The sequence below is a fragment of the Mus caroli genome, chromosome 5, assembly GCF_900094665.2.
Source record: "Mus caroli chromosome 5, CAROLI_EIJ_v1.1, whole genome shotgun sequence".
In the NCBI taxonomy this organism is placed as follows: Eukaryota; Metazoa; Chordata; class Mammalia; order Rodentia; family Muridae; genus Mus; species Mus caroli.
Window position 1 is genome coordinate 134,076,756 of NC_034574.1, and position 72,089 is coordinate 134,148,844.

The 72,089-nt window shown below is 41.9% G+C and overlaps 1 long non-coding RNA gene across 1 annotated transcript; it reads right to left on the reverse strand.

Moving 5' to 3' along the window:
* Window positions 1–13,423: 13,423 nt before the first annotated feature.
* LOC110294224 lies at window positions 13,424–26,268 on the reverse strand. Its single transcript, XR_002377928.2, has 3 exons — window positions 26,074–26,268; window positions 18,474–18,665; window positions 13,424–14,888 (listed from the first exon to the last, which is right to left on the reverse strand). It is a non-coding gene; the product is annotated as an uncharacterized LOC110294224 (long non-coding RNA).
* Window positions 26,269–72,089: the final 45,821 nt, after the last annotated feature.

Sequence of the window (72,089 nt, forward strand, 5' to 3'; positions counted from 1 at the left end):
GCTAGGGTAACTGTGAGGTTGATATTGAGGTAACCAGGTAGCCTTAAGCAGATTGCTGGTAGGATATAGATATTAAAGGCTCTTTATGGGCTCAGAGGGAAAGAGTGACTTGTCACTGGAAAGCGTAGGAACATGGACTTATTAGGTAGAGGTAGAAAGCTTACCCGAGTTTCCTGTATGTTGGATGGAAAGCAGAGCTTGTGACCTGTGCACTTGCATATTTACGCAAGATTTCCAAGGAAGGTACAGGTACCACATTCATTCTTCTGCTGCTTTTGGTGAAATAGAGAAGAAATTATAACATGTCTATAGATTGCTGCTTCAGGTTGATGTATTCGAATGTACCTGTGTCCTTTCTGCCAGTTTGTCCTGGATGACTACCTAGTGGAGAATAATGTTTCCTCATATGGTCAGATAATATGACATATATTAGAATTAAAGATTCGTCATCAACCTTTAAATATTTACCACTGACCATGACTCCATCATCCAAACCATAGATAAGTATTGTGAGGTTCGTCACAGTACTCAGAAGGCACAGGCAGGCTTATCTCTGTGAGTTGGAGGCCAGCCTGGTCTACATAGTGTACACTAGCCAGGGCTCTAAGTGAGAGCCCATTTCAACAAAATAAAACACCACAATAAGAACATTTTTCAAAAGAATTGTGTATTCTCTTCTTTCCCAGACTTTATTTGGAAGTATCTCCTTTGTGTGGGGCTTGAGAGCATCTCCTCCTGCCCCGTCAAAGGTTGTGGCTACCCAAGGCTCATGAACACAGCTGTACTTGGATGTAGGGTCTGTGAAGACAGTCTCAAGTTGAGATGAAGTTGTGTAAGATTAGAATAGGCTCAAAGCAATGACTGGAGTCCTTCCAGATGAGGCAGGTTATGCCTCACAGACACATAGGGAGCGTGGCTTGTGAAAATGGAGCCAACTGGAATGACAGTGCCAAAAGCCATAGGATTCCAGAGGTTGTCTGCATCCGCCAGGGAGGTGGTGTCTTGATCTTGGCCTTCTCTCTTCTAGAACTAGGAGAGAATATCCTTTGCCAATAGCTTCGTGATTTGTGGCATTTTTAGAGCAACCACATGGTCCTAATACATCTCTTGACAAGCAGAAATTAAATAAAGCACTCTAATGGTTTAAAAACCTAAATAAAAGACCTCTCTTCTATAAAGTCTAGATCTGCTCTGGCTGTTTTTCAGAACTAGAGTTCTGCAAGTTTCACTGAGGAATCATAGCTCTTTAAGTAATTCCCCAACCTTTTGTACCAGGTCAGGCTTAGAATGGAGTTAAAAGGGTTTGGATATTGAATCAGATTTAATATCACACTGAGAAAGGACAAGGAAGACCTGGAAGGAAGGTTGTATAGAGTGGCCTGTGTCTTCTGCAGTTTGCTGCCTTTGTGTAACACTTGCCCTGGGCTGGCAGGGAAAGAAAAGGGTGATGCTGTGCAAGCTAACTCTTTAGGACATCTGCCTATATATCATTCTTTTCCTGTCAGCCACACATAGCCCTGCTGCATTGTTGGGGCTGAGGACAGCACCATAAGGCCAAACTACTTTTTCTAGAAATGCTAGTAGTAGAGATGCCTCCTTTAGAATAGACTCATCCCTGAAAATTTTGCTTTTAATTAAAGCTGTAAGTGAAATTATATATATGTATATGATGTATATGTATACGTATATGTATATATTATCATTTGTTTTTCAGTAGTAGAATAAAATATTTCTTTTTTGGTTGAAGATTCATTTTTTATTGATTATTTTATTTATTTACACGTCAAATGTTATTCCCCTTCCCAGTTTCCCCTCAACAAACTCCCATCTCATCCCCCTTTTCCTCTAAGAGGGTACTCCCTCACCCACCCACTCCCACCTTATCATCCACTCACTCCCACCTCACCCCTCTAGCATCTCCCTACACTGGGGCAACAAGCGTCCACAAGACCAAGCACCCCCCCCCATTCCATTGATGCCAGATAAGGCAGTCCTCTGCTACCTGGAGCCATGGACCTATCCATGTATATCCAGAGTCCCTGGGACCTCTGAGGGGTCTGGTAAGTTGATATTGTTATTCTTCCTATGGGGTTGAAGTCCCCTTCAGCTCTTTCAGTCCTTCCCTAACTCTTCCACTGGGCTCCCTGGGCTCAGTCCAATGGTTGTCTGTGAGTGTTTGCATCTGTCTTAGATGCTGCAAGCACTTCTTGGCATCAGCAACAGTTTTGGGGTTTGGTGTCTGTGGATGGGGTGGATCCCAAGGTGGGGCAGTTTCTGGATGGCCTGTCCTTCAGTCTCTGTTCCAAGTTTTGTCCCTGTGTTTCCTTTAGACAGGAACAATTCTGGGTTAAAATTTTTTGAGATGCGTGAGTGGCCCCATCCCTCAACTGGGGGCCATTCCTATCTACTGGAGATGATCTCTTCAGGTTCTGTCTCTCCTCTGTTGGGTATTTCAACTAATGTCATTCCCATTGGGTCCTGGGAACATCTGTCATTTCTGGCATCTGGGAGTTTCTAGTGGTCCATCCCCCATTCTCTGAACCCCACTGCTGAATATTTCTATTTATTCTTCTGGCTCTCTGAACTTCTCTCTTGTCTCTTCCCATACTTGATCCTGCCTTTTTTTCTCTCTCCCCACCTCTTCCACCCAGGTCCCTCCCTCCCTCTACCTCTCATGATTATTTTGTTCCCCCCTCTAAGTGGGATTGAAGCATCCATACTATTCTATCTAGTCAGCTTGGTCCAGGGGTCCCTTGTCCGATTACAGACAAGCCACTGTAGCAGCCCCACATTTACATGAGTGCTGAGGATCCAAACTCTGAGCCTCATGCTGGTGTAGTGAGCACTTTACCACCCGAGCCATCTCCCTGGTCCCAATTAATATCTTTTATCACATAATCACCAAGCAAAATCTATATGGTAAATGAGGTTAAATTTAACCACAGACATGCAAGGCCTTTCCTGAAATGACTGGAGCCCAGAAAGTGCACCAACATACCACATTTATGATGGAATGTGCCAACATTACAAAGATGGCCTTGTCTTAACATTAACTCACAAGGCTAGTTCCAGTCAGTAGCTGGACAATGAAAACATTTGCATTATGCTCATCTTGAAACTCTAAATAGCCAAGCAGAACAATGCAGTGAGCCCTTGCATTACAGCAGCTTCGAGGATCATCATCGTTTGCAGTTCTAGGGTATTAGTGTTTTGTCTGTTTTATTTTGTTTTCTTGTTATCCGGATACTCCCAAGGCAGGCCCAGCATTCCCAAAGCCTTCTTACCTATGATTTCTTTGCCTTGCACCCCTAACTGTTAGGTATTGTTTCCAATATGATTCTTGTTCCACTCTGATGAATGAAACTCAGAGCAGGCCTTAATATCATCTAATTTCCTATCTGTATTCAGAGTTCAGCAGTTGTTTCTGAAGGTGGCTTTTAAAGGTTGGCGTACTTTAATGCAGTTTCGATCTAGGTCCCTGCATTGCATGTGACTCTATATATTTATGTAGTAATATTCATACTGGATGGAGACCTTGCTCCCTTCTTGACTTCCTGGAGGGAATGGCTAGGGTTTGTGCTGTCTTTACATCCTGGTTTGTGGGAAGCTTTACTTGTGGTTTCAGTATGCACTACTGATTTTCCAGAACCACACTTCCTTCAGAGTCACCAGACTGCATGTCTTACCTAGATCATTCCTTATGCTTAGCTGGAATGCTTTACAGACCTTGTGCCCGGGAGCTGTATGGTTACCTTTAAATACTCTGTCCTGGAAGGGCGGGATGAGTGCACATCTTTTTTTTTTTTCCTTTACCAATTTCTAGAGTAATGAACTGATGCCTGCTTGGCTATCTACAGCTGAATTACAAATTATCCCAAGACACCAGGGCATGAAGCAGCAGCTGCTTTATTAACTGTCATGATTTGATAGGTCAGGAATTTTGGAGGGCGTGACTGGGCAGTTTGCTTATGTAGCAGGATTTAGCAGAGGGTGAGCTGGTCTTGGAAGGTCAAGATAGCTTTTTTCACGTGGGAATAGTTAGAGAAGGACATGAGGGAGGGCCGTCCATCAGTGAGCGCATCCATGCCCTCTCCATCACGTTCTCACAGCGGAATCCCCTGGGAGCATATTATTCCTTAATCCACTGAACCTCCTGGGATGTGGCTTTGACATCTTAGACTATCATTTCGATTGTGTTCTTTTGGCCCCTGAAGTCACTAAGTCTGGCTTGATTTAAGGTGAGACACAAGGAAGAATTGTCACATCTTTCATTTAAGTTGAACTTGTCACCTTTTGGTTGACTGTACGAGCACATTAAAAAACAGAAAACACCCCCTTACTTTTATTGTGGCATTTTTCAATATACCTGGCATAAGATTGTTATTTTATTTATTTATTTATTTATTTATTTATTTATTTATTTTTGTTCTTTGGTTTTTGAGACAGGGTTTTCTGTGTAGCCCTGGTTGTCCTGGAACTCACTTTGTAGACCAGGTTGGCCTCGAACTCAGAAATCCGCCTGCCTCTGCTTCCCAAGTGCTGGGATTAAAGGCATGCACCACCACGCCCAGCTAAGATTGTTATTTTAAACATTATTCTTTGGCTGGTGTTTACCAGTGTCTACTTCTAAGTGTTCTGAACACAGATGCTGACCTCATCTGAGGCACTTCCTCATCCCTTCTCCCCGATGCTGGGGGCATCGAGCTCCCTTTGTGTCTTTATTCATCCTCCTATTCTAGAAGCTTCAAATAAGTGGGACAATGCAGCTTACTTCATTTTATATATGATGTATTTCCTGTCATACCTTTTGCATACATTGACAGCATGTACCATAAATTCATGCTTTGGGGAGTGGTGTCATTTTTGTGTATTGAGACAGGGCCTTTTATATACTCTGGGCTGTGTTTGAACTTCTGTGATCCTCCTGCCTCAGCCTCTCAGGTGGTGAGACTTGGTGTGCACCATCATGCCTATCTCTGTTTCCTTTTTAAACTGGATAAAATTAAAATGTGTGTACATGTCACCTTTCCTGCAGTGAACACTGTTTTACAGGCACATCTTTGAATCTGTTATAGTTCTTTCAACCTTATACCCAGGAATAGAACCGTGCCATCGTGTGGTCACAGTGTCCCGCTTTATGAAGACGGCTAACACATTTTCAGTAGTGAGCACACCATTGTCCCTACTTAGGCTCTACTCAGATTGCAATTCATACACATCCTTGCCAACGCTTGTTTTCGTTTTCACACACAAGAGCCATGTTAGCAGAGAGGCATCTCTGCAGACAGAGATGCTCACTGCAGTTGTGATTTGAGTCAAAAAGTTGGAAAACAACTGGACTATTTATCATGAGAGAGTATATACCTAAGCCAAACATGCAGCAGTTAAATCTAACGGGCTTGATGGCCATCTAGTCTCTAGGTTTAGGTCTGTAAGTAAAAGTTGCCTGGAGAGGATATAAATCCACAGAACAGCTCACACATCCTTGTTGTGGCACCGTTGCCTAGATTGTCCTATTACTTTGAAAAACCACCTTGATACACAAAATTGAAATTTCATTTAAATTGCCATTCAGAGCTTATAGTTACATAACTGTGAGAAGCCATTATTGTATATGCTGGGAACGTTGATGACATTCATGCTGGCTCCATTCCGTGCAGCAAAACTCTCAGAAACAAACAGAATGGCCAGTAGGAAGGGAATAGACGAATCAATGACACATTTGTGCTGTGGAATATGACATAGCGAGCACATGGGGATGTAGCTCCTTACTTAAGGCTTTAAAAACAACTTAATAGAGAGAGGTGTGCTTTACATATCATGAGGTTCATCTATTTCAAGCACACAGTTGACTTGTATGACCGCCACTCTAAAGGTTTGAAAACAGTTAAATTCACTCCTAACTACCAATGAGTCCTCCTATAGATAACTGTTTCTGTCTTCCAGAGCCCCTAAGTACCTACTGTTCTACCTACCTCTTCCTATAAACTCACCTTTCAGTGGTATTTTTAGAAATGGTAGCATATGGTGTGCCGGTCTCTTGAATCTAGCTCATTTCATCATGAATATGGTTTTTAAACTTTTTTTCTGCAACCAGATCATGTGTCAGCAATCTGTATCTCTTTTTTTATTACTGAAGAGTGTTTTGCTGTGTAGATAAAACAAATCTCTCTCTCTCCATTCAACAGTTGATGCATATTTTGTTTTATTTGTCAAGTTTTAGTTATTATAGATTGGGCTGCTTTAAATCTTTATGTGAATATCTCTCTGTGTGTGGGGAAAAAATGTTTAATTATCCCAAAATAGACAGGTTTGCCGGATCATGTGGTTGTTTTGTATTTTATGCATTTGAGAAACTGAGAGACTGTAGTCCAACCTGGTCTGTACTTCCATTTCTGCTATCAGTGTGTGGAGGGTGCTGCTGTTTCACAGTCTTTCAAGCTCATGGTGCTCTCTGCCTTGAGTGTTCTAGTGTGGGACATCTTTTCCTGCAACTGTCACCTGTTCTCAATCCCTGCTTTGGTGAAGTAGCTTCATATTTTGGTTCATCCCCTGCCATGGCAGTTTTTCTGCATGTAGTTACTTATATGATGCGGACCATGTGAGCATGCTCTCTCAGTCTGTTCTTTGCTTCATGGTGTCATAAATGAAAATATACATTTTGATTAATAATTTATCAATACGTTTTCTTCCATAGGCTGGGCCTTTAGTATTCTGTGTAAAAAATGATTAGCCTCAATTGGATAGTGAAGGCTTCTGAGTCAGTGGTCTTTCTAAGTTAGTATCCGTGCATGTTGTTTGGAGGGAGGGCGTCTCAGATCATCTTTTTGATGTCTATTTCCTGGTTTTATCTGTTAAGACATCTCCTTTCTTCTGGTGAATCATCTTGGCATCTTCTTTAAAATAACCATTCTACCTTAAATGTTTGGCTTTTTTCTAGATTCTTATTCTTCAATGACTTCTCTTTTTGTGAGCACTAACCTGACTTGATTGTTGGATCATGATAGAAATTTCAAAACTGAAAGTCCTCCACATAGACTTAATTATTCCAAATGGTTCACACTCCCATATACAATTGAAGACCTGCTTGTCAATTTCTTAAAAGAATTTTCTTGAATTTTAATAGGAATGGTTTTGAATCTATAGATCAATTTTGGGAGAATGAACACCTAAATAATATCGAGCGGTTATGACCTTTGTATGTTGGATATTTTATCATTTTTCAAAGTCTTTAACTTCCTTCTACAAACATTTGTAAATTTTAGGGTGAAAAATCTTTCAATTAAATTAAATTTATTTGTATATACACCACTAGTGTGAATGGGATTGTACTATAATTTCAATCTTCTTTTATTGTCATACAGAGAAACACAGCTGGTTAAACATTTTATTACATTTATTCATTTGTGTGTATTAATTTGTATATGTTGTCACCCCAACCTGTCAGAGGATAGTATGTAGGAACCACTTCTTCCCACCATGTTGTCCAGGGAATTGACCTCAGGCCATATGTCTTTTCCCCTCTGAGGCACCTCACCAGCCTCTGCATTTGATATTTTCAGATGATTTCATGATGGGCTGCCATCTTGAAAGAGGTGTCAGAACTGTGTTCATTTCCTTCTCTTCTTAGACTGTGTAATCTCAGTTGATGTCCTGTTGAGTTTGCTGGTTCTTCTGCCACTTGGTTTGTGAGTTGTTCCCTAGTGCAAGCATTTCCTTGATTGTTTTACTTTCCAACTTTAGAGTTTGTTTGCTTTCTTTTAATAATGTCTACTGCCTTTAAAATTTTCCCCTTGTGAGATAGTATTCTCACACTTTAATTTTTTAGACAGCACTGTACATATTTGTGATCATTGCCTTAACGCTTTTGTCTTACATCCTTTATCTAGGCTTCCTCAGGGACAACGTCCATCCTCTGCTTCGTCCTGCACTTAGACAATGCTCTGTGTCTTTGCATGTCTCATTGTTTGTTGGAAATTTTAAATGACTCACTGTGTACATTTGGGGACTCCACACCTTTGCAGGGTGTCTTCTGTTACTGTGGTAGCTGTGTGTGTTACTGTCGTGTGTGACTTGTGCTTCCTGTACTTAGCTGATGAAGTCACCTCTCTGTACTGTGTGTGGCCTCTGAAGTTTCTTTCTTGGTTTGTTTATTAGCAAGTGAATGAGCAGACAAAGACTTGTGAAGTCGATTTTACCAATAAATGTCTCAGTCATCTGGGGGCTGTGTGTTTGTGCTGGCCATTCCTCTGTCAGATAGATTAGGAGTCTGCTTTAGTCTTTACTCTCTGGTTATATGGGACTTAAGGTCATCAGCAACTGAGAGGTTAGGGGACTCCCGGATCTCCCTGGTCATTCATATAACCTCACTGCAGTGCATGGAGTTCTAATGTCCCTTGTAGACATTTAATTTCATGAACCTTCCTTTTAAGTTTTTGACCTGACTCTTGTTTGCCCAGCTGGTATGGCACACTTAATAGCTGTGATGTTAATCAATTGTAGCTGATTGTTTTTGACAAAAGCCCCAGAGACTGGGCTTTTTCTGCTGAGTAAGCTCTCCTGGACATCAAATAATGCTAATGCTCTGTGAATTGGGCTTTCCCACGGAGCTGGAGGGTCAAAGAGCTACAGTGTTGGAGTTGATGCTTTTTTGCAGAGTTCTGAGCCTGGCGTGTTTTCCCCGTGGCTCCAGGATGGAGCATTCTGTGTATACTGTGACTGAGAAGCGGCTACCACAGAGCTTCAGAGAATGGATGCCCTAGGTCAAGTGAAAATGCCATAAACCAAGCTGCCAACAGAGCATCAGCGTTTTTTCCTTGACTAATGCCGTAGGTTGTTGTATCTCTTTGGTTAATTTCTAGAACTTTGAAAATTCCGTGTTTGAAGACTGTGGCTGCATTTTTATCATTTCTGCAAGTAAAAGCATTTCTGGTTTCTGATTTTCATAAACATTTTATAATCTTTTGAACATAAATATTAAGTAAGCCCTGCAGACATCAACCTATTTCATAAACAGGACTAAAATACATAAATCAATGGTATTTAAAATATACTTAACATCTGTATTGTACCAAGGTATTGATGGTCATAAAACTATGCAAAGTATAGGGTTCCAGATGGTAGTTACCCATTGGGTAGCAGGCTCAGGTGTGAAGGGGTTTTACACAGGAATATATGTAGTCTCGGAATATATGTAGTCTCCCACTTTATCTCTGGGGGACACATTTTAAGGCCCCTAGTAGATGCCTGAGAAGACAAAGCATGGAATCCGCTGTATTATTAAAGCTAGCTTGGAAACCACAATGTACTGCAATAGACTATTCAAAACCTACAACTGATTTTCAGACTTCTTCACTGGACCCTTTTGAGCCATAGTCACCTGTGGGAAAATGAGATCATGCAAAGGAAGTCCACAGACCCTGGGAGAACTGTTGTAATATAAGATTCTGTTTACATCTTTGAATGGTGGCTCCTAGTTTCTTCCCACATCACTGAAAATTTGGCATAAGTAGGCAGTTCATGTTTTTGTTCTTGTTTTGTTTCTTTCATATTAACAGAGGAAAGAAAGAATCTGATACACAAGAGACTGACCTTCAAAGTCTTGTTGGCCAGAGCATTGCTTAGGAAGCGAGCTTAAGGTTTCCATGGGCCTGCAAAGTTGGCCCAAATCCAGTGTATGACCAGGCCAGAGATAAGGGGGACAGGAGTGATGGTAGCAAGTACCCCTGTGAGGTGAGCAGTCGCAGAACACTGTCCTGACTAGATCCCTGCGGCTACCTGTAGCCTGACAGCCCTCTGCTCTCTGCTGTGCCCTGAGGAGTAAGCCCAGCGTGCTAACTGTCCAGCAGCAGCGCAGATCATGCTCCCCTCCACAGGTCCATTCTGGATGTTGTTAGCCTCTGGTACCAACACCTGAGGGGTTGCTTTAGGGTAACCATATGACTGAGGGTTTGAGCGATACTCAAAGCTCAGATTATGCAGAGTGGAACATGATATGGATGCAAAATCTGAATTAGAGAAAGTTAAATAAAGTTTTCTCACTTCAAAGGATATTTGTGTTACAGTGAAAGACTCAATGTGTAGCCTTTAAAAATAGGGTTACGATGAATGGTAATTCAATAAGGTTTGGTTGAAAGCGTTTTCTGTTTGTTTGTTGTTTGTTTTAGAGAGAGAGAAAAAGAGAGGGGAGAGATGGAGAGAGAGAGAGAGAGAGAGAGAGAGAGAGAGAGAGAGAGAGAGAGAGAACACTAGAGAGAGAGAGAGAGAGAGAGAAAGAGAGCCTGGATGGTCTGACGTTGTGGCCCCTCCAGGCCAAACTGTCCCTAGTTCACTAGCTGCTAAGACCAGGTCTGATCCCTTCTTATCCTACTATGAGCAGTAAAGATACTTTTTGAGCCTTAGCTTTACTGTCTGATCTGTGGGATGATGCTGTGTCTGTGTAGTGATTTTAATACTTAACTAATATTAGAATGTACAACTTATCTCTTATTTTCTCAGAAACTTAGATTGCAAAGTACCCATTTGAATGCTGGTCAAAATGTGAGCAAATGCCATTTGTACACATGCATAACCATTAGAATGTACCATTAATCAGCAGCCTGCACTTGAAGGCCAGTGCATGGCCCTGCCCTTAGCTGCTGTTCATGCTTGTGTGTATTTATGGTGTTACTTCAGTATCTGCCAATTAGGAAGAAAGAACACCTGCTGTAGGTGTCCCCTGAGCTGGCCATTGTAGGAAGCAGGACAGAAGCACAACGTGGCCCCACTGTCATGGAGCTCAGTGTGGTTTGTGAGATGTGGCTTTCATGTGAATCATTTGCACCAAAGCAGCGCCATTTAAAGAAAATAACATACAGAAAATATGCACATAAAGAGCCGAGAAAGAGAAAGCTCGGCATGGCAGTGTGTGGCTCAGTAGCATGTATGGAGGACGTGTCAAAAATATGCTTCTTAGGGGAGGCTTTAATGAGAACTAAAGCACTGAGCGACGGTAATGCTCGGCCCTTCAGAGAACAATGGCAGGAGGACTTCAACAGTTTTTATTGTGTCTTCCTAAGAAAATTACTTGGAAGCACAATATTCATTTTTGAAGAGGGAAAGACTAAGTGTAAGAAAAGAAATTTCTCCTAAATACTATTATAAAGTTTGAGCATTTCTATTATGATTTTATGACCTCCCATCTGTGGTAGATGCTTTATTGAGATTATTGGGATGTTACCATCAAGCTGTGACAACGATGCTTTAAAGGTCACACACAAAACACAATTAAATTTTCCAAGTGGAATAGGAATATGCATTGTGAAAGGCAAATACTTTGAAGTAGTTTTTTTCCCCCCGAGTGGGCCATTTCACGATGACATTTTGAGGTGCTTAAATAAATCACAATGTTGTTTTTCTTCTTGATTGCAATTTTCCCTTATCTATTTGTATAGCTTAAAAATAGAAACTGGCATACTCAAGTCTCAATGTTATTGAGCCTATTAGTTAATATAAACTTTATCCGAACCTCAACAATAGATTTCATTGTAACCGTGGAAACTTATTGTGGTTCTTTTGCTCTTACACAAGGGTGAGGATGTCTGGTTGATAGAGAGTGAGTTATTCACACTTTGGCTTGTTACAGGCTGGATAATCCGACATTTCCACAGACTTCTCATCAGCATATTCAGTAGGAGAACCCTTTATTTTCAAAACCTGTTATTCTGTTTTATTTGCCTTTTTCCCCCCTTGTCATTCATGAGTGTAATGAGTGGTTGTTTCACAATTACTAAAACAAATTCAGTTTCTCCAATTGTTTGTGCCTCCGTGTCTTTATCTGGAAAATGAGGATAATCTTGGGATAGGTGCAAGTTTGTGGAAACATTAAGAACAACAGATGATGTAAAATGTTGGAAACTGCGCCTGATAAGATAGGCCACCCAGTAATGTACTTGCCTCACAAGTGCGAAGACCTGAATTCTATCCCTAGCACACACGGGAAAAGTTGGGTATGGTGGTCTGTGTTTATTATCCCAGTGCTGGAGTGGAAGTGGGAGGATTTCTTAGTTTCGCTAGCCAGTTAGCCTAGCCTACTTGGTAAGCTTAGGTGAGTGAGAGAGACCCTGCTTTAAAAATACAGGGGCTCATCTTCTGAGGAATGACACCAGGGTTGGTGTCTGTCTTCCATAAGCAGGTACATATGTATGTCCGCCCCACCCCTCAACAAAACCTTTGGGAAGTAGTTCTTCCCATCTTACCTTATAAGTAAAATATAACTTACTACAGATCTGCAACAATACAACAATAAAGATAAAAGTCTGCCCTGGAAAATCATCTTTCTGCAGTTAGAGATTCTATATATAAATGAGTGAGACACTGTTCACATCCCATGAATGCAACCTGGAAATATACTATTCTGGTCTCAAGTCAGGCATAAAGACCGTGCATGTGCATACACAGGTACATGTACACTTCACATGTGCATACACAGGCACACTTCACAGTGTACACTTCACATGTGCATACACAGGCACATGTGCATACACAGGCACACTTCACAGTGTACACTTCACATGTGCATACACAGGTACACTTCTCAGTGTACACTTCACATGTGCATACACAGGCACACTTCACAGTGTACACTTCACATGTGCATACACAGGAACATGTACACTTTATAGGGGTTACATTACTTACAAGTGATCACATGCTGGTGTTTTCTGATTTGTGGTGTTGACTTATAAATGCCACTGTGTAATTAAAAAGGAATTATTTAGCAGCTTAACGACTTGGATGCCATGAGGAAGGTGATAGAAACATGAGAACCAAGAGTGAAGACATACATCCCATTCAAAAAGACTCAGTGTTTTGTTTTTTGTTTTTTGGTTTTTTTTTGTTTTGTTTTTGGTGGTGTGTGTGGAGGCCAGAGGTCAATGTCAGGTGACTTTCTTTATTGATCTTCACTCTAAAAACATTTATTTATGTCTTCATTTGTTTGTTTGTTTGTTAACTTATTTGTTTTTGGAACAGCGTCTCTCACTGAACCTAGAGTTCGTGTACTAGGCTAGGCTGTCCAGGGGTAAGGCCCTGGGTTCTTCTGTGCTTGGATGACGTCTGGCTCCTTATCTGGTTGCTGGGCATCTCAGTTCAGGTGCTCAGGCTTGTGCAGCAAGCCCTACTCACTGAGCCCTCTCCCCAGGCCCCTTAACCATTTGTTTTTAAATTCTATGATAACTGTTAAGATGCAGTGTTCCAATTTTCTGAATTCATGCTGGATGCCTACTTGTATAGCCCCTGTGAAGTGTACATGTACCTGTGTATGCGCATGCCTGGCCTTTGTTTCTGACTTGTGACTACCGCAGTACATTTCCAGGTTGCAATCAAGGGATATGAATGGTGTCTCACTCATTTATACATAGAATTTCTAACTTCAGAAAGATAATTTTCCAGTGTATATCTTTATTGTTGTATTATTACAGATTTATGTGTAAATTACATTTTTTCTATGTGGGTTATTATTTTCTTGTCCAAATTTCTAAATGGTTTAGAGGAAAAAAAATACACAGTTGGGATTCAAGAACTGAAGGAGCTTCCAGGGAGCATGGGCTCTGATATGGGCCTTCCCCCCCGCATCCTTTGTGGCTTTGGGAGGCCTCAGGTTTCTCTTTAAAGAAGATTTATCCAACCCTGGGCTCCTTGATAAACAAGGAATTAATTGGCTCCCAGGTAAGCCAGAATTGAAAGCATCATTATTAATGGAGTCTGTTGACTTTGTTTATTACACGATGTAGTCTTGTAGTGTGCTCGCGGGCTTTGGTTCTGTTTGTTTGTTGTTTGTTTGTTTTGTGGGAGATGGTGTGTAAGAAGAGTCAGTACAAAAGGCCCTCATTGGAAAGTGTTTAAAATTATGAAGTGCTTCCAAACTGGTTTTGAAAGCTTCTCTGGGCTGAGAGCCAGTTGATTGTTGTCAGTGTTCTTATGTGACTGAGGTCAAGTGCTCAGAGCCTGAGCAACCGCATTGGTTAATGGTCCAGCCCTGTGCAGTGCTACGATATGAGATCCTTTAAAATGCTGCTGTGATTGGAATTTTAACAGATATGCTTCGATTGGGCAAGAATGTAAAAGCTATTTTGGAGTATGTTCAAAAGCACATGGTTTCAAACATTGTAACTTGTTAATTTTCTCCCCTGTAATGAATGTAATAAGACTGGGGTTTGTATTAAGTTAATGAAAATATTCAAATGAGACTTGAAGAAAGGCATTGTCTGTTTTGAGAGAGATTTAGAGAAAAAAAAAGTACACACTAGGGTTTCAAGAAGTGAAAGAGCTTCCAGGGAGCATGTGATCCTTCCCAGCATCCTTTGTGGCTTTGGGAAGCCTCGGGTTTCTCATTGAAGAAGATTTATCCAACCCTGGGCTCGTCTAACTTCCTTATTCCTAAAACTGTTTTTAGTACTGCAGTACATTAAAGAAATAAGCATAGCATATTGATTGGGGAACTCTAAAGAACTCTGCTATTAATCGGAGTTGAGGTAGGAGGGGCAGGGTAGAATAGGGGCTAAAACTCGGCCCCATAGTGTGGCAGCCTTGTCATAGCACAGATTTTACACAGCGGAAAAGAGGGCAGCCTGCTGCTCAGGTTTGGACACCAGTTTTACTCTCTGCAGCAGACAGAGTGTCAGAAAGTTTGAGTTTATGCAGCAGCATCTGCAGCGTCATCCCTGTGTGTGCTCCATGGCCTCCATAGTCTGTTCTTCATCATCTCATACTGGGCTGTTTCTCTTTTCTCCTGCACTTTTCAGCCTTTGAGTTCACGCCATGCTCAGATGGTACGTCCACAGGTAGATATTGAGTAGGAGTGGCTTGCGCATGTATAATGGACTTGCTTATGCCGCCGCCTTGCTGACCTGGAGCAGAGGCCGGGGAAACATCAACAGCAGCTCTGGAGAGGGCTTGACACCGGCCCTTTGCAGTTTATCTTATTACCTCAGTAGAGTTCTGTTGCCTTTCATTTTCTCAACAAACTCTAAAAACAAGCTAGTCGGGTAGTTAATCCAAATGATTTCTGTTCTCATTTAAAAGCTGATGCATTGAAATGTGAACTAAGTCAATTACTGTCACAGTGAGTTTCCCTGGACATGGAATTTGGATGTGTGTATTTCATCAGACTCTTGGCTGTGAAGATTACCAGTCTATATCTGTATAACACTTTTCATATACTACAGAGCCCTAGATCTGTCCTTGTATAGTGCTGGCCTTTCAGTCTGGAGTATTCTCCTAAGTCCCTTGTATTGAAGGCTTGGTGCTATGGGACCCGGTGGAATCACTAGGGGTCGGGGTAGTAGACGAAAGTTAGACCATTGGAGACATAATCTTAAAAAAGATATTTGGATCTCAGCTGCTTCTTGGCTGCCATGAGATGATTGCTATGCTCTACCACCTACCTATGGCCTCATGGAAGAACCAGCCAGACCAATCAACCAATCCACCTGACTGGAACCTTCAAAACTGTGAGCCAAAGGGAACCTTGTGTTCCTAAGTCAGATCACCTCAGGTGTTCACCATGCCACCAGAGAGTAGCAAGTACATCAGCACCCGTGCTCTGCATTTGTATCTGAGGAGACCTTGCTGGATTCCTCTTTCCCTTTCTGCTCTGCTTCCTTGGTACTTTATTGCCAAGTTCATACTCTCTAGACTCCAGCAGACATGTTCATATCTTACCTTTCTTCTCACATTGGTTTCAGTGCGTTCATCAACCTGAGAGATTGTTTTTTTTTTTTTAACTCAAGGAGATATACTTGAGAGTGTTAAGCATCCAGCCAGGGTACTACACAGGGATAAGCCAATATTCTAGCGTTTGCATGCTTGAGAAGAGAGGCTAGTTGGGATGGGAGGGGGTGGTCATTAATCTCTGATTATTCATCACAAGTTCTACTCAACACTTATACTGACATTACATAGAGATACACATATATGTGTATGTAAGCACAAAAATGAAACTATAAAGTTAATTGATGAATCACGGAGTTTTTGATGCTGTGAAATAAACAGGAACGGTACATTTATCAAAACAATGCATTCACATAAAGCAGGAACTTTCCTATTCTAGTTTGTCCCTCTATGTGGCCAGACTGAGTGAACTCCAGAGCAAGTGGGCCATAGAGTAGTGGTTGCCAATGGATCCATGATTGGAGAAGAGGACAGGGGTCATGCTGTCATGCTGAGTCATGCTCCCTGCCTGGACTGTGCAGGAACACAGGCAAGGGATGCTGGTGTGCAGTAATGATGCGTGGGGGCAGCGAGGTCCTTAGCTGGAGTCTTGCTTCCCTCTCAGTTCACAAGCCACTCCCCACTTCCTACACACCAGGATTTCTGGGCTTCGTGTGAACAGTTCCAGAGCCCACAACAGGAAACTTCTTTTTCTTTTCTTTTTTTTTTTTTTTTTTTTGATTTTTGGTAGTACTGGGCATGGAACTTAATGTGTGCGCTTTCTAGTCAAGCATTCTATGCCTGTGCTATAGACCTCAGCCCTCTTTTTACTTTTCATTTTAAGACATGGCCTCCTTAAGTTGCTCAGGCTGGCTTTGAATTCTCTTTGTTGTCAAGGTCAACCTTAAACTTGCCATCCCCCTGCCTCAATGTCCTGGAGTAGCTGGGAGGACAGGCCAGCCCCACCAGGCCTGGTTCAGCAAGAAATATGTAAGATTATAGCATTTGCTGACAGGCACTATCCATTCTGAATTTGTTAGTGGCTGATGGATAGCAAAGCTTGTAGGAGCCCTCTTCTACAGGGCGAGGCATTATGAAATTTTATTTCTTTTGAGCAATGTACTTTGTGAACAAATCTTTGGATAACTGATCAGCACCTTACATCTGCAATAAAGATATCTGAGCCAAAGAGTAAATAAATGAAGGAAAAATAAATATACTAACAGTTTACTCATATCCAGAAAATTAGTTATCTCAGGGGGTGATATTGAGTAACTCGCCATCATTTAATAAATTAGATATTTTTCTTTAGGAAATGAACCTTTTGTTAGTGAACTACCTAGTAGTTTATTCTGATCACCCAGGCTGGCTACAGGAAATTAGACATTAAGTTATTTCATTTAATGGTTATGGTATTTAATTGCCTGTTATGTCAGGCACTGTTGTAGGCATCAGCTACACAAGGACCAATGAGAAGATTTCATTCTCAGTGGGTTCCCAGGCTTGAGGCAGGGAGAACCATGAAAGCAAAACTTCCAGTGACTTACTGTGTGCTTCATAGACCAGACCTTATGCTAGACTCTGTCAAAAGAGGTAGATAGGCCCTCCCTGTCAGCACTCTGAAGTGTCAGGAGAATGAGTTAGGCAGGGCTGAGCAGACAACTAGATGCCAGAAAGAATTGAGTACAGGCTAGTATTGTGGGATGACCTAGGGAAAACTATTGTGTACATTTTAACTTTGTTTCCAACTAATTCACTTTATGTCTACAATGTTGCTTTTTATTTATTTCATATTATTGTAAAATGACCTTGTCTTTAATTATAAAGATTGACACATTGGGTTTTTTTTTTTTAAATTATACTGTGATGGTTACCTTAAAATGTTTTATTTTATTTATACCTCTGTGTGCCTGCATATGTATGCATATATATATATGTGTGTGTGTGTGTGTGTGTGAGTGTGTTTGTACACACACACACACTCACACACAATGTGCATACCTGGTTCCTTTATAGGTCATAAGAGGTCCCCTAGAACTGGGGTTAGAGATGGCTGTGGGCTGATGTCTGAGTGTTGAAAATTGAACCTACATCGTCTGCAAGCTCAGCAAGTGATCTTAACTGCTGAGCTCTCTCTCCAGCCCAGCTGTTATTTCTAAAGGAAATTATGATCCGAATTCTGCAAGACAAATGACTGGAAAATAATATTTTTGAGTATCTAATCTTTCTTGTTCTGCAAGAAGGCTATAAAGGATTACTCTTTGTTTCTTACATGTTGATCATACTTTTTAGGTACCCATTTGCATAAACTTACTGATTTGACCTGGCCTTCAATGAACTATTATCTTTTGATGTGTAAGGCAATAGTATAGGGTCCTCTGTTTATGAGCTGTTTTTCTTTAATATATATATTTTAATTCAAGTTTTTAAAAAATTGCTGGCTTTTGTATACTCTTGTATTCAGTCATGTTCAATAATAATATATCATAAAATGGCCATGTTATTTATTTACCAAAGGCATGCAATATTTATTTAGTAGTTTGCAGTTTTAGGATAATTGCGCAATGCAGTTCCCCTTGCATTTCAAAGATCTAACTAGTTAATTAGCTTAAGTGGTTCTGTCAAGTCTATTGACAGTTGGCGGTCTATAGTGCTGGCCTGTCATGGGGCTAATATAAACCCTTAAGAATGGCTCTGCTGTGGTTAGCTTCTCCCTCAGCTTGAGATAGGAGTTGGCTTTCTTTCTCATGACATTAAAACAAAATCAGTTAATATATACTGACCCTTCTGCTTCTGATTACTGTGATCCTTCCTGCTCAGTTTCATGATGGTGTTCTTCACCAAGACTGCACACATCTTCATACTGTTAAACAGCACTCTCCACTCCACTCCCACATGATGGTCTGCTTTAAGATGCTGTTTTGTTTGGGTGTGGGGATGCCTTCAAGGCCTCTTGAATACTGCCCCTGGAGAGTCTGCAAGGAAATGGCACCTGATTGTATATATGTCTCTGCTCTTGTGTCTATGGCTTGTTGCTCATGCAGTCAGGAGGTCTTGATCTGCTATGCCTCCACTACCTGGTCCGTGGCTGTATGAGGAGGTTTTGGAGAGCTGGCACCCTGTTTCTGTTAACCTTGATCCAAGCTCAACACGTAACCCAAATTGTATATTGAACACTTTGTTTGCCTGCAAAATCTATTCTTCAGGCAGGACAGGGGTAGAGCAAGTGGAAATGGAGGAAGCAGAAGGAACTCAAGGGGTGAGGAAATCTGTGCTGGAGCTGAGGTAGAGAGGGAGCCGGAGGCTGGAGAGCTAGGAAGGCCTGTGGGTTGCTCCTGGTGCTGGCCGACTCCAGGCAGGAAAATGAGACTGTGCTCTGTGTCTGGTGAGGTTCGGTAGAAAGGAGTGAAATATGGGCTTGCTATGTTCATATGTTCATATGTTTGTGTGTATTCATGTATGTGCATGTTTGTAGAGGCCAGAGACTACTGTCAGGAGTCTGCTGTTCACTCACTACCTTATGTTTTGAGACCGAACCTGGAGTTCATCTATGTAGCTAGACTGGCTGGCCATTGCGTTCTAAAGGTCTTTCTGTCTCCACTTTCCCAGTTTTGGCATTACAAGTGGTGTCTTCATAGGTGCCTGGGATCTGAACTCAGGTTCTTATATTTTCAGGGCAGTTTGGATTTCATCATTTCTTTCTGTTGATAAAGCGCCATGTGGAAGTCTCCTAGCAGAGTTTAGATAAACGGAGCAGTGAATTAGGTAGGCTGTATGTCTAGGAGTGTCCAGGACAGTCTCAGAACAGCTATTGGTGGTGTTTTGAGTTCTTACCACCATGGGGATCTACTCTAAGCCCGTGCGTCAGCTGCCTCACCTGTATGGGAGCTAATAATGGGATTCTTAGTGAGGATTAACAAATACATATACACAAATCGCTTAGCTGTAGCTGGCATATAATAAGTGATATTTAAAGGTCATCGCCATTGTCATCTGCATTTCATCCAGTCTCCTTTGGAAAGGGCAGTGTGTGTGTGTGTGTGTGTGTGTGTGTGTGTTCCACAGAGGAGGAAGCTGCGGCTCCAGGAACTTATCTGCTCTCTAAGTTGCAGTTACAGTTTGAACCCACATGAAACTGTGTTCTTGTTTTTAAATTTAAATTAATTGTCCGAATTTATTTGTTTTAAATTGGTATACGGTGTAATTGGCATATGTTTTCTTATGGCGTGTTTGTACAGTTTGCTTTGGCTGATTGTCCATCCTCTCTCTGATCTTTCCCCCTCCCCTGTTTATGCCCATCCCCCCTCCCCCACCAGGATTCACCTTTCAGTCTCATCTCACGTGTGTTTTATTACCCTCCCTACCTGATTCCTTGAACCCTCTTTTTTTCCCCACTCACAGATACCTTCTAGCTTCTTGACCTCTGCACCTGCTCACTCTCTCATAGATAGGAACATACACATAGAGCTTGTGAGCTGGGCTCTGTAGGTGAGAGCCTGCTATACTCACTTCCTTCTCCCCCACGCCCCCACTCCTCTGGAGACATTGGTGTATTTGGCAGAGGCCTCATAGTACAGAGTAGAGTTACATGTAAAGGCTGCGGGAGGAATTAAACAGACAAGGGCCCTTTAGAAACATCTAAGAAGAACTTTTCCATGACAGTTTGTAAGAGATCTTACAGAAAGAACAATGGGGGTTGGCATTTGAACTACATGGAGGAACAATGGAGAGAGAGAAGGGGAGGCCAGCACAGGGCAGAGCCAAGTCAGGGAGAGAACTAGAGAGTGAGAGGAAGAACCTTGTCCTTTCTGCATTCAGGAGCAAAGGAGCCTCCAAATGTCCCGATGGCTGGCACTGCCAGCAGCTGCATAGGGCTTAGAGAGAAGGGGCTGTCCTTGGTTATAGCAGATAAAATTTATTTACTGTTGAGGCTGAAAACAGTTGGCCATGAGTCAAACTGTAGATCACAGAAACCTAGGAAGGATTCAGTGATACAGATGAACCAGGAGCTAAGTTTAGAGCTTAGACTGGTTCCTTTGAGTCCCCTCTCTCCCTCCCTTCCTAGTTCATATGTTTTACTAATAGAGCATTCTAGTAGCAAACAGCATGTGACATTTGTCAGCTTAATTAGATGTCCAGTTACAAAACTCAGCTATCTCATGTAACCATTGCTTCTCAGTCCATCTGAAGAGAGACAGATAAGCAGCTGGGGAAGGGGAGCCATGCTACAGGGAACCTGTGACTGCCACCTCTTAATGCAGAGGGTTCTCTCACCCCTCTGAGTCCTCTTATTCCCGCCCCCCACCCCATGTTCTGTGTGGCTACTCTCTTTATACTTAGAAAGTTTCAAGTGGAAATTTGAAAGCAAAAGGCTGGGACCTGTGGAAGTTAACATGTTTAATGTCTCTGGACTTGATAGCATTCACTAGGTTATAAATTGACTCCCTACAATGGTGCCCAGCACATAGTAGGTCCCTAATTTCAAATAAGAAGTATGGCACAATTCTTCCTAGAGCTTTCATTGATATAGCTTAGGAAAAAATTATCCAATACAGCACAATGATAAGCATATGTATTTAGATTAACAAAGTAGTATAGAATTCTGATTGTTGAGTTGTTGCTGTAAGTCCAGTGTCTGTTACATGACAGTTTGACTTTTATATGATTTTGGTTGAGCACATTCTTGCACAGGAATGTGCTGGTCCTTGTGCTGGTGGATGCATAGTGGGCTCAAGCCAGGATCCAAAACAGGGCAGGAACAGTCGATCCCTGGACCTGTAGGCCAGCATGAGTGAGCTCCTGGGGTCCTTAGGAGGATTCCTAATACTTATCAGGATTTAACTGAGCACTGCTCGATAGCATACAGTGGGTACCCAGACCTAGAAACTCACTGTGCAGTGTCCTTTTAGGTAGCATCGTGGTTTACTTTATTAAAGGGTGGAGAAGTGATCCAGTTGGAATGGTTTCCCGTGAGCCCTGAGTAACAAGCTTCCTGTTCCTGGATATTAATCTTAGCAGCTGTAGTTTGAGAACCTACTCTTCACCAGGGTTTCAGGGATGTAGAGAAGAGAATAGCATTCAATCCTGGGGAAGCATACCATCTAAACCGGTAGATGGAGGCTGTAGTGGGAAGATGGATGGTCCATGATGCGGCCACTGCCAAGATCTGATGAGTAGTACTGCAGAGCGTTCTCACCAGGACCCAGAGGAAAAGAAGTCATTTCCAATGGGAGTCATCTTATACAGAAAAACTCATGAAACATGATGTTGGAAATGTAGGGTATCATTAGAAGAGAAAGAAAAATGATATTCCTAGCAGAGATTGAGGGAGATAAAGAGACACAGAGATAGGAGGAAGCAAATTTATAATTTGTTTGGGATGAGTCAAAGAAAAATAGAACTAAGTTTGAAAATACATTATTTGGACAGTTAATATATGTATCTACTTCAAAATTCAAGACGTTTAAAGAGATCTACAGAGAAAAGTTCCAGGCCCTCTGTTCCAAGCATAGATGAAGTTCCTCATCTCCCCTTTACTTCCTGACATGGCACTGGATTCTGATGCTGTTCTGTGGCCTGTTTTTCACTTCCACGTTTCTTTAGAACACTCTTTAACAGGTATTCGGCCAGCACACATAGCTTCTTTATTAAAGTACTGTATAGTTATCTTCCACATTGCTGTGGCAAAATACTTGGCAAAAGCAACTTTAGGAATTCTGGGTCTGTGTTGGCTCTCCGGTCAAGGGGCTACAGTTTGTTACAGCAGGACTGTGAGGCAGTGGGTCATACAGTATGTGTAGCCCATGGAATGATGCCTTGCCACTCCACAGTAAGTATGGGACTTCCTACCCCAATTAACCCAGTCTAGAAACTCCCTCACAGATGTGATCAGAGATGTGTTTCTGAGGTAAGTCTAGATTCTATGGAGTTGACAGTAGTCACCACCACAGGGGGATTTTACAGTGTTCCACAACATGGCTGGGCTATCATTTAGCCAGCCTCTTAGACAGACACTGCAATGTTTTCTGTTACACAGAGTATTCTAAAGACGAACCTTTCACATGCGTCACTTTACACATGTGCACAGAAAGCTGTGTAGCAGTTCTTAGGGCAGCTGCATAAAAGGTATGTGTAGTCAGGATGTGAAGGGATGGATCCAGGAGCCTTCTGCAGAGGCTGTAAATGTGTGAAAGTCTTTTAATTCCAAAGCAGTGTCTCCTCTGTGCTGCCTGCTATAAACTGCCAATTATGAATTTATTTAGGTTAATCAGTAATCCATGCCTGGAAGATTTAAGGAATGTGACCTTTCCAAGGCATATTATTTTTAATCACTATGCTTTCGACCTAATGCCCAAGTGAGACTGAGCCATCTAGTAACATATTTATTACCAGCCTACCATTTGTTTTAGGGCAACAGCAGAACAACACTTCCTGCTCTCTGGAAACTTGTGTTTTAGTAAATAAACAGTGTGATAATTCTAGTGGTTGTTAGACATTATGAAGAATAAAACGATTGCAGTTTCAAGAGTGATATTATTTAAAAATGGTTGACCATCATGAAAAGTATCAACCAAAGTAGTATTTCAGCTAAACTTGGGTGACATAGAAAAATGAGATCTGTAAAAAATCACTAGGGAAAGTCATAAGAATAAAATTGCAAAGAGCTAGATCCAAGAGTAAGCCTGTGGGACTTCAGAGGCAAGTAGGAGCAAAGAGCATACAGCCTTTGCAACCTGAAGCTGGGGACACTGGCAGAGAGATATGGGTAAGCTCTTGGCATGTAGAAAACCTGGATGATGCTAACCAGGGACACGGTGCTGAGGCTGGTTAAAAAGCTAAGTGGGATTGCTGATGAGGTATGGACTCTGAGAGGCCAGAGGTAAGATGGGGAACAGGCTGGGAGGTGTTTGCAAGTCCAGCTGAGTGTTCATATGCATGCTGGTTGGGCTGATGTGGCAACAACAGAGATGGGTGTGGCTTGGAAGACCCATGAGGAGGAGGAGGAGGAGGAGGAGAGCTTACTGATGGCTTAGAAGTGACAGATGGGGAGAAAGAGGAATCCAGAAGACTTACAATGTTGGTTTGCAAATGCTGGGAATAGAGGCAGGAAGAGACAACTGGGGTGGCATGGAGGTAACTGTGAAGAGTCCCAGGAGCTCTGTGAGAGAAATGATCTCATGCTGGCAGAATGAACTATTTGGCTGGCCTTGGAGAGAGGGGGAGTGCTAGAATCTGGAGATGTGACATCTCCAATCAGGTCCTCCACCATGATTCTCAGAGTCCTGAGGTGGGGACAATACCCAGCAACAGCACAAAATGTCTCCAGATCTGGAAAACATTCATCTCTTTTTAAATTTTTTTCTTCCTTATGTCTATGGACCTTTACAAAAAATGAGCAAAATCAGCAAATTCATGGAATTGAAAAATTAATGGCTTACTTGCTGTGTGTGTGTCCACATAATATAAATTACATGCTATGAAACTTATCATTTTAAAGTACACAATTTAGTTATCTTCCAAAAATGTTCTCTCGATTGCATGGTCATCTACACTTTCAACACTTTGCAGAACTCATGCCAATTAATAGCCACCTCAGTCCCCTGGCCCTGTTTTAGATGTGTTCAAACATGGACTCACATGTGTTTGCTTGTGTGATTGGCTTCTCCTACTTAGCAAGGTGTTTGAAAGATTAGTCTACATTGTCTCATGTGTCCTGATTTCATTGTCTAAAATCTGTCGTCTGAGTTGTTTACAAAACTGTGATCCTTAGCATTCAGATTCTCCTCTGGACACATTTCCAATTTTCTTGCGTCTGCATCTGGAAGCAGAGTCACTGGGAACTAACTGGGTTTACTCCTTTGAGGCTGTATAAAACTTTATAGTGCCTACAAAGTGCTTTGTTTTCCTTTATGTAACCTAGTCTTCACAACCATTGACTGAGAAAGGACAAACAAGGTTGGAATGGGCAAAAGAAAAACTTTCCTTTGCCATAAAAACATTTAAAATGCTTTGATAGACTATGAATGGCCAGATCTAGAAACTGTGACATGTATTTATCAATGAAAATTGGTATTTTATGTGGCGTGTGTGTGTGTGTGTGTGTGTGTGTGTGTGTGTGAGAGAGAGAGAGTTTAGAGCCATCAAACCTAGATCCATATTATCTTGGCTGGGGTAGACTAAAATCGAGCAGTAATGGGTCAAAAAGTGATTTGAAGAACGATGCCCTTTATCTGAGAAAAACCACAAAGTGATAGTGTTCAAATATGGATGTAGATGCGACTGTGTACACACACAAAAGCATACAAAGAGCTTAAAGGACCCTTACCAATCTGCAATATTGGCTGCTCTACAGTGGCTTCCTGAACTCTAAAAGCTGAGTTCTCCACAGCAAACCTGTACAAATGATCTCCATCACAAGGCTGTGCAGTTCTTTGGAGTGGGCACTGTCTTCTCCATTGCTTGGTGTCTGTGGCCCAACACATGCATACTGAAAGCATTCTAGTTCATTCAAATTGTTTGGGGATGTGAGAGGCCACGGCTACTAAATAAGTCACCCCCCCCCCTTTTCTGCTCATTGTCTCTGCTCCATTCCTTCATATTCAGTTAGTGTTGTCATAATGGGAGGATTGCAATTACAAGAGCAGTTTCGAGTGACAGGGCATACTAACGAAGCAGATGGTGGGCTCTGGGAAGCAGGGTGAAAGACTCGCTGCTAAAAGCATTGCTGTCGCCTTTAAAGTACAGAGTATTTTATGATTTCTCAGTAGATTTTATCTTCATTGTCAAGGTAATGATTATGGATCAAATAAATCTTTATGGCGTTGTTGTATCAAGTGTCAGATTACACAGCTCAGTTAGGTAGCTGTGGAAGGAAAGATGTCTGAGATCTGAAAGTGGTAGGACTGAGGTTTGCACCTTCCAGAAAGGTGCTGCTCGCCCTGTTCCCATGGAGAGGAGAATGCTCTCCCACGGTGGCCTCCCCTCCTTTCTCTTTATTAACTTCCCCATAGGGCAACAGCAGGGGAATTGTAAAGTTCAGAACTTGACATTAATATGCGTGAAGTCACTGTTTCCACACGGCCTCCATCTTCTTCTTTATCTGTGTATTTCACTGAATAGAAAAAGTGCCTGCTCTCTGACTTAATTGCCTCCTGCCTTCAGGCAGTCAGAACTGGAGCTGTGGTCCTGGCAGGCCCAGACTGGCCTGTGGTTTCTAACCCAGTCAGTGTCTCAGACCACACATGCTTCCTGTGTGAACCCACTGCCTCTAGGCCAAGAGGAGAGGGGTGGGGGAAGGGGCAGGGAGAAGGGGAGACAGAGAGCGGTCTAGTCCCGCATCCAGCCTGTACACCTTGAGCCATCTTTGCCCCTTTACCCACTTACCTCTGGCTGTAGCGAGCTCTGCAGACTGCCTCCTGTTCTCGGCCATTCTTCTGTTTCCTCTCCCTTCTGTGGTCAAGCTCTGCTGACTCCCGAGTGTCTCTCCCACTCGCCCCAAGGCTGCACAGAATGCTCTCCTCTGCTAAGGTAGATGTGGTCTAGGAGTAGGAGCTCACCATCTGCCCTGCTTCCCTTCTGCAGTGTTGATCACATTGTAGTTAAATATTTACCTGCGCTCTGATTTATCGGCTGCTTTCCTCATTTCCATTACAGTCTCCACATTGTGATCACAGCGTGCAGTGCAATGCCTGGTACACAGTCTGTGGCTAATGGAGATTTGTAGAGTGAGGGAAATAGCAGTCCCCTACTGCCCTGTGGTACTGAGATGGGGCAGAGCAGCTTTCAAAAGATAGGTGTATTTGGCAAGAGAAGTCATTGGATATTGTAGAAAAAAATAAGTCCAGCATAGTGGTGTAGGCCCAAGCAAGGTTATAAACCATATTATAATTAAAGCAGTAGTATATTGCTCACTATAAAACACTGGAATACTTGGAAATTATTTCCTTACTGATAGCAACTTTGTTTTTGAGTTTTCCAACTTTGGTAGACTTCATTAGAATCTGTTAGGCTATAACTATAGGATAAAAGAAAGGCTCCCAAACTACAGTACTATGACATCTTATACTATGAGATATTCACTTCGGTACAAATAATCATAGGCAGGTGGGTTAGTTAGCACATTGTGCTCCAGAGAGAACAAAGAAGAACTGAGTGTTGCATTTTTCCTGGGCTCACAGTTAAGCCAAATGTACAATCATTCTTTTAAAAAAGACAGGTAGCATCAAAAAATGTTTTCTTTCATCTTTGTGCTCAGCAAGACTCGAAATGAGCCTTAAAAGACTAAGTCTTTATATAACCATGGAATGATTTGGCAATCGCTACGGAGTGGAAGTGGTATTGTGAGCACATACGGTCATGACCTTCAGTGCATGGCGGGTGGGGGTGGGGTTGTTGCAGGCAGACACACTGGCAACGGGCAGGGATATAGACGGTCTAGGGTGTTCTACTTAATAACTCACATTCTGAGCAAGTTAACTGTTCTGAGCATTTCACGTATGCTGAATCCTTGTGACAAGTCCCAAAAGGGTCTTTATCCCTTTTTACTGTGATCTGAATAAGTTCCAGTAAGTATCTGGATCCAGGCATCTCCTTCAGGATGCTGGTCTTTACCTGTGAGGTTGTCCTTTACATCTATCTGTGGACATTGGACAGAATCAGTACTTGGGATTACACTTCATTCTTTCCTCTGCTTCTCTTCTACCACTCAGGGTCTCCTCCCGGCCCCGACTCAGCATACATGGTCCTACCTAAACGCCAGTGTGTATTCTCAAGGACATCAGCTCAGAGGCCTCTGCTCAGTTGGCTGTCTCTACAGAGGGCTGCCATTTTGGAAAATGTCAGGCTCTGTAGATTCCAGAGTCTCTTCTGTAGGATCCTTGTGTAGCTGGAGCTTTACTGAGGATCTTTTGATCCTTCCACAGCACTGATCAGACAGGAAAGCCTGTCTCGCCACATTAGTGATTCAGGAGCATGATCTGCTCTGCAGCTGATAACTGCCTACCTGTGTATGCATTAAGTATTGAAGTTCCCAGTGTTCGCAAAATGCTGTGTGCTATTAAAAAAGAATTAACAGCTTTCTCTAAAGAACAAAACTAAGCCCAGTGTGGCCTTGTATTAATCCCTGCCTAGAAGTTTCACAATCAAAAGGGCAAAATGTGGGCAAGCCAAGATAAATAAGTAAAATTGGAAAATATGCAAAGCCGTTAGAGATGTCCCAGTGATTCCCAAGTAGGTAATAATGAGAAATGCACCCAACCTCTGTGATTGTGAAATGTGCCACCAGAGCACTGGGCATGTGAAGCATCTCTTTGGCACTTGAACATCCCGTGAGCAGCAGACTGAAGAGGCTGCATAGTTACATGCAAAGAAAAGAATGCCCTGAAGTGAAAACAGAGTAAAATGCTATTTAACACTGAATTTTGTGTCTTTCAAATTTGCAAGTGTTAGTCATATTATAGCAGAATTAAAAGTACACTCAGATTAGCACTAACAAGTTTCCCATTACCTGTTTGACTTGGCGGATCTGAAAGTATTGTTGAACCTAAAAGATTTTTTAAAAGGTTAGCAGAAATAGCACTTAGCACAGTTTAGTGGATTTCGGGCAGCACGGAAGCCACTGAAGCTCAGATAGATTGAGCCCCTCTGTTCATTCGGTTGGCTTTCTTTTCCCATTAACTTCTTCACCCAGAGCAATGATCATTTGACTGTGTGCAGAATAGATGCCTATGCAGTTAGGTGCTAATGAACTCTCCTGTATGCACTACATTGTCCTCTGTGACCAGGACTCTGTAACAGTCTGGAGAGCGGGGGTGGGGTGGGGTGGGGGTGGGGCTGGGAAGAATGCACTTTACTTTGGCGTTGACTTTGTCTCCCATGGAGATGGCAGGTGTGTCAATATTAAGTTAGACACTAGCAAGTTGTAGAAGACAGGGATGCTCTGTCACTCATTTTTTTCTTTATTTTTTTCCAATTTTTATTAGGTATTTACTTCATTTACATTTCAAATGCTATCCTGAAAGTCCCCTATACCCTCCCCCCACCCCCTACCCACCCACTCCCACTTCTTGGCCCTGGTGTTTCCCTGTACTGGGCCATATAAAGTTTGTAAGACCAAGGGGCCTCTCTTCCCAATGAGGGCCGACTAGGCCATCTTCTGATACATATGCAGCTAGAGACACGAGCTCTGGGGGTACTGGTTAGTTCATATTGTTGTTCCACCTATAGGGTTGCAGACCCCTTCAGCTCCTTGGGTGCTTTCTCTAGTTCCTCCATTGGGGGCCCTGTGATCCATCCAATAGCTGACTGTGAGCATCCACTTCTGTGTTTGCCAGGCAGTGGCCTAGCCTCACAGGAGACAGCTGTATGAGGGTCCTTCGTCTTTTCAGCAGTAGGAATCTTCATAGAAGAATTCCCCACGTCTCAAGAACAGCTTTTACTTAAAGCAGAGTCCTTGGATTGTTTTATTATTTTGTTGCTTAAGTAGCTTTCTAAAAGAGAAAGAGTCAAAGCATGTTATCAATGACATTTTGGGGGTAACAAATGTGTTTCTATTTCCTACACGTTCAATTTACCATCTGCCACTGAACAATTGTGATATTTACAACAACCAAAGTCTTTCTGTGGATCTGAGTTTGGAACCTAGAAACTTGTGTATACTAGGGGATTATCCTAACCTCCCCCAAACCTTTTAAAACTGAAAACATACACACACATACACACACACACACACACACACACACACACACCTAGTTATTTCACTCATATGTATACATGTAGCTATCTTTAGATAGAAAACATTGTAACTTAAGTATATTAATACTTTTAAAGTTTCAGGCTAGTTTAAATATATAAAGGTTAATTTGTTTTCCATATTTAACTTTCCTACGTAAGGTGATTATGCTGGGAACTGAAATCTGCAGAGAGGACAGATACTTCTCAGTGCATTCGAGCCTGCCGCTAGCGTGAGAGAGCTTCCCATCAGCTCTCGGAGGCTTGCTCTTGCACATTTGCTGATGAGCATTACACTCACAGGTGAAATGTTCTCCCCTAGTTTAAAGGCGACGTATACGTTGTGGCGGTGTCCTGAGAGCGTACATTTACACTTTGGCTGTGTGCTATTGCGGGGGCTCCTCTATCTCTCCTGCTTTCTGAAGACCAGGCCCGTCTTAGGAAAGATTTGCAGTTCTCTTGTGCATGAGTTGTCACTTTGTCAGCTGAGGTCCCTCCAAGTGGATGTTCTCCACTTGTGGGGCTCACGTGTGTTCTCTCACCTCCAGTTTCCTGTGGTGAACGTGAGGAACAGTGAAGTGTCCTGGCTTTCAGTTTGGATCCAAAGAGGGTTTTTCTGGATGATGTTTAAGCTTGGAGCTTCCAAAGACCAGCTTAAGAGTCTGATTTGAAAAGGAATGGATGGGAGTGGGAAGGAATCCTTAGAGGCTGATAAGGGTGGCTGGTGGAGAAACTGAGTCACGGAGGGGCCGGCACTCAAAACAATGCAGCAAGTTAGAAGCTGTAAGGCAAGTTTTCCACCGCCAACAGGCAGAATGCTGTGAGATGCCTGAGTTTCAAAATAGAGTACATTTTGTGAGCTTCAGATTAAAGTATGTCACTTGAAAGTGGCAATTATGAAGACAGATGTAAGAATTCTACATCTAGTTAAACTACTGTAACTTATGTGATTGGGGATCAGTACTTCCCAATGCACTATTGATCTGTGAATCCTTTCATAATAATAATAATAATAATAATAATAATAATAATAATAATAATAAAAAGATTTCAGAAACACCTAAGATGGTGACAAAGTAAAAAATGTAGCCCACATGCTATAATAGGAGTGAACTAATTTGATTATGTGGAAATTGTGCGTTGTCTTCAGTTGGAGCTGGATAAAGATTAGCAACAGGCTGTGAAGACAAGTAGAATCACTGACACAGAAAGTGCCAGAGAGCACAACAGGATTCCTCAGGTTTACTGGATTCACTGTTAAAACAGCAAGTTATATTTCTTTCTCAAGTTCTGAGTTCATATGTATCCCTGATTAATCTCTATTCCAGCAACACAGGCCTGGGGAGGGGATGAAAGGTAGGGAAAATCAAGGCATCTAGGACGTAGGGGTAGAAATGGTACTGACATAACAGCCTCTCCATCCCAGGTCTCTAAAGGAAGCAGAGAAATAGAGAGCATCTGTTGAAGGCTGAAATATTTTTAAATATAGTGCTTCATATTTAAAAATAATTTAATTACACACACACACAGGCAGGCACACACACTCATACAAGCATGGATGCACACACACACACACACACACACACACCATGGTGCATGTTTGGAGGTCAGAGAACAAGTTACAGGATGCAGTTCTCCTCCTCTACAGTATAGGCTCTGAGGATTAAACTCAGGTCGCTGGGCTTACATTAAGCACCCTTAACCTGTAAGACATCTTGCTAGCCTGGTGAGCAGTATTTTTGCTAGCTCATTTCACCTAGCATGGCTTTTCAGGATTATTAAGTCCCTGAAAAGACTAAAACAAGCATTTATTCCAGTATTAATTTGTAAGTGATTTTAAAATATTTCCCCTTAACTCTTAAATGTAAAAGGCTAGGGAGTAACCACATTCACGGGGAGGTGCAGGCAGACGATCGATTGCAGATCTCGGGGAAGAGAACAAATGGCTGGTAAGAGCTGGTCCCTTCCCAGAAGGCAGTGTCAGCACAGGTGTGTCTAAGAATTTATGTTTTTTCATTATGGCCAACAGAGCTTGGACTATGTTAGACAGCAAAGAAGAGCACCTTTTTTATTTTTTTATTGAACTGGACCAATATCTGTCTTTGGAAGAGGAAAGTATGTGGTTAATTTTCAAGATTCTTATCAAAGGAACAGTGAAGTTTTGAGCAGCCTGGCTGAGCAAGCCAGATGTCACCTTCCACAGAGAGAATTTCTTCTGTGTGTTATAAAACAGATTTCTTGGGACAATGAGGACATAATACATTCAGAATGAAATCATAATTGATTAAATATCCTGGATTGTGTTTTAATCATGGAATCAATTGTTTTTTATACTTTTCCCAATTTTATTTGCCATAAAGAGAATTCTAAATGTCTGTTCTTGGTATTCTTAACTGAGTTAGTTTTGCTTTGTTTAACTGAATAAATAGGAAACTTCCAATTGAGAAATGAGAGATAGGGCTGGAGAGATGCTTCAGTGGTTAACACACTGGCTGATCTTGCAGAGGACTCTGGTTCAGTTCCCAGCACCCACATGACTACTCACAAAGAGTGTCAGGGGATCTGATGCCCTCTTCTGGCCTCTTGAGTGCACATACATGAAGGCAAAACACCCATACTCATTAAAATAAAATAAAATAAAATAAAGAAGGCAGAGGCGAGAAAGAAGAAAGAAAATTGAGGCCAGATCAGACAGATATGGGATTAATTAATTCATTTTATTTAATTACTTTTTAAATGAAAAATTCAATTTGACTTTGTTGTATTCTCTAAATAGTAAAACCCTTGTTCTCTTCTTCCTATGTTCAAACAACAAGCAAATAGTTCTTGGTACATAACTACGAATCTAGTTTGATGGGCATTGTTTCATAATTCATTTGGTTCAGAATTATAAAAAGATAATTGGGCATAGATATTAAAATAACCAAAGTTGTTGTTTGCTGTCAATATTTAGCATGATTTAAAAAATTCTCTGTTTTGAGATAGAATCTTTCTGCAAAGCTCAAGCTGGCTTCAAGTTCATAATCCCCAGCTTCCTGAGTGCTAGGGTTACAGGTGTGTGCCACCATACCTCTCTGGCACCTTCAGTAGATTTTAGAATGCCTATATTTTATTAATTTTTCTTTAGAAATATTTAAATATTATTTTACCACTCTGAAACTTAGGGACGTAATACTTCATTCTAAACAAAAGAAGTAAAAGACAAACAACAAAACCTACCTAAAATATTTAAGAGCACTACAGTGTTTTTTCATTTTTCTCTCAAGTAGCAGGGCTAATTAAAGCCATTTCTAGCCAAGTCAAGTATTGGCTAGTTAATGTGGTTATTATGGTAGAGTATTTAAACCTTGAGTTTAAGTTGGGAGGTCTATGGCTTTTTCTTTCTCTTTCTTGAAAGACATGGTTCTTCTATATTTTGCAGTTGGTGGGAAAGTTTTAAGAACTACTAAGCTAAAACAAACACACTTTTCTTTTCTTGCCTAAGCTGTTGTTCTGCAGCTGAGTACCATCCGTGAGACAAATCTGCTATCTTTCTGTGAGACTGATTTATGTCTTTGCCCAGGCAGATTTACAGCCTTTATCTGTTGAACACTTTATGAATGACTGGTATAAATCAAGGGTTGAATGAATATTTTTCCCTTTGAGCATAAATCTATGATTGGGAGTTTGATTTCTGAATAACTTTTGGTAACCTATTTAAATTGCCATGATATACCTTTTGCCTGTATTTTGGTGTGCTGAATAGCTAAAAATATGCCATAATACCATAGTCTGTTCCTGGCCTCTATAATAAAGTAGAAAACAAACTTACATGGCAGAATCCTATTGACAGAGGAAAGTGCCACTCTTTTGGTGAAAAGTGGGCATGAAGAGCTGTCATGTTTAATCTCAAAGCTCCTGATGAGGAATGTGCCTTCATTTAGAGGGGAAAGTACATAGGAAAGTCCACTCATTTTTAGGACATTTGACGACTAGAACCTTGTATCACCTCTTCTGGGAAAGTGCATATGAAGAAACATCTGTGATCTTTTGGATGCACATCTGTTTTCCCAACCCAGGGCTGATGATGATAACTGAAAATCAAATGTATCTGCTGGTACAAGTTCAGCCAACTAAAGTGTGGGGACAAACAGCTTTTATATTGAGCATGTGCTAGCTTTTCCTTGCTTTTATCTCTAGGCAGTTTCACCTAACAATTATTCAAATACCATTTACATTGTGTTCAGGACTGTAAGCAATGGAGAGATGACTAAGATGTACAAGAGGATGTATGTAGATTATATGCAAATTGTCATTTAAAACTTCACTTTTTAGAGACTCTGTGAATAGCAGATACAGACAAAGAGGGGGTTATTATTATTGACTTCTCAGGCAAATGTCTCTTTGTTTCTCCCTGCCCCCTGTGGTTCCCTGTGGTTGGAAGAAAGGGCTGGTCAGGTGGCAGATGGTTGGGATTATTTTCAGCAGAGCTTTTCTGGTAGTAGGAAGAGCAAACTCTGCTGGTCCTGTATGCAGAAGATAGGGGAAAAGAAAACAGCCTTGTGGGGAGACTGTAATGAGGGGCAGTCACAGGACACTGGGCCAAGGGGAGCAGAAGGAAGGGGGGCATTGTAGGATGGGAGTAGTGTGGGCTTGGTGGCTCTAGACTTGGGCCACCTGATTGTGTCCAATGGGACTATTTGTTCATTGTCTTCCAGAGTGCCTTTCCTCTAAATACTGAAGTATAAGAAAACCTACTTTCAAAGATTCTTAGAGATTTGGGATTCAGTGGGTTAATAATGTATGTGTAAAGCCCTTGACACAGTACCTGCCTGGTATGCTGTATTCAACAAATGTCAGCAAACTATTGCTTCAGTCTGCCAACTGCAGCTGTTCTCAGAGCCCCTGGACAGTCAGTCACCACCTTTGCTCCGTTGCACCTCTGATTTATTTAACGCTATATAACCTAGGCTGTCCTCAACCTTGAGCTCTTCCTGCTGTATTCTCCTGAGCACTTGGATCACAGGTGTGTGCCATCTTATCCAGCCTTCTCCAAAGATGCTTTCTCTTCTTCATCTAGGGTCACAGTTGCAGACTTTAATTTTCCGAGTGAATTAATTCACTTCCTCCATGGAGTCAGATTGTACCGACAGCCACTCTGTACAATATGACCAGTTTATTTTCTGAACTGGCCACGAGTCCTAAATCTTTTCAGTGGCTCTTTGCCATCGTTAAGGAACTTATAAGTAGCCTTCCTCATTAAAGGTCTGAGAGTTTCTTCAGACTCCAGTCCTGGCCAGCCTTCCCACCCTCACTTCCCAGCGGACATTTGTGAACATGCACCATCGTAGGACTTACTGCCTCCTTCCCAGTCATGTGCCGACTGTCCTCCTGCTCAGAGTCATACTGTGGCATAAACAGCACCACACACGTAGAGCAACCATAATAGGGAAAGTGGTGCACGCCTTTAATCCCAGCACTCGGGAGGCAGAGGCAGGTGGATTTCAGAGTTCGAGGCCAGCCTGGTCTACAGAGTGAGTTCCAGGACAGACAGCGCTATACAGAGAAATCCTGTCTCGAAAAACAAAAAACAAAAAACAATAACAACAAAAAAGTATTTCTAGGTCCTTTAAAAGTTTTTTTTATAACATTAAAACTCTGTGAGTTGTGCATCAAAAGGATACTAGACTGAAACAGTTGTAAAAGCTTGTATGCTGCAGATATGGCATGGTTCGTTGGAGTGATGGTCTAACATGCGTAAATTAAAACAGTCATCCTGAGTAATCTGAATGATGCCCGCCTTCCTGTCTTGTCACCAGCATGTGAAGTGGAACAGGCAATTTTTCTGCTATTTTGGATTATGCTTTAAGTGTTGTGTAGAATCATTTAAAGTTCTCTCTGTCTTTCCCGCATCTCTAATACTTCATTCTTTATGTTCATTTATGTTCATTTGGTCTCTGCTGAGTCCCTGTGGCTGTGCATGCAGTGTCTCTCCGAGGCTGGGGGTGCCCGTGTTCTCACCAGCTCCTTCTTCCTTAAGCTTGATTTAAATCTTATCACCAGTGTCAGCAGCAGGGATCACTACTGTGCTTCTGTCCTTCGTGACCAGTTGCATCTTCGGACCGTCTGTTTTGTGAAGTGCCAGGTAGATTCATCTCTATGAAATATGGAAACAGTGCAGCTATGCCTGCCATTTGCAGTCTGTAAGAGAGCTAAGATGCAAGCAACCAGCTACTGGCAGGCTTTGGCAAGATCCTAGTTTCTGTTTTTTGTTTTGTTTTGTTTTTTTCTTTTCATTTTTTGTTTTGTTTTGTTTTGTTTTGCTTTGCTTTGTTTTGTTTTTGAGACAAGGTCTCATGTAGACCAGGCTGGCCTAGAGCTGATTTTGTTACGTGTCTAAAAATGACCTTGAATTCTTCATCACCTGGGACCACTTCTCTGAGAACTGGGGTTACAGATGTGAGCCATGGTCTACAGCTTTGCTTTTGGTGCTTACATGGTGATTTGTGTGCGAAAGAGCTGGTATGAGGTTGCCTTTTATGAAGCTGCACCTGGTTAATGTGCTGCGGTAGCTGACCTTTGAACCTTGCCCTGGGGAGAGAGGTGTTAACTGACCTGTGGTAGCTGAAGCGTCTGAGTAGCACCACTATTGCAGAAATGTAGATCCCTTGTGTGCCAGGACCGTTTCACAAGTGAACAGACTGAATTTTGGAAGGGTTACTTCACTGCCTTCACTCAAACACCTAAAAAAGTGGCAGCAATCCACTAATGTGGCTGTTTGCCTGCCTTTAATATTATAAAGAAGCAAAAGTTCTCTTCATGCCTCTGTTAAAGAAAATACTGATGGAGGCCCTGGTAAAATAGATTGCCTTTGGGGAAAAAAAAAAGTCTCTGGATTTCTAATTAAGTCTGTGTCCAGTGGGAACTCTACTTGTCTTTGTTTATTTCATCTTCCCACACAAGATAGGCAGGGCTAGTATAAAACACGAGTTATTGTTTAAATTTGCCAATAAACCTCTCTGACCAAGAGAGGTTGATTTTTGAAATGAATCATGAATCTTTAGCCCTGGGTTGAGAAGGACCAGTTCAGAACAAATAAATAAAAAGTTTCTGAGAAGGAACGTCTCATCCCAAAAGTTAGCCAAGTGAGGAAAACTGGCCTGTAGGTTAGCTGTGCCAGTGATGTCTGCGAGGCTGCCCTCACGCATGGCTCCTCCTCTGGCTAGCTGGTAGGTAGCAAGGTTCACAGTGAAGCAGTTACGTTTATGGGAGTATGATCTTAGATGCAGGGCAGCTTCTAGGGTCTCGAGGAGACTCATTTTGTTTTGGATTCGGGGGATGGACCAAACCAGTTAATACTCAGGCCCAGAGAAAACGATGGATGAAAAAATAATAATCTAAGATAAAATTTTCTGACATTATTTAGTGCTTCCAAAATGTCAGACCTTATGCGCAGCTCTTATTAATGATGGACTTCTCATAAAAAAATCTTGTTACTAGGTGTTATAGTTACTATTTTAGAGATTAAAAAACCAAATTAAGTGACTTTTCTGAGGTCATAGAAGCTACTAAGTAATAACGGTATCCCCCCATGCCCTTTTTATGGTATGCCACATAACTCTTAAGTAAAGGACACTAGACCAAAACATTATTAAAATAAAGCTATTTGGTGAGTGTGTCTACTTCGATTAGGTTCTCTGCCTGCTACACGGTCTTAAGATGGACTTTTTTGTTGAAATATATTTGAAAATGTGCTTTTGTTCCCAGGTCATTTGCATTTTTATGTGTATGCATGACTGTTTCTTTATATATCTTTTAATATTTAAAGTGTCTACAATCTTGGGGCTAGTGAGACGGCTCAGTGGTTAATAGCAAGTCTGTTGTGCAGAAGTTTAGTTCCTGGTACCCACCAGACACCTCCTGGTGACTCCAGTCCCAGGGGATTCAGTGCTCTCTTCTGGCCTCCATGGGCACCAGGCATGCACGTGGAACGCATGCATAGGCTTATGCAGGGAAAATATTTATGCTTTGTACTGGATTGTTTTGTGCCAACTTGACATAGGCTTGAGTCATCAGAGAGGAAGGAGCCTCAGTTGAGGAAATGGCTTCATAAGATCAGCCTGCAGGGCATTTTCTCAGTTAGTGATCAGTGGGGGAGGGCCTACCCCATTGAGGGGTGCCATCCTTGGGCTGGTGGTCCTGGATTCTATAAGAAAGCAGGCTGAGGGAGCAAGGGGAAGCAAGCCAGTGAACAGCATTCCTCCCTGGCCTCTGCATCAGCTCTTGCCTCCAGGTTCCTGTCCTGTTTGAATTCCTGCCCTGGCTTCCTTAGATGATGAACAGCAACAGTATGGAAGTGTAACCCAATAAATTCTCTCCTCCTCAACTTGATTTTGATTATGGTGCTTCATCTTAACAGTAAAAACCCTAACTAAGAGTATGCTTAAAAAATAAAAATAAGGGGGGCTGGAGAGATGGCTCAGCGGTTAAGAGAACTGACTGCTCTTCCAGAGATCCTGAGTTCAATTCCCAGCAACCACATGGTGGTTCACAGCCATCTGTAATGGATCTGATGCCCTCTTCTGATGTGTCTGAAGACAGCTACAGTGTGCTCACATAAAATAATAAATAATTCTTTTAAAAAAATTATAAAAACAAAAATGATCATCATATAAAACAGAGATAGAGTACCTTGGTTGTAAAACAGGACTCCTATGAGAGTACAGATGACATTACTCAGCCATTATCTGTTATTGATTATCCTAAATGAGGACTGTCTGTCAGAACAGCCTATTTCACCATGGGCAAATTGTTTCAGGAAGAAGAGACTGCAGGAGAGATGTGTAGACCCCTAAAACTGCACTTAATTTCTTCATTTCCCAAGTACCTCCTATAAAGTACACTCCCTATAAAGGGTCACAACCAACTTTTTCCCTTGGTAGATCCCTCAGTTTCCCAAGGAGAGAGCCTGACCCTCCCCGTATGTGCTAATAAATACAGCCTCATCTGTTAAAGGTCAGACTCCTGTCCTTTTTCTATCCCCTGCCTTTGTATTCTGCCCTCAGAGATTCAACAAGGAAACAGTACATTTCAGGGTTCCAAAAACATCTCTCTGTTGTGACTCTGGGCTTGTCATCACCCCAAACACTCTCTTCGCTGGTCCCCAGGTTCTCTTGGCCCCTGAGCCTATTGCCTTTTGTAACAGCTAACTTGTGATTTCGATGACCAGTGGTAGATTCTAACAAGAATCTCTAAGACCTCGTTCCAGCATCTTAAAGGAAAAGGAGACTGAGGCCTGGGTAGAGTCAGGAACCCAGTTGTTTTATTAGTTTTATTTACTGTATTTTTTAACTTAGAAAATGCACATTCTTTGCTGTCAACTGAAACTTCCACACCCAGTGTTCCTGATAATAAAGTTTTCAAAGAACATAGTAGTATGAAGAAGGTAAGGAACCAGTTTTCTGTGAAAAATCTGGAATGCCCCCCCCCCTTAAGCCACATTATCCATTTTCATAACCAGAATCCTAGCAGCTTAACCCTTCAGGTAATTAACCTGAAACCATACATATTGGCATAGATTATGAGGCCCGTGCTTTTCAGTCATATTCTACACTGCCTCATCCAAGTAAGGAAAAGTACTGAAGGTGAATGCCAAATCAGCCTCTTAGTATTAAGCTTGCAAAGGCAGCCACGAGTGGTGAATGGAAAAATCAAACTTTTATGGTGATCCTCATTCTAATCCATTCTTAGTTCAGCCAGAGGAGCAGCATGGCCCAGTGGACTGAGGGGAGGATGGGGAATTTGGAGCTGGGAGATAGAACCTCAAGTGCAGCCTACTAGCTCTGTGACCTTGAGGAAGGACAATGACCTCCTTCTGCTCCTTCATATGCTAAGTGGATCTACTCAGTGCAAAAGAAGGGCCTTCTGATTTAAGCAAGGTGAACAAAGAGGCAATACAGAGATTGAAAGTACGCAGCTAGGAAAAGACTCTCCCTAGAATGCCTTTATAGCCCATCTCTTCCTACCTGTTAAACTAGGGTTAAAAGACACTAAATTTGGGGGGATGATTCCTTTGGTAATGTGTTTTTCCAAAGCACACATTTAAAAAAAAGACTCCTGTGGCCACATTTTTGTAATCTCCGTTCTGAGGAGGCAGAAACGGGACATCTGGGGGGATGGCTAGGTTTTAGCATACTAGATGGGTTCCAGGCCAATGAAAGACTCTGTGTCCAAAAAATGGTGGCCAGTACCTGAAGAAGCACACTTGGTTTTGCCTTAAGGCTGTTACATGCATTCATCTATACATGTGCACATATACAGTAAAAGACAGCCAGCAGATCGGTCAGTAGGTGGAAACTTTTTAAGTGAGTCTGCTGCATAGACTTATGCTAAGAACTCAGTCTGTGCAAGACTAACAAAGCAGTCTATGTTGGGCCACTGTAAAGAGAGAAGAGCTCCATCCTCTAGGCTTTAACGTGAACTTTTCCAGGAAAACAGCAGCGTTGGTTCCAGTCTTGTTAGCTCTTGGCTATGGTATCCACAGCAGAAGCATCCTGTTGTCTTCGCATTATGATGCCTGCCGGGGCTGAGTTGGCATATGCTGGCCCGTGTCATCCTGCCCCAGTCAACGATGACTGCAGGCAGTTTTACTTCACCTGCTGCCGCTGAATTCTGATGTCATGGTGTTGAGGGGTTGACTTGTGCCATTGCAATCCTATGCTTGCTCTGAGACAGTTCTCCTGGGGCAACAGATTCTAGTGTCTGCCCTGTAAGCAAGTGTGAGTAGCAATGCAAAATGACAGCTTGTTTTATATGTATATGTATGTATATATATATATATATATATATATGTTTATGATGAACTTGTATGAGAGTTTTAGATATTTAAAAGCATATTCTTGTAGGAAGGGAATGTATGTTGCCAGGTTTTACACAGAAAAGCTGTTTAGATACAAGAAGGCTAGAGACACATCCTACCTGAGTTTTAACCTTCCTGGTATAGACTGGCCTGCACCTTAATAGGAAGTGGTGGGTTGGGCTGTGAAGTATACTGTTGCTCACATTGAAGTTGCTTTTGAAGGAGGAAGTTACCCCCTTTTAAGAATAAGAGCTTGCTAATCTACAGATGAATTTTTTTTCCACCTAAAGGGGGCTTTCCTAGACCAATCTGAAAAATTTGTAAACTTGAATACCGCTGTTCCTCTTTTCCCAGAATTTAGTGGCTGAGTCTTATTGCTGTGCAGATTCATAGCCTGTTATTACTAACTTGTAAATATTCATTTATAGAAAATACTGACTAGAATTCTTAAGAGCTCTTTTATATTGGTGTTGAGGTTTCTATCTGATTTAAGCTAGGTTTTCTTTCAATTTATGGGAAGGCTTTCCCAAACAAGGATTCATCTTGATTCAAAATGTCTCCCCAAAAAGATTCTGGGCAGCTAAACTCAGGCTGACACTACTTGCTTTCCAGTATGACTTTCCAGTTTCTAGAAGTCCAAATGGTAGAGCAACTGGCTGGAATCATCAAGTAGGGACCAAGGGTGTGGCTCAGTGGTAGAGCCCCTGCCTAGAATCCCCCAGTGGGGGGCTGGGATGTGGCTCAGTGGTAGAGCCCCTGCCTAGAATCCCCCAGTGAGGAGCTGGGGTGTGGCTCAGTGGTAGAGCCCCTGCCTAGAATCCCCCAGTGAGGGGCTGGGGTGTGGCTCAGTGGTAGAGCCCCTGCCTAGAATCCCCCAGTGAGGAGCTGGGGCATGGCTCAGTGGTAGAGCCCCTGCCTAGAATCCCCCAGGGAGGGACTGGGGTGTGGCTCAGTGGTAGAGCCCCTGCCTAGAATCCCCCAGTGAGGAGCTGGGGTGTGGCTCAGTGGTAGAGTATCTGCCTAACATATGAAGCCTTGGGTTCTATATCCCCTTCCCCTCATGTATGGGATTGGTGTGGGTAGATGTTAGTCGCCTACTTTAGTGTTTTAATACTTGGGGAAGCTGTAGGTTGGATTTGATTTCGATCGTAGAAGAAGTTTTCAGACTTTTGTATTGTTAGTAAACTCTCATCTCTAGATTTTTGTGTCAACTTTCCCCATTTCTCCTTTTTTTCTCGTCCCCCATTTCCTCTGCTTTTGCTTACGTTTATATGAAATGCCCTAGCACAGTGCCAGAGCAAATCCCAACATTAAAGATTGTTTGGCCAAGAAACTATTAATCTTTGTCTGTCAGGCTTTAAGGACTAACATCAAGTATAAACACATGAGAAATCCTTTCACTATTCTAAGTTCAACTGAAATCAGAATCATTTTAAGAGCACTCCTTGCTTAGTGGGAAAAGAATCCTATAGTAAATTTGGTAGACACATCTTTAAAGTGTCTCTAAGAAGTACAGTCCTGACACTGTTGTAAATTGCTTGCTCTCTCGCTACAGTTGGCTGCAAGAATCTGTGTTGTAGACAAAAATCTGATGTTAAAGACTTCTGTAAATACAACGTCTCATTTAACCTTTGTTAAATAGGCTGCTTTGCATACAGCTGCTACAATACATTAGTAGGTGTTAAGCATTGCTAATCTCAGGCATCAGGCAATTTCAAGTAGTGTTTCATTTAGGCAGTCGATTGAAGGAAGTTCAATAGTGGAATAATAAGAGGGAAGAGGCAGAAACTATAGATAGCTGTCTATCTCATAACCTGTTCTTGTAGCAATTTGGGCTTATTTTTTGATGGTCTTTGTTCCCTGCTCTTTGAAGACTTACTGAGGAGTGTGCCCGCTGTGCTCTTCACTCTACCAGGTCAGAGAGCCAGTGAGCAGGGGGATGCTCAGGCCTCATGTAGAAGCCCATTAGTGGAGGTGAGCAAGGCCACAGGCTGTTTCTTTCATCAAGAACCTGCCAGAGAATTTCTCATTGGTTGGTCCTGATTTGGTGTGTAAGTTGGAATTTTTGCTAAGGTTCTTGGTGTTAATTGTTTAAGGATAGGTGTCCTGGGTACTACATACCTGCACTTACCATGAGGAAGTACCACTCACTTCCCTTGAAAACAGAGTGCCATGACTGAGCTAGCATTCCAATTATTGGGAAGCACACATGTCTCTTCATTCAGTTCTCACAGTTTTATAAGCATCGTCTTCATCTTATGGATGAAGTCATCCCTGGCTCAAAGATGCTATGTAGCTCACATAAGGTTATTTTGTCAGTGAAGTGGTTCAGCTGGGATTTCAGCCCAGGCAATTTCATTCAGCAAGATGTTGCCCCATGACACATTTCTTATCTATGGGATTGTTGCAGGTCTGTGGGTTAGACAAGTTTTGTTTTGTTGTTGTTGCTCTGTCAAAATACCTGAAAAAAAGTAATTTAAAGAAAGGAAAGCCTTATTTTGGCTCACCATCTTAGATTGGCTTTTGCATTGATGTGGGTCTCTGATGGTGGCTTGGATCATGCCAGCCAGAGCATGTGGTGAATCAAAGTTGCTCATCTCATGGTGGGCAAAGAGTAGAAAGACAGAGAAGATGCTAGGGCCATGATACATCTTGTTAAAGACATGTCTTCAGTGACTCCTTCCTTCGGTCAGACTCTTATCATCTAATGAGTCCATCAATAATGATCCATTAGGACAGCAGTTCCCAACCTTCCTAATACTGCAGCCCTTTAGCATAGTTCCTTATAGTGTGGTGACCTCCAGCCAAGAAAGTATTTTGTTGCTGCTCATAATTGTAATTTTGCTATATTAGATTACAAATGTAATGTAAATACTTGTGTTCCCGATGGTCCTAGGCGACTCCTGGGTAAGGGTCATCTGAGACCCACAGTTTGAGAACCATTGTGTTAACAGTTTAGTCCATAGTTCATGTCAGATTTATTCACCTCCTGAGATTTGGAACCACCCACGGGTATAAGCCTTCAATGTGTGTATTCTGATTACTTCATATCTGGAGCTTTTGGAGTCCTGTGTTGTGATCCTACTATGTAGCAACCAAGGCAGAAAAAAAAAATCAGAACCAAATCGAGTCTTCTATGGTCAGCTATTGACTCCTGAAACTGGTTAGAAGTAGTCAACTTCATCATGAGACTTATTTTACTTTCTTTGTTTCATCAATAGCTTTTGTGAGAGAAAGATAACAGACTAAAATTTAAAACTAAATTTTGGAGCATTTTTTTTACCTGCCCAGATCTATATTTCCATCCCATTAATAAGATAGGAAGTTGTATCCCAAAGGGTTAAGCACCAAAATGGGCAATTCGTATTCTGATCATTTAATAACATTGACCCAGCTTCAAATAGTTATAGACCTCTAACTTATTCAGTCATCCCTGTGCTTCTTTGTTATCGTTGGACTTGTTTCTTTTTCTCATTACTGTGGAATATAGTGATTGGGAGAAAACAAGACACTGACAAGCATAAAACGTGTTAAAAATCTATCCTAATGTCTGTCTCCAAACCCAGAGATTCTGACACCTGACCTCTTAGGGGCTGCCTCTTACAGACGAACTCTCCATGCTGTCTCAGAGGTCCAGATCCCACACTCTCTGCCTGCCTTGCAAGGGCACCTCGGGCAAGGCCTCTGTCAGATTGGGCTTGCATTCTGGCACCAAATCATATCTCAGGGGATTGGCAATCTTAACCCCAATGGTACATTTCCAGCCTCAGCTTCTCCCCCATAATCACTTGATAACCACACGATGGTATAAAGAAATCTACGGAGGGTTTTCTCTCCTTTAAAAATATATTTCAGCCGGGCGTGGTGGTGCACGCCTTTAATCCCAGCACTCAGGAGGCAGAGGCAGGCGGATTTCTGAGTTCAAGGCCAGCCTGGTCTACAAAGTGAGTTCCAGGACAGCCAGGACTATACAGAGAAACTCTGTCTCGAAAAACCAAAATAAATAAATAAATAAATAAATAAATAAATAAAATAAAAATATATAAAAATAATATATATATAAATATAAAAGTTTATATATATATATATTTCAAAAGCAAGACTTCCCCTTGCTTGACTGCATGCTAGACTTGAAAATTAGATCTCAATTACATGTAAGGTTCTAAAAGAGCTTGGTACCCATGGCTTGCATGACAAGTTACCTTAAAGAATTTAGATCTGTAATTGTTCAAAATAATTATGTCATTTTATTTTTACTGTAATATGGTTCTTAATTGTAACATTAATGGTCACTGAGGACACTTTCAGGATTCACTCTTGAAAACTGACTTTTTAAATTGAAGTGAAATGACATTTGATGGATTTAGGGGAAGTTTAGATCCAATTTGCATTTCTGTGACATTTTTATGCTCAACTTTAGGATTTCTTGGTAAATTAAAGGCTTTAGGGAGATGATTATGAAATAATTGATTTAAAAGTATGCAATATTGGTTTTCATTGAACATAAGCTTGTGTGGGTTCAATTTAAAACCTAATTCAATACAGTTTAGATTTTGTATTCCCTGAACCTTTTTTTGGTGTATTAATTTTGTCATGCTTGTCATTCTAATCTAATGATGATTTAATGTTTGCAAAGCTGAGTAAATTTGTATGCAAGGAGTTCTGCTGTGTTTTTAATCAATGAAGATTGAAATTTGGCAACTGAGATGATAAAAAATGAAAAATTTTAAACAGAAAATGAAAATAAGATCCTACTTTAGAAATACTTTTATTAATGTTCTTGGCCAGGAACCATGTCATTTTTTTTCTATCCTTTCTCTTGTGTAATATTTTGAAGGTGACTGGACTTTAAAAGAAGTAATTACCACTAAATCATGAAGAGTATTTAAATGAGAGCAGAGTGTTGTCCTCAGCCTCTTCCTCCATCCCTGATACCCTTGGTCTGGAACTGTAAGAGTCAGTAGAATGTGTGGCTGCCTTTTAAAATTCACCTGTGTCCCCAGGAACCCACACAGGCAGCAGGATGCTTAAAGAAGATGTATCTTCACCTCATTACGACTTAACTACTGCTGAGAACAATGTAAAACAGAGATGATCTAATGGGTTTGCGCAGTGCAATCACAGAAGGGTCCTTGCCAGCCCTCAGCGCCCAGGAGCTCCTTTTTCCAAATGACCTCAGGACTCTGGAGGAAGGTGAATCTAGCCCTTAAAAATCAAGACAGGTCATTTTATTATAGCCCATCACCTTCACTGTCCAGGGCCTTTCAGGGGTGAAGTGAGATATTCTAATGCAAAACAACAGCACCCCAGAATTTAAAACCTGAGTGATGACAAACGGCTCTTCATAAGAAAAAAGTCTTTTTACTCTGTGATTCCAGGAGTGGTTTTAGGAAGATATAAAAGGTAATATTTTTAAAGCTAAGGCTATATTATTTTTATATATATACAGAGAACATTTAAACATAATATACATGTTTTAGAGCATATGAAGAACAACTTTTTTTAATGATACAAGCATTTTGCAAACCTATAATTGCCCATTAGATACCAGCAGTCAAAATTAGACATGATTAAGGAGAAAAAAAATTATCCAAGGAGCTCCATAAAAGCTTTAGCTGAATAGGAGTCGTGCCTTTTGTAGTACTGGAACTTATTAGTGAAGCGATGGTGTAGCCGGCACCCCTAAAGACACGACACGAGGAGCCAAGTGTGTTCCCTTCTGTGCGAGCCTTGACAATTTCATTTTCATTCCCTCGTTTGATCCTCTCAGTCCGGAGACATTGTTAGGGCAAGTGGAATTGTTCTTAGATTTTACAGATGAAGAAGTGGACTGGAAATAATTAAGTTATCCAAGGACATGTAGTTAATATGTGCAACAATCCTTCACCCGGGATCTTTCAAACCAATCGCCACCCACACCTCACAATGCTTTTAATGCATTGCTTTTAAAAATTTTGTTCTTACCATTCTTTTGTTTTTTTGCATTACAGTTGATACTAAATGTCTGGTATTAAGACCTATATTATTTCATCACCCAAATGGATGCATCTTTATTTTATTTATTTATTTTACATAAAAGCATTTAACTAGGCTGTCACTATCTGCATGTCACCTGTCTTTTTCCTCTTCGTGTAGGGACAGCAAAAATGATTATGGCATGTAAAAAAAAATATGTTTTAACAGCAAGATAGTTCAGACTCTAAGATTTACCCATGTACAAACTTCATATTCTTCCCTGTATGTGCAATATGGACAGTTGTAGGGCCATGTCTGGCTGCTGATTGGTCAACTGTGGGGCATCTCACCGCATTCTGTTGCCTCAGATGGAGGGATTGTCTGGAGTGTGGACAAATGCACTTGAGTTCTGACTCCGGCCTGTCTCGTACTGAGGTGGCTTCTCTTATCCTTGCTGCTGACCCCATCTGGTTCTTTGCTTCTTCTCTTTAACTTGTAGTTTCTCCCTCCTTGGACTCTTCTGTCACATCAGGAGCCCGCATATCCCATTCTGATGCTTACTGCCCACTAATTCCTCAGTGACTGAGGCCCACTTCCACATCAGTTATAGAGTCTTGATGTATAGTAGTCTAGTTAGAAACACCAGAGGGTTAGCCCATTAAGAACCAAATCCAAAACCACAACCACCTTTTGTTTCCCCTTAGTGAACTTCCCATTCAAAATGTGTGCCTCACTTTTGTGAGGCGGCTAATATTCCTCAAACCATGATGATCCGTAGGAGCACACAGGTTCTGGATCTAGCCATCACAAGAGGGGCCGTCCACAAACAACAGCTATTACACGTGATACTGCTTTGAGGCGTGGTGAGCCTTGACTAAGACTGATTCAGTTGACAGTAGTCACCTGTGATGAGACGCATAAGGTAAGTCCAAAATCTGTCCCCAAGAGTCTTTGGAGATGTGAATCAGCAATGCAAGAATGTCCTGAAAGGCTCAGTCATACTCTCTAGTCCTGGGTCAAGAGAAGCAGCTGTTTCTATCTCTTCCTATTTTGCTTCTTAAGGTGCAGTGTATCTGGGGGGAGCTTGCTTTGTTGAACAGGAGGAACAATGTAGATTATCCATAACTTGGTTATGATTCAAGCTGTCAGTTTTGTGGAAGGAAGATCATCCAGTTCTTGAAATCATAATTTCACATTGTAGGTCAGAATGGGGCAATCAGTTTAATTCCCAAACTACCCTACTTATTTTTGAAAAGTTATAGCTCGGCTGAGGTACAATTGACATAAAATAAGTGGCAGATATTTAATCTGTCATTCAGTATGTTTCGAATGTATCATGAGATCATAACCAGAATCATGACAGTGGACGTGTAGGTTTCTCCTCAGACCTATAATCCCTCCACCAAGTTCTCTGCAAGTTCCTCTCTGTAGTTGGCAAATCCTGTACTCCAGTTATCAAACAACCACCAAGATTAGCTTTTTGTTTTGCCTGTTAGTTGTAGTTTCCATGGTTTGGCATTTTACGCGACACAAAGCAGAGTTCATGGTCTTTTTTGTTGTTGTTGTTGTTGTTTATCCTAATTACTCTGAGATCCATCTGTATAGCAAGCATTAATATTGAATTGTCTGGCTAATATTCCATTGTGTGGGTAAAACATCATGTTGCTATTTATTCTACTGATTATAATGGTAGGCATTTCCAGTTTTGAACTATGACGAAGCTGGAATGTGTAGGCAGTAGAAGTGTGTGTCTGATGTAGAGTGAACCTGCCTCCTTCCCTCCCTCCCATCTTCTCTCCCTCCCTTCCCCTCCATCCTTTTCTCCCTCCCCCTCCCTCCTTCTCTCCCCCTCCCTCCCTCCTTCCCTCCCTCCCTCCCTCCCTCCCTCCCTCTCTTTCACATGGGAATGTTCCTGGTAGAGATCTGTGTATGATCTGTGGAGTTTAGTTCTCTGCTTCCAACATGTGAGTCCTGGGGATCGAACCCAGGTCACCAGGCCTGGCAAAAAGCACTTCGATCCAGCTCACGGGCACTATTTACATTTCTTACTGGTTAAAATATGGGATTTGTGGGCCCATATGATAGGCATCTTTTTAATAAGCAGTTTCCAATGTGACTATGCCATGGTATACAGTAGTTCTAGTTTCTCTATATCTATGCCAACACTTAATGTAGTTGGCCTTCTTAATTTTAGCAATTGTAAGGAATATATAGAAGACTCTTTTCCTGGGCTCATTTGCAGTGCCTCACATGGCTGATACTCAAAATCTTGTTTGGCCAATTACAGTATCACATGCAGAATGGTGCTGAATTATTGCCAGCAACCACAATTCTTAAATTCTTACAACACACACACTGTACTTGAGAGTGGGTCTGTTCCATCCTCTGATGATACTCTCTTAAGGGGTACTGTACATTTTGAACTAGGGTAATGGTAGAAGCCATGAAGTCAAATTCCTAGGTTCTAATTATCATGCAGCTGTGAGCTTTGCAAATTTGATTTTACTTGATTTTTTAAAATAGTCTAGAACATAATAACAACACAAGAAGGTTCAAGTTGAGTACTTATCGGAGTTTAGTGCTCTGGGTACAGTTTGTGTTCTCAATCTGTTTTTCCCCAATTTTTTTCTTTCATTCTGTGTGCTCCACTTGGCATTGGTGACCTGGCAGAGTTCTGACTGTGGTCAGGGGTCTGGCCACACTCTGCCTTCCCTGTCCTTGCCCTGCTCACCCGTCTAGCCTGTCCTATCTCCTCTCAGGAGTCCGCTCTTTTCACCAGTGTACACTTCTCTTTTACCTCCAACTCATTTCTGCCTGGCGTCCCGGCCTCAGACATCATCAGTGCTCCAGGGTGATGGATGCAGCCATCCTTCCTTAAAAACTCGACAAAAAACCCACCCATACCCAGAGTGCTTTTTAAAAGGCCAAATGGTTTTCTCTATTCTAAAGTAAAGTTTTGGGGTTATGTCTTTAGCACGTAATTAAGAAAGTTCCAAACATTTTATGTCCTGCATAGTAGCACTGGGAGTATTTAATAAACATTGACAAAGAATTTTAGCCATGTGGTAGGTCGTATTCTGCTGATTAACAATTTATTTTATTTAGCTGCACGATGAACTGTCAGTGTGAACGCTTGCAGTGCTTATTTCTGACAATTTTAGAACAGGAATAAGACAAAAATACTCAACAGAGATAATGGCAGCCTGAAAACCCTCCATGCCAAATATATTAAAATTTGAAATAGTGGAAGGCTAGAATCCAAATTCAGGAGTAATTAACCAAAATAGTTGACAGATGTCAGCCATGCTAATAAAATTTGTATACCCTGACTATTTCCCAGCTTGTAATTAACTGCACAGATGATGTGATCTGATTTTGTCACTAACTGCTTATTAATGAAGGAGATGATGACTAGTTACGAATCCATCGTGCTCGCTGAATACCGAGTTTAAACATTTCCCATTCAACTGGCACAACTAGAAGGCTCAAGGCTTGATTCTGGCGTGATCTGCGCGTGTTCTCTTCATCCGTGGTTGTCAAGGGGAAGCAGAGTGTGTTGATTTTCAGCTCCAACTGACCTTGAGATTAGCTCTTTTTATTTGCCGGCCAGTTAGCACTATGGCTTTTATTTTGGGGATTTACTTTTTTATAAATTGCATGTTGTCAGGCTAGTGGAAATTCCAAAGTAAAATACAAACCAGTGCTTTCAAGTTCAATTAAAGCTGTGGAGAACATCATCTTCCAATGACTTGAAGGCTTGGATGTAGAGTATGTTTGGTCAGTAACCGACAAGTTACATCATCAGCTACAGTGTTACCTACTTTCGTATCAGAGACGGCTGCAAGTGTCAGTGCCAAATACCTTAGCACTTAGGTGGCTGCTGACCTTCTAGGCACAAGCAAGGGGTTGTGTCCGGTGTATTTGGTTTCAAAGCATGCACTCACAAGTACCAAAGAGCCCCCACTCCCCGTTCCATTCATTTATCCTACCAACCAAGAGCTTACTATAGGCTAATGATAAAGTGAGTGCTGGGATATAGTGCTCTGATGAGTCAAAGTGTTTGGCAACCCAGAGCAGCTCCCACTCCTACAGTGAAGCCCAAAACAGAAAACTCACACCCATGTGACTGTCCTCAGGGTTCTGTAAGCTAGGGACCTGGTATTGCCATGGCTGCTGGAGGTCTGGGCGGGCTTCCTTGAGGATGTGAGGTGGGAACTGTGATCTGAAGCTAAGCAGGTGAAAAGGGAGTGGGGGTGGTGTGCAAGCAGAGGCCACAGCTGGTGCTGGGCCCACTTGGTGAGTCTGGGTACTTAGAAAAGGCCCTGGAGGCTGGATCCAGAGAGGAGGGGTCTCAGGTTTCATGGGGAATCCCATGAGGCAACTGAGAGGCAGGGGCGGCAGTGTCTGAAGTTAGAGCCTCTTTTAAACCTTGGCAGAGGGTGAGGAGAAGAGGCACTGTGGTCACATTATGTGCTCTCTGTAGCTCCCACTGGGGGATGTACTACAGTGAGCCAGACAAGAGAGACTTGGACTCCAGCACTTAGGAAGAGAGTTGGGTTCTCTAGCCAACAAGCATGGAAGCCTGACAAAAAGAAAAAAAAAATAATAACTGCAGACACCCATGTGCAGCTCGCTGCTGGTGCCAGCTCTCTAATATGCCTCTTGCTTGCTTTCCAGCAACCTTTTCATTTGCTCTTCTCTTTTCTGCCCCTCCCCCTCCCTCAGGACAGGCTACAAGGCAGAGCTCTGGAGGTAGCTCTGGCTTCCTTCTTGCAGGGCTCCCCCCAGGTCTTGACGGTTCTTTACCTGCTAGCCAGTTTTCTGCTTCACTTTTTCACTTGTGCATCTCCATCGTACACATCCCTCAGAGTCCCTTTGATCTCCCCTTTCCGAGTGATCATAGGGTGACTGATTAGTCCTGGGCATTGTGGTCTCTCTCCACAGTTCCCTCGTGTCCTCTCTCTCACTCACTTTCCTATCTCTCTGCGAGAGGGATGTTTAATAAACATTTGTAGAGTAGGGAGATTAGTTCACCCAAGGATAACAGAAAGTCCGTCTAAAGAAGGAATCTTTTTTTTCTTACAAGAGAACTAGTTTTTCAAAGTTGTTTCTATTGTTATTTACTGGTGCTTTTATTTATTTATCAAGATAAATTGACACTCTTTATTCTAGGCTTTCCTCAGAATCCTTGGAGCTCTTCCTGTCTCAGCCTCCCCAATGCTGGCATCAGCGTCTTGGCACCCCATGCCTAGCTGCAAAGTTATTCTCAGAGTGAATGTCTGAAGTAATCGCATAACTCGGATGGTTGACCTTGACTGGCAACCTGACAGGATTTAGAAAGCCCTAGGAAACTAACGAGATTGTCTATGAATACATTTACCGAGAGGTTTAACCGAGCACTGAAGAGCCATCCTGAATGTGGGCTGAGGACCTAGACTAAATAAAAAGAAGAAAAGCAAGCTGAGCCCCAGCATCCATCTCTCTGCTTCCTGACTGTGGGTGCCCTGTGAGCAGCTGCCTCCTGTGCCTGCCTCCTGTCTTTCCCATTGAGATGGACTGTGCATGCGCCAAAATAAGCTTTACTCCCTTAAGGTGCTTTTTTTTTTCCTCAGGTGTTTGCAGCAATTACAAAAGTGGCTAATATGACCACCCAGGTCGGGATACAGTCTGCTGCTGTTCAGTATTCATCTTCCTCTCTGCCACCCTCCCTAGCTATGTGCCTCTCTCCTCTGGAGCTAGTTGTTGGGTCTCTCTCCTTGGCTGATCTGTCTCCCACAGCCAGGGTCTAGCTGGTTTTGAAGGAGGCACTCAGATCTTCAGCAGGAAACCCTATGTGCCCAGTGACTTTATTTGCTGCCCACAGGTAGCCGGGAGGGCCTGTGCTTGTATATTGGAGTATCCTCAGATGCACATCACAGAACAAGCCATAGGAAGTCAGAACAATATCCAGTGAATCATATGGACAGTTAGGAGTAAAGCAAGCAAGCAAAGTGCAGGAGGTGTGTAACGTGGAGTAAATAAGAGAGTGAAGCCGTGGTTCCTACATGTAAAGCACTGTGAAATATCAGTTTAAAATACACCATTATATCACCAGAATTAGTGTGCATACTTGTGAATGCTTTATGTATATTTTGAAATGTTTACAATCTGAAAAGATACACTGCTACATTCTTATAGCTTATGAAAGAATTAATATGAAGTCTACAAGTTGTGTTTGTATTAAAATTATTGACTTTGATGCATTCAGAATAGCAGAAAAAACTACTCATGCTGAGCATAGTTTGGATAAAGCAATTAAGCGTTGGGAGGAATTATACTTCCTCTCTTCTGAAAAGAGGGATGCAAACTAGTTTGTTCTGGCTTACTCTCTTGGGTGACATGGGGACCATGCCTCTGATGTCTTTTGAAGTCTTTGCAGGCTACCAGGAAGGCACAGTGTGGCATAGAGATGCCCTTGTGCCCTTCTCTGTTTGTGATGGTGGCAGCTACTTTTGTGGTTGCAGAGCCAGTAAGGAGCAGGAGAGTGGCAGCGTCCGTCAGCTCAGTGTGTGGTGCTGGTCTCGCTCGGAGGCATGTGCTCCTTTCTGTCTATGACGTAATCGCCTTCAGTGTTCCTCCCACGGATTCAGACAGTGCTCAAGTTTTGCTTTACCATCAAATGCAATCTACAGAACTCAGAGAGGAAAGTGCCCTGTGCTTAGTTCTGTTCTCTGCTTTGTCTGTTCTTTCCAACCCCCTCCCCTAATTCCACTTCCCATCACCAGAATGTTCGTTCTCTTAGCATTCTTACAAGGTAGGTTTTGCTAGAGAAGAATTCTTTTCATTTCCCTCAGTTGAGGATGTTTTGATGTCATCTTGGAGCATGAAGGATAATTTTGCTGGATATACAGTTTGTAGGTTGATAGTTTCTTTCCTTTAGCCCTTGGGAAGTGTCCTCTTCTGCCTTCCTTATGTTTGATGAGAGCTTCGCTGCACTTTGAACTATTTATTCTTTTTGGATTTTAGCTAACTTGAAACACTATTGTATTTTACTTATCTGTATTTGCATGCCTGCCTCTTTTTCTGTCTGTCTGTCTGTCTGTCTGTCTATCTGTCTGTCTGTCTATCTGTCTGTCTGTCTGTCTGTCTGTCTGTCTGTCTCTGTCTCTCTGTCTCTCTGTCTGTCTGTCTCTCTCTCTCTCTGTGAATATACAGTGCACATGTGGCAGTCTGAGGACAGTTTACCTACTGAGCCATCTTTCTGTAGATGAACAATGTATTCTTTAGATAGTGTCTCCTTTCTCAGAGCTTCTAAGATACTTCATTTGTTTTTAGCTTTCCAGTGTTTGATTTTAATTGTCATTTCACAGAACTCTTTGTTTACCCTCTGAGTTTCATTTAGTTTTCTAAACTGGGGCTAATCTTAAGGCTTATGATTTCTTTCCTTTGTTCTCCATAGTTGAGTCCATCCATTGAATATTTTATTTCTATATTACTTTTCACATCTATAATTTTCATTTGTCTCAAATATTGTCTTTTTGTTATTGTTGAAACTTTTCATTTATTTGTTTCAGGTGTATTTATAAAACATTTAAAAATGACTGGATAATTTAAAATATTATTATTATGTGTAACAGAGAGTATGGGTGTGCCCACATATGGTGTGTGTGTGTGTGTGTGTGTGTGTGTGTGTGTGTGTGTGCACATGAGTATTGGGGAAGGTGCCAAAGGACAATGTCATGGACACTGTTTCATGGTCCCATGAGTCAAATTCAGGCTACGGACTTTGATGGCACCTACTTTTACCCACTTGCTGGCCTTGCCAATCTGGTTTGTTATTTTGTGTAGCCTGGGCTGGCCTGGAACTGGTCTTTCCACCTGCCTCTACCCCCAAGTGCTGGGGTTACAGCAGTATACTACTATTCTTGTTGTTTTCTGGATGGTCTTAACATCTCAGTCACCTTGCTGTTTGCATCTGTTATTGTATTTGTATTTCCTCATTGGAAATTTTCTTTTCTGGTTTTCCATTTGACAAATGATTTTTTAAAAATCATCAACATTTTAGATATTATAAAGCTAGATGTTGTTTAAACCTATTGGTAGGTTTTATTCTTAAAAATTCTCTCTCTTACACACACACACACACACACACACACACACATACACACAAAACTGTGAAGTGGGGTATCCTTGTGATACTGATAAGTTCACAATAAGAGTAGTTCATGCTTCCCATTCCTCCTTTGTTGACACCTAGAGATCTCCTCACTGCCATCTTCTTGACTCTCCACACACCCATCATTATCCGCACTGGTAGGGAGACATCACTGTTGCAGGATCCTGGTGAAGCTCTCATATAAGGCTCCATTGATGGGGAGGGAGAAAGGTGCCTCATGTCTACAGGGAGGCAGTGAAGACAAAGGCTGTCAGTGACCCAGAGTGGAGAGAGGCAGGGGGTGTGATGTAAATAACTGTGTGGTAGTGAGGGTTAGGCACCTCTGCTTTCTCTCACACCACTCCAGGGGATAGAAGAGCATAGTGATCCAGCAGAGAAAGGGAGGGAGTATGGGCCTCCATTTTGCTTCGCTAATAAGAAGACCAAGGAAGAATGCTGTTTCGTTTCATTTTGTCTGCAAGTTTCATGTGTTTGTAGCTTGCCATTTTTTTGTTGCTTTTGCTGGAAAGATGACATTTTTCCCCTAGGAGTTTTTGGTCTGCTCTTGAACTTCTAGGGTGCTAGCTTCTTCAGCACCAACTTAATTACTTTCCTATTGATATGACAAAACACCACAACCAAGCCAGATTATAAAAGAAAGCATTTAATTTGGAGCTCACAGTCCCAGAGAAATTAGAGTCCATATCCAGGCATGGCACTAGGTGGTAATGGTTGTGTGTGTGTGTTGTGTGTGTGTGTTCTAATAGTGCAGAGAGTTAGGAAAATTAAATTAAACTGAGTCTGTTACAATGGGGTGCACTAGGTAACAAGGACTGGCTTTGAATACCTTGAGGCTAAAGAACACTCCCACTGATTCACCCTCTCTATCATGGCCACACCTCCTAATCCTTCCTAAACAGCTCTACCAACTGAGCCCCAAGCATTCAAATGTGCGATCCTTTGCGGGGAGAGTCTTGTTCATACCACCACATACATCTAATTTGGCTTAAGACCAAAAGAAAATACAGGGACAGTGGCCTTGTATGATACTCACTAGCCCTTTTAGATGTTCTTTTCCCTTCTATACCCTGCCTAGATGTTTTAGCTGCAGGTACCTCAAGGAAGAGGGGGAGCTATACTGCTTTGCTGTGGAGCAAAACGTTGGTAGTTGTTTTAAATTATGATTCTTTCAGCATAGTGTCCAGCTAGTTTAGACTGCACTGGTTTGATGTCTTTAGGGTTTTTTTTTTTTTGGTTTTGTTTGTTTGTTTGTTTGTTTGTTTTGAGATTTTATAGCTTTGGTATAAATGTTAAGTTTGGTTAATTGATATAACTCTGACTGGCTGATCACTTGCTATGGGCTTGACAAGCTGTCTGTCTCCTTTCTTTAATCTCCTCGAAAGCCTTAATATAAGGCTGTGCTCTGTGTTTTGTGGGTGAGAAATGTAAGAGTCCTGGAAGCATATTATATATTTGCCCAATCACAAAATTAGGAAATGTTATCGTTAGATTATAAACTAAGAGTTGTATTATTTTAAAATATTTGAACTTGGTCTGTTTCACACAGTACCAGGACTTGAACTAAAACCTTAGCATTGGCAGATGTTTCACCAACATAAAGAGAAAAGCCCCTCCCCCTTTCCTTTGGTTCTTATTTATCTAATGGTGAAAACAGCCTCTTCAAAGACGGTCTGTCTGTCCGCGTAAGAGCCAGCAGACTTGTGTTCAGGAGCTTCATCCTGGTAGTTATCGGGGTCAGTGCTACTCCATCGAGTCGCTAAGGTTAATTTTCTCTGGTAGATTTTGCACAGCGCGTGATAACATAGTGTTTGTAGAACAAGCTAATGACGACTTTAAACAATAGTTGTTTTCACACAAGATTAAGTTCCATTATGATTCAACCCCTAAGAAATAAATATCTTCAAATCCTGGTGGTTTGTGGGGCTTAGTTGCTATCTCAGGGTATTTTATTTAAGCTCTGGGTGCTGTGAATGTTGAGCTGTGCAGCCATGTGGGACTGTCTGAGAGACTGTTGCCTTGCTGGGTATTTATTCTCCCCACACTCTTTTTCAGACTGAGCAGTTGCTTGCCCATCTCCTTAGGTATCACATAATCGGTAGAACAACATCGAAGGGAGAGGTTGAGGAAAGGACAGTTGAACCCCATGAAGGGAGACTTAATGGAGCAATCTGGATCAATCAATCTGGATCAATCAATCTGGATCAATCAATGAGCCTGGGTGGGCAATGGTTTCAGGTTCAGAGTTTTCTGCACAGGATGGGCGGTAGAGCCCTGAACTTGAAATCTCATTAAAATCTCCAAGTGCAGACAGAATAAATCTCATTTAGAAAGGCTTCTATATTCAACAGGGTTATAATTCAGTGTTCTTTGTATCTGTTCTCACATATTAAGTACTGTACATTAACCTACATTAAGGGAGATAATATTTTTGTCTTCAATATTTTCTTTATTAAAAAAGTTAAATAACCGAATTATAACAATGGAAGTACCTTTGAGGCAGATTCTTTTCTCTAGCAACCTGTCCTCCGTTCTCCCCTGTCTGCAGTGTTGAGATTGTGGAGTGTACTTTGCCACATCCTTCTGGTGCTCAAGCGGGTCCATGTGCCTTCTCCCATACACATCTATGTCGGCCCCAGGCACAGGAATTCATGATGATTCCATGCCTCGTAGATGGGACTCTTCACGTACTCATCTGTAAATGGCTTCCCTCCTTCTCATTCTTCCAGGACGGTAGCTATAGATGGGTCATTTAAAGTTAACTACAGTATGTTCTGTGGTATGGATGTGCTCATTTACCCACTTATTCCTTATTGATGAACGTTTGGGTGGCTCCTGAAGGGCTTTCCTTGTTGATGCCATTACAGTGAGACAGTTGACATCTTTCCTTTAAATCTCTGTTCTTCCTGAGTAATGGTTTCAAGATGGTAGATTTTTGGTAATGAAACCCTAGATCTATATATATGTGTGTGTGTACTTATTTTTGTGTGTATGTTGGTGGGGTTGCTTGCCTGCATTTGAACACTAAATGCCTTCCCATTTAGTGTTCCTGGAAAGTATTGTAAGGTGGTCCATCTTCCATCTTCCCGACATCTTCAACAGCCCTGCTCATCGCTCTTTCCTCTTGTGCTGATGGGATGGGTGAAATGGGAGCTCGGTGTTGATTTAAGTTGTGTTTATTGAGTTGTGTAAAGCTGAGTGTTTTTTGTGTTTGTAAATGGATTCAGTTTTGTCTTCTGTGAAAATATATATGTATACACACACACACACACACACACACACACACACACACACACACACATCACCCAGTTTCTGTTGAATTGTCTTTTACTTATCAGTGTGTAAGAATACTATAAATGCTGGGGTAAACTCTGTGATGGCTAGTTTATTTAAATTTTTGTATGTGTCATGTATGTGTATGTGTGTACTTGTGCATGTGTGTATTGTGGCCAGAGGTCAAATTGGTGTCTTCTACAACTCTCTAGCTTGGTTTTTGATTCGACTCATTCCAGAAGCCCAGAGCTCCAGGAATCTCTCTGCGCTCCCAGCACCCTGCCCTCCTCCACTCAGTATGGGATTACAGGCTCCCACATGTATACCTGGCTCTCCAGGAGTTCTAGGGTTTGAACTCAGGACCTCAGAGCAGGGTCTCCCAGCCCAAATTCTGTTCCCCCATTTCCCCAGAAGGTAGATACCTCTGCAGCTGCTGCTGTAGAATGTATGTGTAAGATATCACTATTCTGTGTCTATGGAGATGCCTTCCCAGTCCTCCTTGGATCTATAAAATACTGCCCTAGATTCTCCCACCCTTTTATTTTTATGTGGGAAATTCTAATTTCTATGAGCGACTCTTTCTTTGGTATGTGGTGAGCTATGGAAGGCAAGCCTTGCTTTTCTAGCTGTCTAGCCATTTATTATGCTAATGCCATTTAGTAAACAGACATCCTTTCCGCTCTGAATTTAAATGCCATGAGTATTTTTAAAAAATATTTAAATGATTACATTTCTCCCCAAGCTTAACCCATTTTCAGTAAGGTAATGACTTTTTAAAAGCAGGATTTAGTAAATTGAAAAGGTTATTTCTCTTTGCTCAAAATGTCAAATGCTACCTGATACTCTTTATTGTTGCTGACTAAAATTGCAAGCGCAGGAAGGATTATTGCTGTGAACAAATCCACAAATCAGGATGTAGCCACACAATTTTAAGAGTGGGTTAAAAACGTGATGACGGTGGTGGTGGGGTTCTGGATAATCATCTAAATTTTCTTCAAAAGCAACAATGTGCAAACACTGTGAGGAAAGGCGTCCTGAAGTCTCAGAAAGTGAGCCTATTTCTTTTCAGACTGGTGAGATAATTCGGGTTCACCCAAGCTTTCTTCCTCCAGTGACAGGTGGCATACAGCAGTGGCTCTCCAAATAAGGCCATGTGCATGCTTGGGTCTGGAGAGTCTCAAAGCTGTACCCATGAGAGCTCTTGAAGCAAGCCGCCTACATTGCAGTTTTTACTCTGGGTTCACTTTTTATGTATTCCCTGCACACAGAGCAGCAGGTCCCGATGCAACTGACATTCGTTCAGCGTGGAAATAAGTCTCTGGACTAGTGCTAGAGTCTTGCACTCCCCAGATCTTCATGTCAAGGAACATCAATTGGATTTATCTGCCATAGTACAGGTGATGACGTGGCTTCAGTCTGTCTTCTCAGCAGAAGGGTGCTAGAGGATCATATCCATTACCGATTTGATAGGATTTAGGTATCCACAGCACTGTCACGATGACAGATCACTGTCGCAGTTAGACATGGCTTATGAAATACAAAGGACTCTTTGCTGAATGGCTTGAATGTCAAACAGTAGGGACGTGGACAAATGTACGGTGCTACACCCCTAGGGGTGGAATAGTATACAGTCCACAGATAGCAGTTTTGATGTGCATTTATTATAGGTAAATATTCTCACAATTCTATTGCACACTATCATAGTTTTTTAAATTAATCAGACAATTTTTGATTGGATAATTTAATTTTTGTTAATTAATTTTTGTATTTTTTCTTTTTTCTTAGATATTTTCTTTATTTACATTTCAAATGTAATCCCCTTTCCTAGTTTCCCCTCTGAAAATCCCCTATCTCCTCCTCCCTTCCCTCTTCCCCAACCCACCCACTCCCACTTCTGGCCCTAGCATTCCCCTATACTGGGGCACAGAGCCTTCACAAGACCAAGAGCCTCTCCTCCTATTGATGACTGCTAGGCCATCCTTTGCTACAAATATAGCTAGAGCCACAAGTTCCACCATGTTTTTTCTTTGATTGGTGGTATATTTCCAGTTTCTATAGTGACTGGTTATCTAGTCTCTAAACTCAAACAGCACCAAGAAGCAGGGACGACTCCAATGTTTACTTTGTTCATTCATTTGTTTTATCAACAATTATTTACCATGTGTCAGCTCCATGAGGCTCCAAAGAGCTAAAATAAACAGCAGCCTTTACCCTTGTAATTTACAAGGTGGAAGACAACCAGACAGCCTTGCAATGTTGAGTATTAACAAGAGGCTGCTCAGGACACTGAGAACACAGACTGACTGTGGAAGAGGGTTGATAGGACCTCCTGGAGTATAGTAGCATTAGGGACAAATAAAACAAAATAAAATAAAAATACAAAATAAACTAAATTAAGGATTTATCTGGGCAGCAAGGTGAGGAAGATTCTCAGAGGGATAGAAACTTCCACATAAGGGTGGATAGCAAATGCCTATGCTAAAAATAGCTGTCTGAGCTTTGTGAAGTCTGGGCTCTTGTTCTGGGAGATACAGCCCTTCATATGCGCACATTTATCAGTTCGAGGGATGATACAGGGAGTGTGGTAGAAAGACCTCATATAGAACTGGAGGTGCTCTTGTTCTGAGCAGGCTTTCAGGCAGCACTGATTTCAGCTCTGCAGGTGAAGTGGAGCAGAGCTCGGCCGAGGTGCTGTAGATCCACAGTAGCATGAGTTCTGGGTGAGAGACACTGTGGGTGGATGAATGGGACCTCTGGGAAGTAGCCCTGTTCAACTTGGGGTGGGAAGGGGGAGGAGTTTCTACAGGGACCCCTAGATTTCTGCCTTGGAACAAGTGGGGTAGGAGGATTTGATCCAAGAAAATCAAGGGAAGGGGACTTTAGGGATGGAAAGATACTGTGTTCTGCTTTGTTTTTTTATTTGAGGCCTGTAGCCAGTGGGGGAACCAGGTGGGTATGACCCGAGGATATGAGAGAGTTAGAGAGCTGATGTTGACAATGTTAGGGGTGGTTTTTAACCACCAGGAAATATGAAATCTCATACATAGGATCAGCTCATGAAAGAAGATGAAGGCTGAGGGACCGAAGGCTAAAAGATAAAGCTGCCAGGATGGCGGCTGAGAAGGGAGAGCTGGAAGGCATGCAGTGCAGAAAGCGGGACAAGCACAGCTTTGTGGAAGGCAGAGGGGAAGGAGGCTTCTCAAAGGCGGCAGGCGTGCTTGTCAGGTAATACAGAGATTTCCCAGCAGCTCTTCCCCAGAGGTGTCTGTTGGATCTGGCAGCCAAGAGGCTCTCAATGCTGCAGGCAGGAAGACATCCTAAAGTGTCACTAAGAGATGGCAGCTTTCTGGGACTGAAGAGAAAGAGGGGGAATGGAGACAGCATGCTGGGTATCCCATTCCTGTGGGGTAGGCTGCCCAGTACATAATGAAGTAGCTAAAATCCATGTCACAAAAGGGAGAGGTGGCCATGTTGAAGACGAGCAAAATTTGTACAGTGTCCTTTGAGTGGGAAACTTGGAGAGAGTGGAGGTGTAGGAGACTAGGAGGACAATGGAGGGAGCAGAAGTGCTAAGTAAAAACCAGGATGTGAGGGCAGCTGGGTTGGGTCAGGAAGGGACTGGGTAACTGTATTTTTCTTAGAATTAACAGATACTTTCTGAGGAAGGCCTAACCCAAGTCAGGGACTTGAGAGACAAGGAGGGTGATGTTTGCAAATGATCACTGTCAAGGGTCCCACCAGCAAGTCAACAGCCGCATCAGAGCAGAGTAGCTTGCATTTCATTCCCATTCTGTTTCACTGTGTGAGATGTTTATGGGAGGCATCTGTTTAACGGGGAACCGAGTAACTTACAGAAGCCCGAGCTATAGTAAATATTTGATTAACAATACATGTATGAAATTAAACAGCTCTGTCTACCTCTGCCAAAACCATTTGGATTTTCTCAAAATGTTCACATCGCTCTTCCTCTCAACTAACTATAAACACTGAAAGGGCAATTGTATATGGCCAGCGAAGCCAGCAGAGTAAGGGAGAAGCTGAGGGGAGAATATGCAGGTGCTGCTTTGGGCTGTAGCCAAGAGTTCATGCTAGGGATGGGAGTGTTACCATAGCACGCAGCCTCTGTTCAGAGCTAGAGCATATTGATATTTTTTTTTGGAGAGAAAGTAATTTGTTGAAAACTCATTAAACTGAATCAACTTTTGTTTTAAAACCAAGAACAGAAGACGGAACCTTCAACTGAATTAAGTCATGTAAAATTTCAAGGGTTATTTAAACTGACTTTGGTGATTAAAATAAGGTATGGGTGCTTTGTCTCCTATCAGCTCAGCATCTTCGGGACATTTGTTATGCCATTTTTCTTTACAGAACAGTTAGAATTTCATCTAATCTCCTCTGAGTCAATGGTTGCCCTATTAAGAACCCAGAGGATGCTAGCTGTCCCAAATTCTTAGACGCTGGTTCTATTTATTGCCTTAGTTGAGAGTCTGTTTGCTTGCTGTCACTCTGGAAGCTGTGATTGATAATAGAGACTGACAGGTGGTGAGCGATGTCTCCTTACATTAGTAGCAGGGACTTATTAATTTGCTTAGGAATCATGAGGGAATTCTACCATTATCATCTCCAGAATAAAGCTTCACCCTGTGATTGTTATATCTGAAATGTAATAAAGTAATGAAACCACATTCATAAGGAGTCCTTTATGACTAAATGTCACATTGAGAAAACTACTAGCTTTGAAGTCATTTCTTATGGCAGTTCTAGTAACTGGCACAGTAGTGTTTCACGGGCCCGCAATATATCTTCTTTGACAAGCACCTGGGTAGTTCTGACAAACAACAGCGTTATTGATCCAAGGCTCTCTTTTGCACCTAAAAAGATTTGCTTCATTTTTATTTCTGTATGTGTGGATGTGACTGTGTGTAGATGTGCGTAGGTGTGGGTGCCTGAGGAGATCAGCAGAGGCTGCTGGATCCCCTGGAGCCGGGTTTATAGATAAGCAAGAGCCACATGACCTGGGGGCTGAGTATTGAACCTGAGTCCTCTGGAAGAACAAGAAGCAGTGTTAACCACTGAGCCATCCTTCCAGACCCTTAGTGAACTTTTTGCAGTCGGTGAGAGGATCTCAGGGTGTAGGTCAGCTGTCCTTGAACACGTGTTCACAAGGCTCAGCAACCTCAGTGCTGGACTCTCAGGCATGTGCCACCATGCCCAATACGGCAATATTTTGTTTTGTTTTTCTTTTTTGTTTTGGGGTTTTGTAGTCCTTTTTTGTTTTTGTTTGTTTGTTTGTTTAGTTTCTGCAAAAGGTTTCTCTGCACCACCTAGGCTGTCCTGGAACTCACTCTGTAGACCAAGCTGGCCTCAGACTCAAAGATCTGCCTGCCTCTACCTCGGGAGTGCTGGGATTAAAGGTTTGCATGGCTACCGAGCAGCTTGGACAGTATTTTAAGGGAACTGAAAGTCAGCATTCTGAGTCCACTCTCCACAGCAGTGATTCAGACACAATGTGGATAACTGCTTATTTGGATTAGTCTGAATCTGTAAATTAATCTCATTCATTATTTGATTTTACTCCAATTTATGTCTGGGGTATAAGGTAGATGAGAAACGGGGACCTTAAGGAATTTTACAGATTATGTGGACTTTGTGTTTGTGTGGAGAACTGTGGCATTTCATGGTAGTGCTGGCTTTCATGAGCTCTTGCTTTCTGGCCATATACATATGCATAGCTTTTACATACATCTTCTAACATCTTGTGGAAGCTAGTCCCAAGGCTGACTAGTCACTGACTTATTTAGATCTCTTATTTTGTAAAATTTTGAGGTACCACGAAGTAAGAATATATAACTGTAATATATATGAAGGAAATACCAGGTCTCCCCAAAACATTGTGGCCCATTTTTGAAAATGAGCCTCTTTTCTCTCATTCATTTTAATGTTATTGTGGTTTTCCTTATAACTTTTCTCTTTACAGTTTTACTATTGTTAATTAACATATTCATTGTTTCTGTATTTTCCAGTTCTACTCATTGTGTGTGCGTCCATACATGTGTGCGTGTGTGTGTGTGTTTGTGTGTATGTGAAGGTGCTGCTCTTTTGTCCTATAGCACAATATCGAATACTTCCCTGTCCCTGGACATATCGAATGCTGTCCCTGGACAACCATCCTCTCCCTAACCTCTGATCCATTGCAATAACAGATTTGTTTTCTGCTTCTACAGTTTTATTATTTCAAAAATGTTACTGTATGTCACCTTTAGGGATTTGCTATTTCAGTTGGCATTGCCTTAGACATCACAGGAGTTATGTCTGTCTGCATTTATTTGTTTTTACTTTTGAGGTAAGCTCCATGGTATAATGGACCTAGGCTTGGTTAGCCATCTGCCCTTGTGAGGAAACCCCAGTCTTTCTAGCATCAGCTGTCACCAGCAAAGCTGTCTGAACATTTATATACAGCTTTTTATAGGGACAGAACCTGTCATTTCTTTGGGATAAATGTCCAAGAGCATAATTGCTAGTTTGTACAATAATTTCATGGTCAGTTTTATTAAAAAGAAAACTGTCAAAACTTTCTGCTGTGTGCCATTTTACTGTTTCACTAGAAAATTCATGATCACTGCATTCTCTCTGCATTCTTGACAGTATACAGTGTTGCCATTTTGGTTTACATATCCAAGTATGTAGCTATAGCTACATATGATGTCAGTAAGCATGACTCTGGTGGCTGTTGGTGTTAAGTGTCCATCCAGGTCGTTTTCTCATTGAATTTTGATAATTCTTTATATAGGTTGGGTTGCGGCTCTTTTAAAAAGGATTTATTTTACTTTTGATCACGTCTGTGTTTGCATGCATGCACATGAGTGCAGGGCCTACATAAGCCAGAAGAGGGCACTGGAACTCCTGAGCCAGAGGTACAGGTATTTGTGAGCTGCCAAATGTGGGTGCTGGGAAACAAACCCAGGACCTCTGTAAGAACGCTATTCACTCTTAACCACTGAGGCATCTCTGCAGCCCCTCTGTCTTGTACTGTGGAGTATTCTCAGCTTTTTAACATAGCAAATATAAATCTGGAAGATCTCCAGTGAATCAGTGTTTCTTTTATGGGTTTGCTTTTAGTGTTTGGTTTAAAAATTCATGTGTTTGTTAGAGTCTCTTGTGGCCTCTAGAGACCTGAACTTCTGACTCTCCCATCTCCACTACCTCTAGGATTACAGGCATGGGCATCCAGGCCCAGTTTTACTCCAGAACTGTTTACTCGTTCCTGTCCCTGTGGAGGGCTTCCTTTCTTCTCATATGCTCCCTATGAGATTAAGCTTTGCATTTGAGTCCTTAGTCTATTGGGGTTCCATTTTGTATGGGGTATAAGATTTAGGCCAATGTCTTTTGTTTGTTTGTTTGTTGTTTGTTTTTTTACCTTGACCAGTGAATGTCTGATTGTGGCAGCATTTATGTCGGAAGCCATTCATCCCTGGCTTTCTTTTGCAGCATTGTAAGGTTGAACTGAGTACATTTGTGGGTGCATACAGTAGGATGTCTGCCCCCAGCAATCTGTGCTTCTCCCTCCATCACTGCATAGACGGATGAGCAAAGCTGTGCTGCAGACGGCACTGTTTTCTTCCTTGTCTCTGCACACAGGGGCTGTATGTACAGCTACAGGTTTCCTCACCTGCTCAGATACATTGTAACCATTGTTGTCTGTGCTCCAAGCATCAGGCTGGAATGTGTGTGTGAATTTTATAAAATCAAAGCACTACTTTGGAGAATAGACATTTTCTGAGTGGAAGTTTGCTCTCCGCCAACTCTTTTGCTTTTCCTCGTCTCAGAATGGTTTTATCTGTTCATCCCTCGGGGGTAATTTTTTGGTAGCTAGCGAACTCATGGTTGACATTATTTTTCTTTTAGCTTTTAAGAAATGTCGTGTTGAAAATTTTGTGGCCTTCATGGTTTCTGTCGAGAATTCTGCTATTATTTGAGTTGTTATTCCTCCCCAAAATACTACTGTTTCACTGAATCCAAGAAGGAAATGTTTTTTTTTTTCTTTTTTCATTTTCATTAATCTTGGTGTTGATCTCTCTAAGTTCACTTGACTTCCTGACAGTATAATTTAATGTGTTTTGCTAAATTTACAATTAGACATTAATTCTTCTAATATTCTTTTGGTCCCTCCAGCTTTTGTGCTGTACTTTTTCAAGAGTATATATAATGCTGTCTGTGTGTTCTGGGGCCATTGCGTTCCAGTCTGGGTCAGAATTTGTGCTGACACAATAGTCTGGTGTCAGTTGACAGTTTTTGGTTTTTTGGTTTTATTTTATTTTATTTTTTTTAAGTTGACATGTCTATTTTCTTGGATTTTGGTATGGTGTGTGATTTTGACCATTCTGTTTGGAGGTTCCTGGTGCTACTGAGCCCTGTGTCTTAGCTGACAGTTACCCCACTTAGCCTAGCGCCAGGCCTATTAGCAGGGCGCTCGCACAGATTCCTTAGCTCGCAAGCTGTTGAGCAGGTTGCTCTCTTGTGTCCATCTGCCCAGACCTCTCTGCCCTGGTGACCTGCTGAGCAGAGGTCTTGGGAAGGCTGCTGCTTTGGTTTCTCTTGTCATGAGGTGACAAGTTCTGCTGTGACTGTGATCCTCTGGTTGGTGTCATCAAAGTTCTTTTCTGTCCAGAGGAGGAATGACCCTGGCCTCAGCTGCTCAGGCTTTTACTTTGGGGTCAGGAAATGTTTGTTTAGGCCTCATTTGCTTTCTTCAGGTAGGGCTCAGAGGACACTCTCTTAATAATGCTTTCCTCTGGGTTCTGGAGTTTTACACACACACACACACACACACATTCTAATTTAACCTTATTTATAATTCATTTTTTACACTCCATATTCCATTCCCCACCCCTCCCCATCCACCCTCCGACTGCTCCACATCCCACACCTCCACCCCACCCCACCCCATCTCCATGTGGATGCTCCCACCCCCAACCCCACCTGACCTCTAAACTCCCTGGGGCCTCCAGTCTCTTGAGGGTTAGATGCTTCTTCTCTGATTGAACACAGACCTGGAAATCCTCTACTGTGTGTGTGTTGCAGCACTGGGCTGGTCTTGCTTGGGCCCTTTGATCTTCAAGAAACATGGTTTCTTTCTCTTTCTTCTTTCTTTTTTCTTCTTCTAGTGAAATGTAAACTGTTACTTACTTTCCATTTTGTCTGTCTCCTGGATTTTGAAACTCTAATAGAAACCAAGCTTCAAAGGTAGTAGGACTTCAGCCTTTTCTGTCCACTGTTTATTCCAAGAGCCTACAGCAGTGGTCCTGAAGGGAAGGATCGCAGTACAGCAAGTGCCTGGGTGCTGGGATGAAAAGCTGAAAGGCAGGTCTCCCGAGTGGAAGTTAAATCTCCTGCTTTTATCTACAACATTTTCTTCAAATTCTTTTTCCTGTTGGCCCTGCACCTTCTCCGCTGCATTCTCTTCCAATCGATTATTTCCAAGACCTCCCTTCTCCCTTTTGTGAAGCACACTTTAGAGATGTCAGAAATAGAAAGCCATAGGTGGACAGCATAGCCAGCTTCAGCTTCTCCGTGTGCAGTAAGACTGGGATCAATTTTTTTTTTTCTGACGTTTAGAGAATCTATGTTTGAGGCAGCATCACTGCTAACATAATCATCTTTTCTGTACCATCTCCACACAGCCTCTCAGTTACAGTATAGACTTTGTACTTGGTAATCGTGACTACTGCTGGCCTCTTAGAATTTCCATGTAGGTTTGTGGAGTCAATGTCTCAGATTACATGATTCAGGATTCGTTTGCCTGGGATTGTGTTGACTGCATAGATGACATTTCACGTTTTCATTGTATGATCTCTTGTTCTATGATTTCTATATTTTTTTACATTTGTTGCTGTTGTTTGTTTGTTTGTTTTTTTTTTTTTTTTTTTTTTTTTTTTTTTTTTTTTTTTTTTTTTGGTTTTTCGAGACAGGGTTTCTCTGTATAGCCCTGGCTGTCCTGGCACTCACTTTGTAGACCAGGCTGACCTCGAACTCAGAAATCCGCCTGCCTCTGCCTCCCAAGTGCTGGGATTAAAGGCGTGGGCCACCACCGCCCGGCTGTTTGTTTGTTTTTTGCATATGATACACTTTTGGTTACATTGTATTTTGCGTGGGTTATATTTATTTATTTATTAACAATGTTGGTCTTAAACAGTTACACTCCTTAAATCATCTTTTTCCTGTAAGTGTTTTACTTTCATGCTGACAGGTAGTCTGTGTGGGCCAGATTCCCCAGTACCATGGGAATCCAGGCTCTATCTATATCTCCTTGATGCTTGCTTTTCTGTCTCAGGCTGTCAGTAGGGAAGAATACAAGAGAGAAAAGAGATGCTCGAAAATTGTATTTGCACTCTCTTGAAAAACTAGACAGAAAATTTCTTCCCAGGCTCCACTCCCTGTTGCCTTCACCATGAGTGACCTGTAGAGCTGTCACTCACCTATCTGTGAGATCCCTTAGGGTCCTCTAGACTTGTCATGGTTCAGAACTTGGGCCTGAGGTTTGGCTTCTGCTGCTTGAAGTGACTGGGGTTAAGGTAGTGGGGGTTTGGGGTATGGGGAATGGGGAGGCAATTGTTTAGGCAGAGAAAGGGTTGTATCTATTGAGGTTCCTGGCTTTATGATATGTTAATTTTCTAAAACTTCCCTGCCTCTTGATTAACAAAGAACATGAGTTTTGCTCTGTTTTGCTGTTATCTAACATTTGAAATTTAAATGAGTTTGGCTTTTTCTTTTGAAGCCATTGTTTTGTGGTGTGTTGCAATATAATGATAGTTTAGATGATAAATGACCCTACTGTTACCATAAACCCCTACATCCTTAACTTGGTTCAGGCATAATAAACACTGGTTTTTCTTTGATAGGAAAATACATTCTAACTTTCCCTGGCTCAGATAGGACAAGGACAGTGGCAAAAGCATATGGCCTGCTTGCCATAGGTCTGTTTTGGAATGATGCTTTCCAGAAGAATATTTGGGAAAAAAAAAACAAGTAAATTATAAGGTTTTATTAGTTAAGTGTTAATTTATAGGGACTCATATTCTGGGTCAACACTAAAATGTCTGCTGGATAGCATCAAAATGTTGGGGTTGAATATATCTTTTCTTATTGATAATTAAAATTTTATGACTGATATTTATTTTCTTTTTGTGTGTGGGGCTCAGAGAGAAGTTTGGATATGTGCCTTGAGAGGAAGTACATGGTTATATACTTTGTAGAATAGTATGTCACAGAAATTGATGTATAATAAACTGTCATTCACACAGCTTTTAAATTCAGTGACTTGAGTTTTCACATTGGTCTCCTTTAGAACCATCCTTGTTTTGTTGCTTTGTCTGAATGAATGTAGCGGTTTTAAAGAAACTAGAAAACATTTGCCTGTGGCTTTGTTTAGTCATTTTGAATGAATTAACTAAAATTAGTCCAGGATGGATATAAGAATACACTCTATAAACCACTCAGGTTATCTAGTTTGTTCATTGCCCTGGTCCTTTCATTTGCTGTTTTAGAGTCCTAAGACTAGATTTTTGACTCAAGAACAGGTTTTGAAAAGCCACACTTCTTTCTGCACTCTAAATATTTCATGAATATTATAACCCCCATGCATTAGTTGCTGTGTTGTAGAAGCCTTGGAGGGCATCCTAGCAGTTTCTGGTTGGAAGTGGGCAAGCCCTGTCCCTCAGCAGCTGCCCCATGTCTTCTTTCCCCTCACGTTTACTCACTCATCTCGGCTACTGCCCAGTGTGGAAGCTGGGTTTCCAGTCCCTGTGACAGTTCTGTGAGCAACGTGACCTCCTTCCTGTTACTTCTTTGTTTGTGTGACCCAGCTCAAGTCTTCAAGCTGGGTTTTGTTACACTGCCATCAGCATGGCGTAACAAGCCCACCGAGTCTTGTGTGACTTCCTCAGATCTGTGGAGTCCTGTGCTGCTCACTAGCCAAAAGTTCTTCATACGACAGCAAGAGTTGGGGAATGCCATCTGGGCACAGAGGAGCAAGGACTCTGAAGTGCCCCTTTTAAAACTAAGGTTAGATGCTCCCCGGCGCCCTTTGTTCTGTGCTCCTCCTTCACATTCACTCTACCTTCCGAGAGTTCATTTTTGTCTCACAGTTGCTATTTTTCCTTCCCATGTCCTTTTTTTTTTTTATCTGACAATCTTTCTTCATTTATGAAAAAAAGCAGCAGCCACTGATCCCAAACTAGATCCAACTTAGGCTTTTCAAAAATTGATTTCCCAAAACTCGCATGTATTTCCAGCATCTTGCCTGGTTTTGTTCAGTATTTGAGGTCTACGTTGCCACTTGGGTCTTGAATTCTATCCTCTGTCTTCCCGAGGAGCATGTGATGTAAACTCTTGAATACTCAACCTGTTTCCTTCACGGAGACGATTCCATCATGTCCGGGACTCTTTGGGTGGCAGAGGAGCCATGCCCTTCCCAGCCTTCCCTCTCTTCTCACAGTTCTCATCTAGAGCAGAACCTCCAGAAGGTGTGGTCTCCATCCTCTCTACCCCCCACACTTGTCTGTTCCTAACCTGGTTTCTGCTTCCTTTGTTTTATCACGGTTGCTCCTCAGACAGTGACCTCTGTGAAATCAGCCCCAGAAGAGGCTCCTGCCTCTGACCGTCTCAGTAGACTCCCCAGTTCTGAACTCTTACTGCTTGTGAAATGCTTATAGCAAGTCTCTCTTAGTCTTTCTTCCTAACTGACCTGAGTTCTCAGTCTCTCCATCAGTGTGTATCTGTGTCTGTCTCCTGGTTCTCCTTCCAGAGACTGAATACCATCATCCACCTTCCATTAAGTATCAGGGTTTCCCAAGCTTAGAGTTTTGGTGGCTTCTATTCTTATTCTATACTCTTGTCCTAGGCCATCAATAGAAATCATATGAATTGTCTTGGTTTTATATCTGTGACTCAAGAAATTATATGATACCCATCCTATCTACCAACCCTCGTCTTGATGGCCCTCTGTATGTATCTTGGAGGCATCTCAGATGTGGAGTGTTGTTTACCGCAATGATCTTTCCGTTGTGTATGCCATGAACTTGTGAGTTTTGTTGGGTTCCTTAGCCACAGGAACCTAGTACACCACATTTCTTGCCCCCAGGTGTCTATGTAGTCTGTCTGTCTCTTCTTTCTATCCCTCCTGCCGCCAGCCGTTCCATACCATTACCCTCCTTTTCCTTGACAACTTTCCTAGACATCTGACTGATCTGTTTGCTAATCATTGGCAATGTAATCTTTGAAAGATCAAAACACCCATACAAGCCTCAAGCTTGCAAGTGCTGTCAGATACAATCCTTATGACAGACTACAAGGTGAGAACTTTCTGTCCTGGCTTGGGTCATTGGCAAGCAGCTGCCTTCTGTACTCTCGATCTGTCTGTGTCTCTCTGTCTCTCTCTGTCTCTCTGTCTCTGTCTCTGTCTCTCTCTCCTTGCCCCCTGTCCCTGTAGTGTGCATAGTGTTTCTTCCTTGCCAGATTCCTTTCCTGTCTTCCACCAGCCTCATCACCTGGCTGTGTCCTGACCTCTACACAGGTATTATTTCCTCAGGAAGTCAATCAGCTCTGTTACCATGGAGATTGCCCAAGACTTATCATAGACATTTCTTGTTCTTCACAGTCCTTTACATATGTGTAACTTCATAATTAATTCTGTAATAATTTAATGGAAATATTTTTCTAGGTGACAGAAATAATAGGGTCCTGTTTTCATTTTCCCCACTGTTTTATTACCTAGATCCTACACAATTCTTTGTCATATAGTTGGACAGCCAGTAAAGGTAACAGGTAAAGGTGCTTACAGCTAAGCCTGAGAACCTGCTAACCCTAACCCCTAACTCTGTGGACCCATCTGTATGTTGGAAGGAGAGAACTGACTCTTAACACATTTTCCTCTGACTTTGACATGTGTTCTGTGGTACATGCACACCTATACACACATGCACAGATAAATAATTAAATAAGTGCAGTGATTTCTGAGACACGGTCTTACTATGTAGCCTTGGCTGGCCTAGAACTCCCTAAATAGACCAAACTACCCTAGAACTCACAGAGATCCTCCTGCCTTTGCCTCCTGGGTGCTAGGCTTAAGGTCATGTGCCATCATAGCCAGTTTTAAATTTAAAGTAGTGTCATATAGTTTTGGCACACACATTTCTGAATGAATGAAGAACGGATGAATGAACGAAGCCAGTTCGTTTGGAGGTTTGATGCTAGCAGTGACTTTGAGCAAGCTATTGCACAGGTTAAACCATTTTTTTCTACATCTCCTAAATAAAGTGGACAATTGTACATAATGTTAAGAGTGACAAGTGCAGAGTCTAGTGCCAGCCCATGAGTGGCAATAAATTATGTAATTATGATTATTGTTACCTGAGTATCTGCAGTTTCTTTCTTTCTAAATTGAATGTTTTGTGTCTA